Genomic DNA, 59,760 nt, shown 5'->3' on the forward strand with positions numbered 1-59,760 from the left:
GACGCGGTCATGAATAATGGATCGTGTAGATAACTGGATAACGGCAAATTTAACATTGGTTAATTGGCATATCCAGTATAAATTACCGTCGGCCTTTCACCGAAAAATTCAAGATTGCCAGGCATTCCATGAATAATTTATGTAACAATACCGTCCGTATCCATCGTGTCAAAAAGTATTCAATGTTTAAATACCAAAACAATTGCGGTCTCGTAGCTGATCGATAGCGCCCTTTTCTGGCTTATATTGAAAACGTCATATATCAATTGATTCGTATTGACCCTGAATTAATGAACCTCCTTTCATAAAATAGGCATGCATGCACTTGCACATGAACATTGAGCAGTGATAACCACTTTACACTGATTTGCGTTGACGTCGATTCTGAGGATTATTCGATGATCGAGCTTCTGTGATCGACGCGATTGAAATGCAACAACAATAATGATCTTCAAACACAGTTGATGAATGGGTATCGAGAATCGTGTTTTGTGAATTCTACCTGGACACTGGACATTGTTCGGTGTACACCACTTCGAAAACATCTTTACATAACCCTTTATGTTCGTTTGCGCAGCAGATGAATACAGGAAACATAGCCAACTTTACGAAAAGCTTCCCGTTACGGAAAGAAAGAACCGCGGGATTCTTCATCGTCTTGTGGACTCTCGTGTACGCTTAACAAAGAAACATCAATCTCGTAACATCTTTATTTTAGATCTGACAGGACACTTCACATTTCGGAGTTTTAGAATGTTGTTCAGAAACTCCTCGTTTGTTTTGCAACCGTCCACAAAGTTTCTCAACACTTGAATCATAAAGCATCGCGAGAATTTTATGACAGTTTGAAAAAGCAAACTGAACGATTGGCACACGCAATATTTGCTATACATTATGTTACGAAACAACAATACAATGGAGGCTACCGGTAAAAGCAGGTGACAGCAGGTAAAAGCAATGATATATCGTTGGTAAAAGCGATTAGATTCGATGAAAATCAGCAACTTGCGGCATCCAGTGTACGATGTTTTTCAACTCTTGCAACATATAGTGACTCAGCCATGTAATCTGACAGAGAAGCGACATAATAGGCTATATTTTTAAGTGTTTTTGGTGATAGATCATATCATAGTTTCAGTCAATCCGACGTTAATCATTGATAATGTGTTCTTAGTTCATCCATATAGTCAAATCCTAGTTATCGAATAATAAAGGATCGTGGTGTTATTCAACACTCGTGAGCAATAACCTTCATTTACAGAGGAGGGCTGGTCAATAACGAAGTACTCCTACTTCTTTCTGAGTACTAAAGTAGGTTTTGCCTACTTGAATTATATTTATTCAAGTGGTTGTGTTTTGCGACTGCTTCCACTTACTTTTGGCACCTTGGATTTTGAAAATAAGAAAGCAGTTTATGGGAAGTTTGCATCACTCTCGTGAATGAAATTGTCATAAATACCTCGCGAAATATCCCTATTCGTAGTGTCAACTTCGAAAGTAAAAAGCGACGGCTGAAGCCATGCGACCCGTCGGCCTTTTGGAAAAGTATTTTTTATTTTCAACGTGAAGAGACTCTTGGATGTACAGCACTTCAGAATAATATATTCATATTGAAATAAACCCGAACAATGTCGGCTGACACTCGCCACGGGTAATCCTCGGCAACTAGTTGAAATTTGAAAACAACATTGTATATCAACAATCGTATCACGAAATATAACATCACTGGCGTGAAAATTCGAGTATATAATCGAGTCGAAAAAGTGGTTTAAAGTACTTGTACTAGTTTTAGATTATACACGGTCTTCTTTTGTTGGCACAAACCGGATTGCCGAATTTTCATGAAGTCGACTCCAAGGTGCACAATGGAAGAATGAACGATTTCTCCCTATGACGCAAAATTGGGGGAGGTTGGGGATCAAAATCGAAACTCCGTCCTTCTAAAATGCCATTGATATTTCCCATATTTATAAGCTCATTTGTAATTAAGCAATTGGTATCGCGCTGCTGCGCTTGAACCGAACAATACGATGACACTTTCCAAGGTCAAGCCTCTCATTTCTGAACTGGTATCTGAAAGGGAACAGCAGCAGACACACTTGCAATAAATATTCATTATGTTTTCGTTTCGTGTGAAAATTATATTAGAATAGCTTTGTTCTTTTAACGCACAGCTCATTTGATTGTGCGCCAGTAATCCATGTGTAGTTATAGATGTGTAGATTTTTGTTTTTATGACTCACCGAAAATTTGGTCTTCTGCGAAGGGTGATAGATTAGCGCAGTGATCTTCAACCGGGGTTTTCGTACACCCTAGGGCACGGGTGGGCAAACTACGGCCCTCGGGCCGCATGCGGCCCGCAACACCGTTCTGTGCGGCCCGCGAGAGTCAATGGAAACTTCTTTTAAATATTGATAAAATGCGTATAAAAAATCGAATTAATGCAGGGACTTGATTAAACTTTTTCTTAGTATAATTGACCATGATAATTCTAAGACTGTGGTTCTCAAACTGGGTGGCGTGAAAGCATCTGAAAGGGGGCGCGAAGCTGAGCTAAACGAAAAAAATTTTCGCGCTCCGCGCGATTTACTTCAAATTCATAATTCTTGCTCTGTATTTAGTCTGAATTTCATGTTTCAAAATATCTCATCCGCAGTCGTAACCTTCCATGCCAGTGAACTATCCGTTAGGTCTGCTATAGCATCGTGGTTGCGTTTTGTACTGTGACGATAAGGGGGCGCGAAATCTTTCACCGTCATAAGGGGGGGGAGACGTGTGTCTTAAAAAAATGAGAACCACTGTTCTAGGGTAAATACTTCCTATATTCTTTTTTATGTTTAATTTCTGGCGCGACAGCCCGATCTCAAGACCCACGCAGTTTGAAAGGTTTCAACTGCTGAACATCACAGAAATCCTAAACGAGATTGACATAGTTCGGATCACGAGTGTGATTTCAGATTGGCCACTCCAGTTTTAATTATTTCAGTGATGTGCTTATAAAAACGATTCGCGCGTGTTTTAGGTAGATTCGTTCTCTGTATGCGTAGAATCGGGGTAATAATATATTATATCTACACATAGAAGAAGCGTGTTTGAAGCTAACATGGTTATGATGCTGTCAGCATTGTGTGTCATGGAACAGAACCAAAACTGGAATTAGTAAATCTATGAACAGATCGCTGCTCACAGATCTAAATTTCGATCCTGTTCTAAAAAGCGGGACAACCGACTTTCATCTCTATAGTTTTTACAAATTGGTTATAGAGGTCTACCAGCCTATGAAATCTCGCCACCATGTTTCTGACGCGTGTACGATATCATCAACACAATATTTGGTTTGTTTTAAATAAGCACATACATTATCTCCATGTCCTCGCTATGTAATCAAATACCAATACTGCGTTTTGGTTTATAATCCCAATTCTATATAGTGCGGCCCGCAAATGGATTCAGATGTTGAATGCGGCCCGCGAGCTCAAAAGTTTGCCCACCCCTGCCCTTGGGTGTACCAAAATTATAAAAGGATGTACCACTCACATGGGGTGAACAGGGGGGTACCAGATCCGAATTAAAATGGACCGATGACTAGCCTATATAGCTATCACAATAAGCAGGCAATTGCATGCTTCAGAACATCAATATGTTGACAGGGCGTGCATTATCGTAAAATATTTACATATCAGCTGTACGAGCTTGTAAGCTATATTCCTTTTGGTGTATCATAAGCATGTGTTTGTGCACGTCACTTAAATGTTGGTAGGACTTTTTGATTCCTTTTGGAGTAAAAAAAGGATGGAGATGACATGTGTTCCGCTTGCAATATCCGTCTATAATGATGCTTGAGGAAACCCCTGCGACGGTTCAGAAATATTGAATTTGTACTTTCTGTGAGCTCCTTATAAATAGCGCAGTGTATATCATTACAGGGGCGTAGCCAGGGTGTCTCGAGGGGATCTAGTTTGAGAACCATTGTGCTAGCTGGTGGTCCGGATCCTCGAGCCCTGATTAGTATTTAGCATTTCAAATACGTTGCAGCATTGTTCATTCTTATTTCAACAGGCCAGCACCTGCAAACATACGGTCGCATGCAGCCGTTAAACAATATTTATGCTAGGGTTACCATATTTTTGTCTCACAAATTCCGGACCCTCTTCAGCGCTGACTAGCGGATTTCAAAATGAGGTGTGAGCTCATTGTCGATCAATATGACGTCACACCAGCAATGCTTTGTCTATCGACTAGAGGTGATCGCGATCCGGTTCAGAAGTATGTGGTTGTGTATTTTGGTGGCCGGTCAATACCGAGAATGCTATTACCGAGAATGCTATTACCGAGAAGGACAATATCGACAATGGACATTACCGAGAATGGACAATACCGAGAATGGACATTACCGAGAATGCAATATATGCAATGCAGGCATGTTATGCATATGAGCAGGTCGTGTGTGTGCATCACGGCGTTGTCACATTCGGTATTGATTCTCAGGTATAAATTTCCCGACAACGTCAGTTACAGTAAGCAAGATTCTTGGCATTGGCCATTCTCGGTAATGACCATTCTCGGTAATGTCCGTTCTCGGTAATGTCCGTTCTCGGTAATGTCCATTCACGGTCAGGGCCGTAACAGCACTTCGTCAGGCCCCCCCAAAATGTTGGTCTTGGGCCCCCCATATGATGATAAACCGAACTTCTGGGGGGCTTCGCCCCCCAGACCCCCCTCTCGCTATTCGCTGTTTGCCGATACTTATCATCTACATTGGCCTCCGTTTAGAACAGTGGTTCCCAACGTGGGCGATTTGGCGGTCTAGGGGGGCGAAAATAACGAAGGGGGCGATAGGGGGCGAAAACGGACGAAGGGGGCGATAGGGGGCGAAAACAACGAAGGGGGCGATAGGGGGGGCGATGGCGCGTTAAAACGGCTATATTGGAGTCGGGACCGTAACTACCGCACCCTAAACCCCCAATTGGGGGTGGGAGGCCCGAAATCGAAAGAAGCCCAAAATTATTTCGTGAATTAACATGAATGATGGAGTCATTTTTTAGAAATTCATGCGACTTTTTCCAAAATCTAATCTTTTCATGTATCTTGTTGTTGGGGTCCCCGTCACCCAACAAAAATATGCATGATTTATGGAAATTAGAGACCTCGGCGTCGGCCATTACTGCGCCACGACGCACCAAGACATATGAAGTTATAGGCCATGTAACATGCGACTCCGAGAAGTGTGCCAGAACGATCAGCAGCGAGAAGAAATTGGCCGAAAAGAGATGCCCTTGCGCTGACCGAAAACTTCGATATATATACATATATGTTTAATTGTCCATAGGCGCCTCAATGGCTGGCGTCGAATGTTCCTGTCCTGGCGACCTTAACCCTACAGGACAAATGGCATCCCGCAAGGAAAAAAATTATTTGCCAGTAAAGAAATACCAATATGAAATCATTTGCGTCTTTTAGTTTGGTACGTTTTGACAAATTTCCATATCGTCTGACATAGCAGATATAGGAGGTCACGAAATAGCATCATGTAAAGAAGTCAATATAACAACGATTCCGCCCGAAGATGTTTAATTATTATTTAGGGGTTCTACCTTTTCCAACATACCACATCGACCATAATGACCGATTCAAACATGAATTATATAAATTTGTCGCGCTTCGCGCGTTTAGGTGGAATACGGTGACTCACCAAACAGTACAGGAAATAGGGTATAGCTGATATGTAGCGACAAAAAGCCCGCTGGCTGAGGGTGACTGGGGGTTGGTTTATCACCATATGGGGCCAAGGAACAACGTTTTCGGGGGGGGGCGTCACGAAGTGCTGTTTTTCGGTTCCCAATATTTGGGGGGCGATGATCGGTGTGGAGCTTCAAAAGGGGGCGATGAGTCGAAAAAGGTTGGGAACCACTGGTTTAGAGTGTCAGCTTTCCTCACCTAAACCGCGCGAAGCGCGAAAATTTTCTATAATTCATGATTGAGTCTGTCAATATGATCGGAAATTGCGTATATATTGCTATCAATTTTTATCCTCTCTGCTCACGTAATCAGGTTTACTGATTGAGCTGAGGGAGATGTGTTTGCAAAGGTAGGACCCCTCAATAATATTTAAATATCTTCGGGCGATACCCGTTGCCAAAACCAACTTGGGTGTTGGGCTCCCATAGGGTGATAAACCTGCCCCCTATCACCTTGTTAGCTTTTGCCATGAAGTTAGTTGTAGGCCTACTGTCTGGTGAGCCAGGGCGAAGCGCGAAAATTTTCGATAATTCATGATAAAATCGGTGAATAATATCGGGAATTGCATATATATTGTTATCAATTTCGTGTCCTCTCTGCTCACGTAATGAGATTTACAGGTAGAGCTGAGTGAGGTGTCTTGGAAACTGTAGGGCCCGTTGGTACTACTCCGTAACAAGATGTTATTTCGTGACCTCCAGTTTGAGCGTAGGCTACCAAACTAAAAGACGCACACGATTTCAAATTGGTATTTCTTCACTGGCATATAATCTTTCCTTTCGGGATGGTATTTGTCGTTCAGATTGTAAAATACACTATTTTGTATATATAACGAAGTTTTCGGTCAGCATAAGGTCAGTCCTTGTCGGCGAAGGTTTTCTCGCTGCCGATCGTTCTGGCACACTTCTTGGAGTCGCATGTTAGGTGGCCTAAAACTTTATGTGTCTTGATGATCGTGGAGCGGTAATGGCCAACGCCGATATGCCCATTTGTATAAATCTTGCGTATTTTTTCTTCGGGGAAGAGTACTCCAAAATCAAGATATTTGGTATCTTGAAATCGCGCGGAGCGCGAAAAAATTTTGAGAAAGTTGCCTAAATTTTCAAAAAAATACTCTATAATTTATGCTAATTCACTAAATAATTTTGGGCCCCCTTTGACCTCGGGCCCCCCCCCAATTGGGGGGTTTGGGGTGCGGCAGTTACGGTGCTGTTCACGGTAATAGCATTGTCGGTAATGTCCATCTCGGTAATAGCATTCTCGGTAATAATATGGAACCGTGTATTGTATGTTGTAACCTGGGCCGAACCCACATATTTTCAGCCCCGTCCCGCCCAAATAAACACTGATCTTGGGCCCATCGTAGGGTATTCGAAGCGACTTCTGGGGGTTTAATATATGCATCTGGTCGTTAAATGATTTGAATGAATTGTGTCAAAAATAGAGGTTCTTCCATATATTACTGCATAATTTTAATCCTCTCTCCGCCCACATAATCAGAGTCAGCGGTAGTATAGAGCTGGTGTAGGATGATGACTTCGAAAATGCAAGGGCCGTAATTGTACATCGTTAAGTCATGTTCATGTCGCAGTGATGAGATTATTTATCAGCCTAATGCGGTATGTACTTCACCACTGAGCTATATAAACACCGCACACCCGGTGGTTTCCGACCTTTTATGGTGGCGAATCCATTTCCAATTTGAAAATGTGCCGTGGCCCAGCTCAAAATTTGATGAGCTGATTACTAATTAAAGGTCGGCACATTTGCCCAGACTTACTCACAGCCTATTTTGGAAGCTAATTACGTTCAACATCTTCGCGAACCCCAGAATAAAGGCAAACTACCCCCAGGTTTAGAACCATCATATTTGAATAAAGCATCCAAACGACTTAAAACGACGACTTTATGAATACCGTTATCTTGTAATTGCGATTACAATTAGACTTCTTTTTGTAAATGAATGTTATTTTTTTATTTATTTTTTGATCGCAGTTTTAGCGAGGGCGGTAGTCCACATATTAAAACCAATATATATTATACTAAATCGCGCGCAGCGCGAAGAAAAAAATTTTGTAGCAAAAATCTGCCCAAAAATAGTCTTATTTAGATTGATTTACAAAAAAAATATGAGCTTAGTTCAAGCCTTCAAAATTCCGGACATTTAGGCATATTTTAGAAATATCTCCCGGACGCAGTTTTAACGGTGAAATTCCGGACATGTCCGGGAAATTCCGGACGTATGGCAGCCCTAATTTATGCAAAACATATAAATTAAATTAGAGCGTGTTTTGACGTTCGTTAATATGAAATTTGAATTAACGAATAGGTTTCAAATCTTTAAGAGATATTAAACTTGAAAATTTTATTCACGCTTGCGCGATTCAGGGGACTTTCAGGGGATTTTTCGCATTTTATAGATAGTGTAATCTGAGTCCCACCGAACAAATGCAAACCGCAAAGGAAAATGATGCACCCCATAAAGAAATACCAAGACAGATTCGTATGCGTGTATGCCTACACACCCCCTCCATCAGCTCCATCGCTTAATCATTGACGTGTGCCAAGAATGGATAAATAGTTGACAGTAATATATGAAACTATCCATATTATAGACGAAATATATTTTCCACATGTAAAAGTTTTTAGCGCCCGCGCGACTACTGTTACAATTGAAAACTTCTATACGCAAGGTATATACCTCAAGAAATCAGTGATGGCGCAGAACACCACAAGCGCTCTCCGCGGTGTGAAGTTTCCAGTAGCCACTTTTAACATGAGTATATGCAGGCCCGAAACAGCACTTCGTCAGCCCCCCTAAAAACGTTGGTCTTGGGACCCCATAGCGTCATAATCCAAACAGTAGACCCCTCATCACGGTCTATACGTTTTAACCGCTACTTAGTGGCTCACCGCCGATCCCGCTGTGCTAGCAGTGTATTGAAAAGCCCAGAAACAGAGTATAAGCCACGCTCTTGAAAAAAAAAAGTCGGCAGCCGTGACTCGAAAGACGGACGCATGCAAGAGGATATGCCTGAAGAGGGAATGAAAGAGTGATTGAAAGACGTCCCATGATCAAGCTGAAGATGAAGATGAACATTCATAACTGTACTATAAGTCAATGCATCTGAACTGTACAAGAAATCTGTGTTGTGACGCACAAGGCCTAAACGGCGATAAGCGTCACTGTAGTACCGTGTGTAATAATAATAATAATAATAACCGCTACTTTGTCAGCGAAATTTGTTATACACGTTAGTGGGCTATAGTTTGTAGCGTAAGATCGCGCGAGGCGTGAAATTTTCTATAATTCGTGATTGAATCCGTCAATAATATCAGAAATTGCATACATATTGTTATAAATTTTGTTATTCTCTCTCTCTGCCAAGGTAATTAGATTTACTTTAAGATTTACAATCAAAATGAAATGTTTTGGAAAATGTAGGGCCCGTAAATAAAAATAATTCGGGCGGGCCCCTTGGTCCCCTCGGCGTTTTCAGTCAGCACAAGGGCGGTCCTTTTTGACCAATGTTTTCTCGCTGCCGATCATTCCGGCACACTTCTAGGATTGCATTTTGTTACATGGCCTAAAACTTCATATGTCTTGGAGCGTCGTGGCGCGGTAATGGCCGACACCGAATTGCCCATTGGTATTAATTTTGCATATTTTTTGGGGGGGGTAGGCTACCCAATAATCAAGAAATTTGACATTAAATCGAGCGTAGGTCGAAAAAAAATGAATGGAGTTGAACAATTTTTTTAAAATATACTGGATAATTTATGTTTATTCAAGAAATAATTTTGGGACCCTTCGAGCTCGCCCCCCCCCCAATCGACGGGTTTGGGGTGCGGCAGTTGGGAGTCCTGATTATATGACGTCCGGATGGGCCATTACGACTCTAGGCCGGAATTCGATAGTGTGCTGTGTAAGGAATCGAAGTACGGCCGTGAATAACAAGGAGGTTGAACACCCCTGGTCTAGGCTTACTATACGGAATCAATGAGTTATCCTGTCAGGGGTGTACCAGTTTCAAGTAAACCTTAAAAGGGTGTACCACGACGAAAAAGGTTGAAGAGCACTGGATTAACGTATGTACTCCCCAGGATAGTAAAGTTTCCTCTCGACAGAGAGATCGAATTTATTCTCGTTTGCACCATCGATGTGTTTTGACGATGGAGATGCGATACAACCCTGAGGTAAGGTTATATCTTAGATTTACCATACGTCCTCTTTCAAGAGGATTTGTCCTCTTTTTTACGTGTTTAAAAGTGTCCTCGGTGGACGCCCAAATGTCCCATTATTAGAGAATTTCTCCTCTTTTTTTGAAAATTTAGATTAATAATAGGTTAAAATTCGACTGAGATATTGGAAATCAGTACTCCAGCAACGTTCCGACTGGCATTTCGGGAGTTGAGCCGGAAAGTTGACCTTTTTTAGTCAACCAGTCCAACCAAGTCTGGAAATTTTGAAAAAGTGTCCTCTTTTCAGATTTCCAAAATATGGTAACCCCAATACCCCATTATATCTAGTCTGCATCACTGTGATTTTTCTCCTCCATGCTCCTAAATGCTGAGCGGGATAGCCGCGAATACCTTAGACTTCAAGTCTTTGGTCTAAACTAGGGTTGGGACTTCGGGATCAAATTTGAAATCCCGGGATCGGGATTTTCGCTCCTCAATCCCGGGATTCCCCGGGATTAGAAAAGTAGTAAAATACACATACAAGTTACTCAAATAACATTTATTCCTTGTGATATTGAATTGACGCAAAACATAAGAGCATATCAAGAGTATCATCGTTTAGATCAGGGGACCCAAACTCCAATTTGCTCGCGGGCCAATTTCGTAGATTTTGATGACGCGGCGGGCAGCAGCATCAAATAGGGGTATAATATGTATTTCCCAGTACGCCTTTTTTGTCGGACCTTGCAGATTAGCGTTCCATACACATTGTGAAAATATAATACACTATTGTAATATTCACGGTTGTCACGAAAAAGTCATATTTTTCAACATTTTTTTAAAATATTGTTGTGCTTGGCATAATTTGGCGACATAAGGAGTTATATAGACAGTTAGAAACCATGCGAGACGTCAAATGCATCGTGTCATCGTAAAATAGGCTTACCATACGTCCTCTTTTAAGAGGATTTGTCCTCTTTTTTGACTTTTTTGAAAGTGTCCTCGGAGGACGCCCTTTTGTCCTCTTTTTTGAGATTTTGTCCTCTTTTTTGAAAATTTAGGTCAGATTTAGAGGAAATTGCGAGTGATGTGCCGCAAATTAGCGCAGAAGTGAAGCTCCGGCGGGTATTTCGGAGGGAAAAGTGGTGATTTCAGCTCTGAGCGAAAAGAAGACCCTTTTTTTTTTTTTTTTTAGTCATCCACCTAGCAATGTGGAGTGAAAAACGTGTTTTTGAGCTCTGAGCGGAAGTGATGACCTTTTTTTTTTTTTAGTCAACCGATCATGAAGCGGGTGAAAATTAACCTGTTTTTGAGAATTCTTCTCCAGTTTTGCTTGTCTGAAATTTCTGAAAAAGTGTCCTCTTTTTTCATTTCCGAAATATGGTAAGCCTATCGTAAAAGCTGTCGCTTTATAATTTAGCAGCTAGTGGGCGTTTGATGTGTGATAGCGATTCAGGTTTTTGGAGTGGTTTCAGAATGAAATTTCAAGTTCTCAAATCCGAAATCTGAAATTTTCGAGTTTAATATTGTCGAATGCTTGAAAAGTCAAAACGCCGACGTGGGCCGCAAAAACAGTTTTGGCGGGCCGCGTGTTTGAGGCCACTGTTCTAGACAATCAGCCGAGTTTGTGACACTGCTTTATTACCAAAATAAGAGATATGGCGCTACATAAGCCTTGGTAGATGCTGTTCACAAATCCCGGGATTTCATCGGGACCAATCCCGGGATCGGGATTGCTTCAAATCCCGGGATCCCAACGCTAGTCTAAACCCGCGGCGACCTATACGGATAAAGAAGCCGGGCGCATCAGTCACCATTACGCTATCTCGCTCGGCGCGGCTGATAACATGTTCAGGGTATCCGCTATCAAGTACGATTTTGCGGATTATGTAAAGCTCCAAATTCAGAACATATCATCAAATGCTCTATACACGAATTTGCCAACGAGCCGAAATCAGGTTAATTTTGCTGTCTAGGAATAAATGAATTCCAACGTAGGTTGGGTATTGGCCTGTGAATGTTGTTTTCCTGGAGATAGAAGTTTTAAATTTGTGGTATCTTGCTTTTCGGCAGAAACATCCTAAAACGACACTGAGTTATTGCGTTTTTCCCATATATCGCTTCGGTTTATTACCAATTTTCATCAGTTCAAGTTCAATACACCACAAAATTGCGATACAATGAGAAGAGAGGAAGGTGTCGAAACGACTGGGAGTAGTCTTTGTAATCAGACACCCACCTTGTAAAGAGAAGGCATGCACATTGCACATGCACACTGAATGAAAAGTAAAAGATAGTAGGCCTATAGAAAAAAGCAAGCGACAGAAAATGTGGTGGCCTGTCACGGAAGGCGAGGTCGATAGGTCACGTCGTGGTCCGGTAATCATCTAAACTAGTCAAAAGTCCTTAAAACTTGACAAAAGCTAAGGTTAGGCCTACTATCACACGCCACGACCGAGTGTAGGCCCTTTCGTTGTAAGAAAAGTCAGTTTCGCAAATAACACCAGGTGTATTGTAAACTTTTTCACAGGGATATAGTCAAGAAAACCTTTGAACTTACGCTATTTACACCCTTTTCGTTGTTGGCTAATTACCACTTGTAGAACATCTCAAAGTACCACTTCCGACCAAATTTTTTTTTACTGCAGCAAACAAGACGTCGACAGCGCTAATTAATGTCATTATACGATCATTGAATAGCACTATTTCAACACTCACCGTAGCGCTATGCATTCAAGTTCAATTTCATTAACGCACCCCGTCCACCCGTAAAACCCACGGAAATTGAGAACAGGCGGACATCTCTCTGGTACGGAGCGACAGTTGCAACCGTATCACTCAGCGCGGCAAGATCGCCATCATGCGGGTGAAAGTTAAAAGCGCGCGAATTCAACTCGAGAACCGACAGCCCGTTAAAACCTGATTTATTTCACGAATGGCTAGTAAAACCAAAGCACTAAAACATGCATCGTCAAGAATTCAAATAAATATCGTTCCACATCCGCAGAAACCAAAAGTACTCGACCGCTAATCAAAAAGCGAATTCAAAACGAACGCAGTTGTAAACAACAAAATATCCAAGATTATCGCAACGCAGCCATGCTTAACAACAGCCGACAGGTTCCCTTGAGACATTAAGAAAATGCGGTTCACATCACAATTCGCGAAATTACAGCGAATACCGTGACACCTGGATGCTTAATTGTGTGGAAAACAGATATATGGCATACTGTGATGACAGGAAGAGGGGGCGTGGTTTCATTTAGCTAAAACGCCTTCATGGATTGGACGAGAATGCGATCGGTTTTGTTACGACTAGCCACGCTAAAAGCCGACACTCCCAGCAAGGGTAACTGCGCTACATATTAAGAATGAACTTACGTCGGGTACTCCATCCACGACTACAGGAGCGCGGCGACAGTATAAGGACATGACTTGTGTGAGCGAGTTAGTGCAGACAACATATTCTGTGTATAAATGAGAATCTCGGGGCCGCTAGTCCGCACCCGGCTGGCCCTACTCTGGCGCGCTTAGCCGGCGACAATATAAAGACGCGACTATGGGACATTGATGAACTGTTCAAGGTGAACTGTCAGCTACACGGCGCTGGGCAGGAAATCGTGCCACCCTCAGAAAGCCTGGACGATTGAATCTCGAGATTGTCCCACTCCGATCCACTTGACTGAAAAGAAAGGTGTTAGAATAAGCATTTTGATAGTTCAATTAAAAGTAGAAGTAGCCATTTCCAAGACATGTCAAATTGACATGAGGTGAAGTAAAAAACAATGGCATTAAAAGTAGTTTCAAACAGTAGTCACATACGTTAGCAGTTATCGACTGCCTCTGGAACCATAGAGTGCATCTTCGTGGCTAACGTAATGTGACCAATTGTCGTAATTGACACCACAAATAGGCGCCGTTCAGACCAGTGATAAATGTGATTAATCATCGCCTACCTAAAAACTACTTCGCACTTCACACAAATCCAAATTGAAAAAAGTAAGAAGTGTCGCCTAAAATAATGTGAAGTAGAAGAGGGAGAAGCGAAATAACAAAATGGCTGAAGTAAATAGTGCCAGTAGACTAACATACTCAGTACGCCAAAAAGTAATAGTATTTCATTATTAGCTATTAGACACATCTGCATATCACAGATGATTTAAAGATAGGTGCGGTTTCAATATTAGGAATCCAAAATGCCAAGACGCAGCCAACATCGACCTTGTAATATTGATCGAATATCAAAAAACTATACTCCCAAAGACCACACGCGTCACCTATAAATCACCCACGAGTGCTGTCCCCAAGTGTTAGTACTGAGAGGCATCTTGGAATACGATCAGGATATTTGGAATTTAGTAGCAAACAATTAGCATTGCCTCACTTTTGACGCCGACAATTTCTTGGATTTTCCAGATGTAGTTCTTCGCGTTCTGCGGCATTTCTTCAAACGTTCTACAATCTACCGTGCTACACTTCCAGCCCGGCATCGTGAGATACTCAACTTCGACCTCCTTCAGAACATCGAGCGTCGCTGAAAGCATCAAAGTGTCAGCCTAAAATATTCTAGTTTATTTTAATATCAATATACTATTCAACAATATAAAACACATTTACAACTACAGCAGCGTAGGTTGCAAAGCAATGGGCGAATAAAGTCAAATACACATGCAATTCCAAGTTTAATTTACCCGGAAATGACGGCAGCTTCTCTCCTTTGTGTGTATATGAAACGCCGATTTTAATCTCATCAAAATCATCCAAAATATCTAACTTTGTAAGTGCAATACTAGGAAAAAAATGTGTGTTACTGACATATAACCGGGAACTGAAACTGAAATAACTTACCAAGACAGGCCATTGATCATGTGTGCATATTTAACCATGACAAGGTCGAGCCATCCACATCTCCTACGCCGACCAGTAGTGGTTCCAAACTCCTTTCCTTTCTCTTGGAGTTGATTACCAATGTCCTTACGGAGAAAAATATACAAATATAGTCTGGTAAAAGAAGCACTTTAGTCTTCAAGATACATAAATCATTTTAAAACCAATTGTATCAAGTGGGCACTAGTACTTGTGAGTGTCTGGCTAATTATATACCGTAATTTGCCAAATAGAAGGCTTCTCCACACTGAGTGCGAACTGCACAAGGTCGATTTTGATTGGACAAAAAAAAAACGCAGATTACAGACATGATTCAACACGGTGGTCATATGTCTGGTGCGATATATGAGAAAATCCAGTCATTCACGGGACTTACATAATGTTCAAGCTTCCGAACAATGGAATACACACACAGAATATTAATGATAATAGAAGGGACATCTATCAAAATAGATACGGCGCAGATGATACATAAGGAGATTGTATCTTGAAATCCAACAGAATGAAAGCTTCTGTGCACAGACATGGACGTACACATAGGCACAAAAATCTAGAGAATTACAGTATTCTTACCTAAATATGGGGATATAATGTCTGATTTACCTAAGATCTTCAATTAGTCCTAGATAGAGATGCAACTTTAGCAGAATATATTATTTATTTAATGAAACTCTTCACTCTTTACATAGCTTGAACTGTCATGTATTTGAAGTTCGATCTCGATTTAATTAGATTTGAATCTTACTTTGCAGTATTTATTGTATTGTTATATTTACTGTTGAGTTGACTGTTGTATCTTTAAAATACACAATATAGATATAACTACTCCTAATACCTGCAGAATTAGATAATCCCAACTAATATTCATTTTACGTGAACTCCATTATATTCAGTGTTTGAATTTTCTATGACGATGAATCTCTCTACACAATTTTCGAACGAGAAATTCACTAGCGATACAGAATTGTTTTAGTGCACATACGTTGACTTGTTCGGTTGGAAACGGTCCAGACCCGACTCTGGATGTGTACGCTTTAACAACACCAATCACATCGCCGACCGCTGACGCCGGAATACCAAGGCCGGTACAAACGCCGCCGACAGAACAATTCGAAGAAGTCACAAAGGGATAGGTACCTTAAAACAACACCACAATTAGATATCCAAGAACGGCCCCTTGAGCCCTTGTGACATTGCACCGTAACAGAAGACATACTAAGGTCATCTAAATTCTGCTAGTTAACTAAACAACGGTAACAATCCAGATAAAAGACTTTATGTGCAACGGCGAAGCTGAAAATACATATGATAGAACGGCTACGATCGTGACTAAAAGCTGACATAACAAGTAATGATCAGCTGAAAACAATTTCGGGCCGAAAGAAAAGTAAAATAAATAACTGGTACTACATAATCTCTATTATAGAGCCTTTCAATATTCCGTAAAATGTACTAAAATTTTTTTATTATTCTTCAATTTCAACACCACTATCATAAAAAAACCGTCCTACGTAAAGACGCTTGTAGTGATCACGACTGGTTCATTTGTTTCATGAATGGTTACGATACGACAATCAAAACATAATGATGTTATCATTTTATTAGCTTTTTCCAACGCCCCCTGATGGTCGAGAACTCGTATTTACTTTTATACAGCGAGTGATAAAAGCAAAATATATTCTAATCTAACAGCAACTGCTTGTCCAAGGCTTGTACTTTAATTGACGCAACGATTTAGAATGTAGTTTGCAGCATTGTGACAGGGTTCATAGTCAACTTTGGACTCATCATATGTGACAATGCCGAAAATATTGCAAGAAACTGTTAGTAGACTGATAGTAGACTACAACTCATAAGAATAAGTATATGTAAACGTTAAAAAACGTTTAAACCAAACTTGACGAAATTTGATAGCATAATTTAGCTACACGTGAGAGTATAATAATCTAGATTTTCTTAAAAAAGAACAGTAGGTAATTGTAGTTTTTCAACCAGATCTCGCCTTGCAGAAATTTCAATAAAGCCACGCATAACACGTTTGATACCAAGAAAACAGCAGCAAATTGAGAGAAGCTTTGCGTCCAAGTTGCATACTTTTGTCATAATTACAAGGGATGGGCATAATTATCTGAATGATTCGATAGTGAGACGATTTTTTCGTAATAGCGTAACATTATTATCAACGAGAATTATAGCTCCGATGCTTTTTCGCTACCGTGGTGGCCTTGAAACCCCGATTGGTCTTATCACCGTATCCAAAACAGATAGTACGACGATACACAAGTTATTGGGAATGATAGTTTTGTGAAGTCGTAATCAACCCATAGCATTGTCACAAAGTGCAATGGCATAGGATTAGTCGATAAACACCAAATTATACTGGCATCATTTTCTACTTGCCCGGATAAAAGGTAGATATTTGAACTTTCTGCATCATCCCTACTCATGCGACGTACGAGTGACACACGATTCAATAGTAATACTGGATTTGGAATAGAATCTCTCATATTGCCCATCCCTGTAATTGGCTAACATATTAGGCTGATTTTGATTTTTTGAAGGTTCACCAATTTACATAATAAAAAAGCATAGTAAAGGTCGGCAAGTAGGCCCATATGTGCAGCCTTTCAGTACTCGCATTGCCCTCCCATTTCCAGTAAACGAATATTCACGACCAAGGAATAACCCACCAAAATCAATATCAAGCATCGTAGCATTGGCTCCCTCGACCATGATAGTTTTCGGAGTCGGCGAATGAATCATCTCATGCAGAAAATACACACCGTCTTTAACCTAAACGCATCAACGTCAAAACAATTTACACCACGCCCGAGCTAAAATTAATCACCAGCGGTCGTATTTTTTCGCGAAACTCCCGGTATCTTTGCAGTTCGCTATCCACGTCGATGCTGAGGCCATTGTAGTGGGTCTGGTACATTTCCGCAAGGTGATGGAATCTGTGCGATACGCAGGCCGCAATCAACAAGAATATCAACGTAGACATACACCGTGCAGGTCTACTCAAACTCAAAATGTTATGTTTTGCTAAACCTAACAACCCTCACCTCATAGGGGACTGTGGCACAATTTCAAGGTTATATGGTACTAAGCTTATTGAAATGTTTGGCATGCAGGAAGGCATTTGACAAATGCTTGAAAAACTGCAAACTTCGTTGAATTTTTAGAAGCTACTTCAACTATTACAGCGAAATGCTACAACAATTTTTTTTCTCAAGGACAGACAGAATATAGATTATGTATTTTACAATGGCAATAGTGTGGGGGGCTCAAAAATATACCTTTGCGCTTCAAAGAGAATCAGATAGTCAAAAGCTAGAACCTTTGCACTAAAATGAATTAATGGAACACATTGTCTGTAGGGGTTTGGATTACAATCACACGAAGTTGGCCCAAATGGTCATGTAATCAGCTGAGTAGTCACCGCCATACTTGGCCTGCTAAGTATGTGATGGCTACACTCCAAAAGTACGCATAACAATGCTCGTGTAACTCTTTCAGCCAAAACCAGACATTTCAAGTGTATTAGACCGAAAGTGTGCGATTGGGAAGTGCCCACCTCAAATATCATACTGCCTAATCAATACAGTGTGTAGAGGTGAAGCGAAAATGCAAATGCTACATCAAGTACTATAACTTGAGGTAGCATTTTGGTGTAACAGCTTCTTTTCCATGAACCACATTAATAACAGACGACTCATTAATGTAAAATAGATCACAGTGAAATGGTGTATGATCAATTTAAGAAGTTAAAAGTCAGTGATATCACTCAAGGCGTCATTTCGATTCAACAGCTTCCTTTCCATGTAGGACATTAATAACAGACAGCCAATTAATTTAAACAGAACACGGTGCATCAATCAAGAATTTTGAACTTATTCATTCACCACAGTAAACGACTTCATGAAAGTTGAAATATCAAGTCCAATCGACTCTTCACGATTCACACTACATATAAAGCAGAACATTGAAATCGATACATGCCCGTGTAAAACACATACCTTTCTACAAAGTTGTCCTCATCCCCAATTAATTCGCCGACACGGATGCCTTGTCTGCCCACTTTTGTCGAATACGACGGACCAATCCCTTTTTTTGTAGTGCCAATCCTGCAAAATAGTAAATGGAATTATGTCATCGAAACAGCTATCATAGTCAGGCTGCTACTTTTTGTTCCCTTTTAAGTCTTCCTGCATGCCGTCTACATGCTGATGAAAATCAAATACCAATTGCGCTCTGTCGGAAACAATGAGGTTTTCTTTCCACCATGTCAACCCTGAAAACAAATAGTCTTATCAGTGAATATTAATTTTTTTTGATATATAAATCCCTTTCTCTCTTTCTGCATTGCTGTGCTCTGCTACATCATGACTGCATTCAAAGTGTTCATAATGCAATAAACATTCCTTCCATCCCATGGGAGCACAATCAAGCCTACAAAGTTCACCTACATAAATATTTTCATTTTGATGCTCATGTAGTATCATCCGTGAATGAAGAGGTGTTCAATTTACTAGCTTTACCACACATACAATTTCATTCAAACCAGGCATTTTAGTGACTATCTTGTAAGCATCATAATATTGGCTGCGTGATGAGTTTGTAGCTCCAGAGAAATGGACTATTGCCGAGGTTGATCAGGCAAGAATGCATAGCATCATGAAAATGTTAGGCAATTGTCTCTTCAAAAGGAGCATTAATGTGGGGTTACCATATGTCCTATTTTACGAGGATTTGTCCTCTTTTTTTCAATAAATTGAAAGTGTCCTCGGAGGACGCCTAAATGTCCTTTTTTACAAGAATTTGTCCTCTTTTTCTGCAAAAATTATTTAAAATGCCATCAAAACCTCGACCTTGAGGCAGCAGACGTCAGAGTTTCGTAAAAAATCGGCTAAAATGGAGGTCGAGTGTCAAAGTAAAAACCTTTTTTTAGACAACACAGGTACTATTGGTCAAAAACTTTGCAAATTGACTTTTCATTTTCCGCTTTGACAGCTTTCAGAGTTTTTCAAAAAAGTGTCCGATTTTTCAGATCTCAAAATATGGTAACCCTAATTTATGTTCAATTTTCAAGTCAGTCAAAAGAATGAAGATTTTGCCAGGGACCTTGGATTCAATGCAGGTCAATCCATTATAGTTTAAATCGGGTTTCTCATCAATTGACATTATAGGCTGCACAAAATAATGCATTAATGATGAAAGAGATGTGTTTACACAGCTCAGTTAACCCGGTGTTAATAGTTTACTTTAACAGTTACAAAACACCAGTAACAAGGTCAACAAATTATCACCTTTCTCTTCATTAGTCGAAATCTCTTTGAACAAGGAAGGCAAATGAATGACACATCCGTTCCCGATGAGAGCCTTGCAACTTTTACTCATCAAGCCGCTCGGAAGAAGATGGAAGTAGAACGGCTTGCCATCAACTACGATGGTGTGTCCAGCGTTGTTTCCGCCCTGTTGTTAATAACATAATTGGAATCACACAGATCAATAAGGGGGGAATTTTCGTGAGTAATGGCTATGAGGGGTGGCAGACAAAAAAGAATAAGCCAAATTCATAACGAGCGATCTCAAGGAGGGATTGTATTGTCCTGTGGCCTGATCCATAGTACATTTTTGAAAATACTGTCTATTCAGCATTGCCATCACCTCACCCAAAGGTTCTACATTTTTGTGAGATTGGGTCACCACTGGCCAAGTAATACATGACTGTACGATGGTGCATAGGTAAAGTTTGATAGCTGAGAAATTGGAAACAATACACCCTGGGGCCTAGTGTATAACTGTCCATATGCCTTATATTTGAGGCATCCAATATTGGGATACTCTGCTGAGCTATTTAAATCAAGGTGATTGCTAGAATCAGACTATGAACACAGAACAACTTACAGTACCTCAGCATGCCATTTTATATCAGATAAGGGATGTGAGGTTAGATTATTACGTTATTAAATGTTTCAAAATTCTTTAAAGCAAGAATTGGCTCCTGAACTTACAATATTGTAAAAAAGAACTCGACAACAAAACAAGAAATTGCTTTGTTTCATTCATGGTAAAGAGTACAAAAGGGCTTTTGTATTCACTACCGGGTAACTGTAACTTTATAGGACGCCTAATAGACAATCCATATAAATCGGCATCGTTCACGTTATTTCGGAGAACTATCCGATACAAAATCCAGACATAAGATTTAACAGAACCTGAGTATTCATTTACCTGGGCACGACAAACCACGTCCGCTTTCAAGGCCAAAAGGTCAATAATCTTTCCTTTCCCTTCGTCGCCCCACTGGGTTCCAAGAACCACTGTTGCCTTATTCATGTGTCTGGCGGTGTCACCTATATCCCCGTTCATTCTCACTATGCCGATGCCTTAGAAATTGACAACACTTCCAGGTTTCAGCTGCGTTTGCTTTGCTATAAACAAGTTCCCGCTCTTTCTACAGGGTTGGTTCGATTGGTTTGAAATAAGGACAGATTTGTTTGAAATGAGGAGAGTCTCATGTTTGAAATGAGGATAGTCATGTCAGAAATAAGGATAGTCATGTTTGAAATAAGGATAGTCGCTATATTCACTATAAAGTCAGTTGCAGTACCAGGCACGACTTCCCAGTGGTAACCCAGTCCGAATACATCCCAGACATGATGTCCGAACACGCCCCAGACACGATGTCCTAGCGTCAACACAGTCCTAACATACCCCAGACATGATGTCCGAACACGCCCCAGACACGATGTCCGAATAGCAGCACAGGCCGAACACACCCCAGACATGATGTTCAAACACGTGCAAGACACGATGTACGAGTGTCAATACAGGCCTAACACGCCCAAGACACCATTTCAGAATGGCAACACAGACCGAACAGGCCCCAGACACGATGTCCTAGTGTCAACTCAGATCCGAAAACAATCCAGACACCATGTTTGAATGGCCAAATATGCCCCAGACAAGATGTCCGACTGGCAGCACAGGCCGAACACACCCCAGACATGATGTCCAAACACGCCCCAGACACGATGTCCGGGTATCAACACAGGCCGAAAACGCCCAAGACACCATGTCCGAATGGCAACACAGGTCGAACATACCCCAGACATTATGTCCAAACACGCCCAAGACACCATGTCCGAATGGCAACACGGACCGAACACGCCCCAGACACGATGTCCGATTATTGGCAACACAGGCCGAACACACCCTAGACATGATGTCCAAACACGCCCAAGACACGATGACCGATTGGCAGCACAGGCCGAACACACCCCAGACATGATGTTCAAACACGCGCCAGACACGATGTACGAGTGTCATTACAGGCCTAACACGCCCAAGACACTATTCTGAATGGCAACACAGACCGAACACTCCCCAGACACGATGTCCTAGAGTCAACTCAGATCCGAAAACAACCCAGACACCATGTTTGAATGGCCGAACATGCCCCAGACACGATGTCCGATTGGCAGCACAGGCCGAACACACCCCAGACATGATGTCCAAACATGCCCCAGACACGATGTCCGAGTATCAACACAGGCCGAACACGCCCTAGACACCATGTCCGAATGACAATACAGACCGAACACGCCCCAGACACGATATCCGAGTGTCAACTCAGTCCGAACACAACCCAAACACCATGTTTGAATGGCCGAACACGCCCCAGACACGATGTCCGATTGGCAGCACAGGCCGGACACACCCCAGACATGATGTCCAAACACGCCCCCGACACGATGTCCGATTGGCAGCACAGGCCGAACACACCCCTGACATGATGTCAAAAAAACACGCGCCGGACACGATGCCCGAGTGTCAATACAGGCATAACACGCTCAAGACACCATGTGTGAATGGCAACACAGACCGGGCACGCCCCGGACACAATGTCCGAGTGTCAACTCAGACCGAACACAACCCAGATACCATGTTTGAATGGCCGAACACGGCCCAGACACGAAGTCCGATTGGCAGCACAGGCCGAACATACTCCAGACATGATGTCCAAACACGCCTCAGACACGATGTCCGAGTATCAACACAGGCCGAACACGCCCAAGACACCATGTCCGAATGGCAACACAGGCCGAACACGCCCCAGACACCATGTTTGAATGGCAATAGCACAGGCTGAACACGCCCCAGACATGATGTCCGAACTCGCCGCAGACACGATGTGCGATTGGCAACACAGTCCAAACACCCCCCCCCCCCCCAGACACGATGTTAACAAGGTTGGTCATGTTTGAAATACGGTCAGTCTCGTGTTTGAAATAAGGATATTCATGTTAGAAATGAGGATAGTCATGTTTGATATAAGGATAGTCATGTTTGAAATAAGGTTAGTCTCATGTTTGAAATGAGGATAGTCATGTTAGAAATAAGGATAGTCATGTTTGAAATAAGGATAGTCGCTATATTCACTATAAAGACAGTTGCAGTACCAGGCACGACTTCCCAGTGGTAACCAGTCCGAACACATCCCAGACATGATGTCCGAACACGCCCCAGACACGATGTCCTAGCGTCAACACAGTCCTAACATACCCCAGACATAATGTCTGAATGGCAGCACATGCCGAACACGTCCCAGACACGTTGTGCGATTGGCAACACAGTCCCCCCCCCCCAGACACGATGTTAATAAGGTTGGTCATGTTTGAAATACGGTCAGTCTCGTGTTTGAAATAAGGATAGTCATGTTAGAAATGAGGATAGTCATGTTTGATATAAGGATAGTCATGTTTGAAATAAGGTTAGTCTCATGTTTGAAATGAGGATAGTCATGTTAGAAATAAGGATAGTCATGTTTGAAATAAGGATAGTCGCTATATTCACGATAAAGTCAGTTGCAGTACCAGGCACGACTTCCCAGTGGTAACCAGTCCGAACACACCTCAAACATGATGTTCGAACACACGCCCCAGACACGATTCCCAGTGTCAACACAGGCCGAACACACCCCAGACATGATGTCCGAACACGCCTCAGACACAATGTCCGAGTGTCAACACAGGCCGAACACGCCCAAGACACCATGCTGAATGGCAACACAGACCGAACACGCCGCAGATACGGTGTCCGAGTGTCATCTCAGTCTGAACACAAACCAGACACCATCTTTGAATGGCCGAACACACCCCAGACATGATGTCCGAACACGCGCCAGACACGATGTCCGATTGGCAGCACAGGCCGAACACACCCCAGACATGATGTCCAAACACGCCCCAGACACGATGTCCGAGTATCAACACAGGCCGAAGCCGCCCTAGACACCATGTCCGAATGACAATACAGACCGAACACGCCCCAGACACGATATCCGAGTGTCAAGTCAGTCCGAACACAACCCAGTCACCATGTTTGAATGGCCGAACACGCCCCAGACACGATGTCCTATTGGCAGCACAGGCCGAACACACCCCAGACATGATGTCCAAACACGTCCCCGACACGATGTCCGATTGGCAACACAGGCTGAACACGCCCCAGACATGATGTCCGAACTCGCCGCAGACACGATGTCCGAGTGTCAACACAGGCCGACACGCCCCAGACATAATGTCTGAATGGCAGCACATGCTGAACACGTCCCAGTCACGATGTGCGATTGGCAACACCCCCCCCCAGACACGATGTTAACAAGGTTGGTCATGTTTGAAATACGGTCCTTGTCAAATGAGCCCAGCGGCAAACACAGGCGACCCGCAATAAATGCAAGGGACATTAGTATTGGCCGAACTCATACATTAACTTTGAAACCCCAATTTAACAATACCGATCTTGATCGAAAGCTATTCCGGAAATACAATTTTAAAGCTGGCAGGTCAACGGAACCACCCAGAAATATAGCCGTCCTAGTCTGAAATCTGAAAATCGGCATTGTTCCGAATGATCGCTCGATAAAATTCCCATTATCCTGGTCAATTATTCATTCGGACATGGTGTCTTGGGCGTGTTCGGCCTGTGTTGATACTCGGACATCGTGTCTGAGGCGTGTTTGGACATCATGTCTAGGGTGTGTTCGGCCTGTGCTGCCTATCGGCAATCGTGTCTGGGGCGTGTTCGGTCCGTGTTGCCATTCGGACATGGTTTCTTGGGCGTGTTCGGCCTGTGTTGATACTCGGACATCGTGTCTGGGGTGTGTTTGGACATCATATCTGGGGTGTGTTCGGCCTGTGTTGCCATTCGGACATGGTGTCTGGGGCATGTTCGGCCATTCAAGCATGGTGTCTGGGTTGTTTTCGGATCTGAGTTGACACTCGGACATGGTGTCTGGGGCTTGTTCGGTCTGTGTTGCCCTTCATACATGGTGTCTTGGGCGTATTGGGCCTGTATTGACACTGGTACATCGTGTCTGGCGCGTGTTTGAACATCATGTCTGGAGTGTGTTCGGCCTGTGCTGCCAATCGGACATCGTGTCTGGGGCGTGTTCGTACATCATGTCTGGGATGTGTTCGGACTGGGTTGCCACTGGGAAGTCGTGCCTGGTACTGTAACTGACTTTATAGTGAATATAGCGACTATCCTCATTTCAAACATGACTATCCTTATTTCTGACATGACTATCCTCATTTCAAACATGAGACTCTCCTCTTCCTCGAGGAAGGTTGGTTCGAATGGTTTGAAATAAGGACAGATTTGTTTGAAATGAGGATAAGCAATGTTGGGTCACGCTGGCTCTTCGGCGACCACTTATGACAGTAGTTTTCGACATATCAGTCACATGGTTTTCAGCGGGCTTCTGTTTTCATAGAGCTAGAGCGTGCGTAGTAACGAGGATATCAGTCATGAGTATTGGATTGCTTGGTTCCGCTCACACTGCATTGTCACCCATATCAAATATTTCATCACAGTAAATATGGCCCACCATAACTTTTGAAACTACCGTTTCGCAATCTAGCAATTACCTATGCCATGCCGTTTGCTGGCTGCTGAACGACGCTTACGCTTAATCGGTCATCTAGTGCGGCATCAAGACGATCAACCAGCCGCCGCCATCATCAACCACATTCCGACAGAGCCATGGCGCAGAGGTGGCTGGAATAGAACCACATGGCGCTCAACAATAGAGACCGAGCTAGCGCAACGCGGGCTATCGCTCGAAGACGCCCACGACCGCCCACGCTGGTGGCGCTTGATAAGGGCCCAAAACTGATATCTTGATGTTCCTTTGTTTCCTGTTTTCTTTTGCCCTTTTATTTAATTGAAAGCCGATATATATGTATAATCACCCATCATGTCGTAATCCAGCAGCCCACGACGTGTCCTGCTAATCTGGAGAATCTGGCTTTTTTAACGTTGCACCTTTTTAGAAGATCACCTTTGAATCTTTATGGACAAAAGACATGAAATATATTTTCCGCTTTTTAAAAGCGGTATTTGTATGTCACTTTCAATTCCGAGTCTCATACTTTGGGTTCTAATTACCTTCAGTTATTTTGTCTGCTAAGCGTACATGTTGAAGCATAAAAGCAAGTCTAGTAAATGCCTTTATTTTCCGAAAATAAATCTAGACTAAATATAAATTTTACGATCCACAATATTTGTTATTAACGTATAGTAATCGCGCAAAATGTTGAAACCGTATCCGATACAACTTCTCCGTAGGCATATCGCTCTTCGCCTAAACTTAGGGCCTTATGGGGTAGGGCGCCTTGTCATGATGTTCTCTAAAACGTGGTCTTCTAGCAGTGTTGGGATGACTCGAGTCATGACTTGACTCGAGTCAGACTCGAGTCAACTTTTTCGCATGACTTGACTTGACTCGAGTCACTTTGCAAAAATGACTTGACTTGACTTGACTCGGCGCTTCAGAAATGAGGATTGACTCGTGACTCGGAGCAAAATTTACGAGTCAATTTCAAGTCATCTAGTAAACGGTGTCAATTAAATCGCTGCATCTCTTTGATGTTCGAATTGTTCGCGATACGCCGGTGTGACTTGTGAGAGCAAGCAGTCATTCACAGATTGTACTTTTCACTGTTCCTCGATTGTTACATCACAAATATATTGACCGAAAACGAAATGATCACAGCTTACGTTCGTTTATGTACTAGCTGTAGAATAATCTAATAACTACCTATCTCTATTTGTTAGATGGCTCAGTGCTTACATCGCGTAGTGCCTAGCTTAGCCAACCCCCTAGTATGATTTGAATCGAACGAATATAGTTTATGCGTTTATAATCACACGGATGTGTTGATGGGTAGTGTATTGTACCATATCAATTTGTTTCAACTTCTCGGCGCTTCGTATTAGATCCTCCATTTTAGCAGCTCTTAGAGTTCGTGAGTGATACAACGCCTTTTTGCACGTATATTTAACTTGATACTCGTTATTTGATTCAAGCGATATCACCAACCAATCTGTCATTCACACAGCTAGCAAAATGTAATGACTTTGAATCATCGCTCATACTTCGAAAATTCAATTTGACTTGACTCGTGACTTGACTTGACTTGACTCGACTTGACTCGAGTCACCTCCAAAAAACGAGTGACTTGACTTGACTCGAATCACCTTCGAAAATCGATTGACTTGACTTGACTCGAGTCAAAATGTACAATGACTCGAGATGACTCGTGACTCGAAGGTAGTGACTTGATCCCAACACTGTCTTCTAGTAAACAAAGGGTTAGTATCGTATTTTCATATCAATACTACAATTTGCATCCCATGATACGAAAGATTGCTTATTCTGTCGAAAATTGATATCTCGCCCTGATGCATCGATCAATACTAATTAAGCTCTCTGCACCTTCCGCATAGCTCAATTTGCAGCTTTTGACAGTACATGCGAACGAATTAACTCTTTTCAAAACTACTTACTTACTTGAGTAGATTTAAAGTCAGTCAATTCTACTTCTACTTCAAGTAGTTTTCGGTGGCTTATGGAAGAAGTACTTCTTCTCGTACTTGAGTAGATTTTTTCGTGGCTACATCTACTTCTACTTGAGTAGGTTTCTTGACTACTTTGACCACCTCTGGTTATATATAGCCACGAGGTCAATTGAATTATCAGGAAAAAGGTACTCATATAGGCCGATGCCTTCACCCATTTTTCGTTCGAGGATGCAATCATCCGAGCAGGACCATAACTGCCGCACGAAGGGGGTCCAAAATTATTTCGTAAATTAGCATAAGTTATATAGTTTTTTGAAAATTTATGCAACTTCAAAAAAATCTTCGCGCTACTACGCGCGATTTAATGTTACCAGATATCTGAATTATTGGGTACTCCCCCACCCAAAAAAAATAGAAAAATACGCTTGATTTATGCAAATGGTCATTTCGGCGTCGATCATGACCGCGCCACGACGCACCAAGACGTATACAGTTTTAGGCCAAGTAGCCTACCATGCGACTCCAAGAAGTGCGCCAGAACGATCGGCGGCAGGAAAAGGATTGCCCGTATGCTGACCGAAAATTTCGATTATATATAGGCCTGTTCCGACGCGGCACTGAAATCAATGAGTGGCGCTTTATCAGGTGTCGGGATCCTGTCTGCTGCACACTAAATCTGGCAATCTGGGTACTAAGCAAGCGTTGCGTATCAACTATCTTCTTTTGTCAAATACAAGCAGTCCAAATGAATATACGGAACAGCTTATTCAGAAGATACGTTAAATGGCGAGATTCGCAAGATTGCTTGCTCGTCCGATAACAGTTGAAAAAGAGAATGAAACAACAGCAACAGCGAAATATAAAGGTTAACGAGAACGGACGGCGCAATAATTAACCAATCATCAACCAAACAGAACAATTAAGAGGTGTCGAGGAAAATAACGGAACGCAAATAAAGGACAGTTGAATTAAACTGATTCACTAAAACATCCAAACTGATTAACTAAAAACATGACTCGTCAAACCAAGGCCTATATGTTTAATTGTCCATAGGCGTCTGAATGGCTGACGCCGAATGTTCCTGTCCTGGCAATCTGAACCCCACAAGACAAATGCCTACCCGCAAGGAAAATTTACTTCTCAGTGAAGAAATACACCAATTTGAAATCGTGTGTGTCTTTTAGCTCAGTACGTTTGGGCGGTTTCAATATCTTTTGACATAGCAGACAGGTGGTCACGAAGAAATATATGTAATAAAGTTATCATACCGCCCGAATATGTTTATGATTATTATTTACGGGCCCCACAGTTTCCAAGATACCTTATTCTGCTCTACCGGTAAATCTGATTACATGAGCGAGGAGGATAAAAAATTTATAGTAACATATAAGCAATTCCCGATCATATTGACCGATTCAATCATGAATTGTTGAAAATTTCCCCGCGATCCGGCATGTAGGCCAAGTAACGCGCCTTACTAAATAGTACAATAAATGTCGGTGATAAGTCACGGAAAACACTATAATATATTAACCTGTGGAGGGGGGTCTGGGGGCCTCGCCCCAAGAAGTTGGGCTTATCACCCTATGGTGGGCCCAAGACCAACGTGTTTTTTTTTTGGGAGGGGGAGGGACTGACGAAGTGCTGTTACGGTCCTGCATCCCAGGAGATTTCAGACACATATTTCATGCAAACTGCTGGATATGGCAAATCAAACAAACATGACATTTACCATCAACTATAGGTCCAATGCCCCATTCAGCTTATCCAGTGCACCTTGACACTCCTGTACGCTCGATACTTTGTAGCAAGACGAGGATCTTAGGGATAGCAGGCCTAATGATGAAGATTTTGAAATCGAAGATGATTCAGACCGTAGAGTAATCCATTGACACAAGTTAAATAATTTGACATAGGCTTTGGGACTTTAGAAGAGAAATATTCGGAAATTTTATCATCCTTGCGAATTGAGAAAAGATTGCTTGGAAAGAGAGAGAAGACATCTTCCTTTCGATCATGAGAAACGGCTTTTCATCGTAGGGACACTTTCGGTAGCCATTGCCGTTATACTGGCATTGGCATGATACTGTTACCATGGGTTGCTGTCGCTGGAGTAGTAAGGAATCCCGATTTACAACTCAACTGAATGGAAAATGTCTATTGTAAGCTGAAAAAGGATCCTTAAGTGTGGCATTCTCCAAGATGGCAACGTCTTAGGTGCAGTAACAATTGCACAATGCACATGCACACTCTGTTAGTCTTCGTTGATATTACAGAAACATTGAATTGTTGCAATTAGGGTTGCATTTAAAACAAAAATTAATTAAAAACAAACATGTGTAAAACAAGGCCCTAATTTAATACATGTTTTTATTGTAGGTTAGAATCTATAGATTCATTGCGCTGTGTTGAGTGTGTTCACGTGTTTTCTCTGGTTAGCTGCGGATTGGGGGAAAACCCTATATCGGAACAATTTTCATTTGTTTGCTGTTTGCTCACGGTGTGGTGGTGTTGGCAACGTCTTACGTTTCAATAAAAATCCATAATCGTCAGATTATATTTTCATCATCATTTCGGTTAATTTTATCGATAATTACGATTTCTAATATGATTCTATCTAAACTTGAAACGGTAAGAATGAGAAGGTCTATATTTTTATCTGTACCGTTGATTCCGTTGAAGTGTATGAAGAAGAGAGACGCGAAGGAAGCGAAGGAAGGTTATCGAGTCAGCATCACTATTTCGCTATCTACATAATTCCGTATTGCCACGCCACAATGTTAGTGGTGAAGCTGAGGCTGTGGTACTATAGTTTTACTGTATTTCAAGCATATTTGGTCTATGAAACACTGCTTATTTATGCATTACAATGTATTCTTGAAAATATTTGCCTTGACTTATTGTGTTTAATACTACACTACAAAAAAAAATTAGACAAATTTGGTCTCAAATTTAAGAAATGAGGATGATTTGGTCTCATTTTCAACAATTTCAGTCTCACTGATGGTCTCATTTTACCCACTCACCATAAATGCTATTTTCGACTCAGACAACCATATATATATTGATCTGAATATTATATGTGAGTAGTAAGTGGCATGTACCTTGATAACTATATCTAGTGAATACCTTGTAAACTTAGTACAGGATCATCTCAACACTGCAATTTCTGGTCTCTCTCATCCTTCCCCTCCTCCGCTCAGACCCCTAACACTGAAAAGGATGCCCTCAAGGCACTGCTACTATTTTCGATCAATTTCTGGCTTACTTTTGAGACATAAAGTTCTTGGTAAGACTAATTGGTCTTTAAGACTAATTGGTCTTCAAGACTTTTTTTTTGTAAAAAATCGATTTGAGACATTGAGACCAAATTTGTCTGATTTTTTTTTGTAGTGTAGATTATGTTATACAAATACAGTATACTGTACACACGCGGGCAACGGTGCAGCAGTTGACTCAATTATTTTGTATCGCTGCAGTGCTATTGTTTTTCATATCTTTTCATCATTTCTAGTGTTCATGTTCATGTTCATTAAACTATATGATAACAAAGCAAATTTCATTGAATAATTGCTTGATCTGGTCGAGGTCTACCGATTGAGAAGCCGTATTTTCATACCACTACGCTATCTTAACGGCAGTGTGGGGCCGTGTAGTGATTATATTATAATATAATATCCTGTATATGCCCGCTCATGCTTAGAGAGTTGCAGGCATATTGTACCAGTTTGCGAATTCCCTAATTCTCTCAAATTTCTAAGGGCTGTACACACACACAGTTTGTAAGTCACATGCTAATTTTAGTTCCATAATGACCGTAATATATAGATCAATGGTTATTGGAACATTTTATAGCCGTGGGCCACTTCACACAGTTACTTATAGGGTTCTGCTCGTAACATAGAAGAATATGTATCAGTATGTGTGGTGGCACGGGTGGGATATTGAAAATTAGACGACATGTTTGACATTATGAGTTAACAGTATGCCTTTCATGAGCTGGTCTACGTGTTATCACTACTTCGCTCCTTTTTTAGTAATTTAAAACCAGTTCACTGTATTACTGGTATACCTTGGCTTGTACCTTGTTATCAACTTATCATAACTACTATCCTTTTAGTGTTTTGCAATCTAGCTCGCCTGATATAACTTAACCGAAAACCTCGGTAAAAATACGTTCGTCAAAATAGATATGTATGCTGGAACATTCAGAAGGACTACAGTAAACTTTACATCAACTTCATGACTTTTTTCAAAATCGCTCTGTGGCGCGACTCAAAATGCTCACATGACCCACCAGTTACAAGTCACTACTCCAGTTAACATGTTGTGCACAATTCAATCTATAAGAAAAGTAGGCTACTTAGTTCGTTTTAGTTATATCATGGTCTTCTGTATTGTTAAATTTATTATAATATCTATGATATCTTGAAAGACCTTGCTGATTGTGCCTGGCTGATGCTAGTTTCTTCAACATCATGCTGTTTCTACAGTGTCCCGATTTAACGACCATCTTTCATTTAGAAGGTTACTGTCTACTTCTCTGTAGTTCTGTATAATTCTGTAATATGTTTGAAGTCCTGCTTATCAGTGAATCGAAAGGTCAACATTGCAATATCGCTGTCCATAATGCAACGAACGGCCAGAACCTTTCAACATTCAAAGGAGGTACCTCTCAAGCTGGAACATTATGCGCTCAGAGTGACCAGCATATCTTATCATCTGTGCCAAACAAACCAATCATTCAAGCGTATGATCTGAGTAGAAAGTCTCAAGTTGCCACTAAAATTCCAGTGCCTGGAGCCGTGTCCAGTCTAACGGTCAGCCACGATGGAGCTTTGCTTGCGGCCGGAATAAAAAATGACATATTAGTATGGGAGCTATTGAGTGGGGATCTTCTGGGTGTGCTATCAATGCATTATCAAAAAATTACCACACTGGATTTCTCGCATGACGATTCATACCTTGCTGCTGGAGGAGAGGACGGCATTGTATCTGTTTGGGATATGGCTGATGTGTGGGATGATGCACAGGATCAAGTCAAACCTTATCACTCTTGGACTTGCCACATAACCGCTGTCACAAAAGTCAAGTTTGGATTGAGATATCGATTATATTCCTCATCATCAGACCGGTCTATACAGTGTCATGACATACCTAGCGGCTGTCATAGTATCAAGACCATTGTTTTTGAAAATGATGTGGTATCGTTTTGTCTGAATCAAACCGAGACATTTATATACGCTGGTTGTTCAAATGGTGCGCTAGTTCGGTACGATCTACTTCAATACAGCAATGAATCTCAGCCAGTTCATGCAGGCAATGATAGCCCGTATAGATTATCTGTAAAACATGCACATTCGAAAAAAATAACATGTATCGTATGCAGCATGGATGGAAGCTGCATTATTACAGGATCTGAAGATCAAGAAGTGAAATTTTGGGATTCCCTAAGCCTTCAATACATGAAAGTTATTGAAGTGAATGGGCCTTTGACAAACTTGTTATTGCTTCCTGCGTACAATGGTTTTACAGACGCGGCACAAGCGACAATCATGCCGCTGCCGAAATTGAATCGACAATTGAAGAGAGTTGAGGACGGTGACAACGGTTTGAAATTCTTTCACACTCTCCCTATTGGACAGTGAGCACTTCCGAATTTGGCTCCGATTCCAGTGCATGGTCTGTTGGCATATTGGTTCATTCAGGGCTGGGTGGGATTTCACTCTGAGATGCAGCAGCAATTGTGTTGATGTTTTGGATGTTGGCTTGTTTGTTACCTACAAGTTTTAGAAGTGGTACTACTATTTGGAATAGAATTTGGGTTTTTTGATATCGTGAGATTAACTTTTTATTCTGCTGATTGGCCTACTGAACCACCAAGTGCCAGATTTAAAAAACTTTTCCATTCTAGTTGGTGTAATGAGACTTGACCTAATCTCTGCAATACAATCATTCTGCATTTCTCTTTGCTCCGATCCATTTTGTGCTAAACCCTGCCACTCTGAAACCTTGTTTTAGGTGCAGATTATTTAGCTCTAGCTAGGCGCGATCAGTTTGTATTTTGAAAATGGACTTTGGATCAAGCCATGTGTACTCTGGGGATCCATACTATTCGCCGTGAGTATGATGGTCAACCTAGGCCTAATAGTTTTAAATAGTCAACTTGCAGTTGTTCATATAAAATGTTAGTGCCGTGTCTATCTCTTTGTATCAGTACTAGGTGTAATTATTTCATCTGTCCAAAAGAGTTGAGTTGAAGCATTCATTGATACATTGTTTCTTTGGATTAGTATTTTGAGTACTAAAAGATGTGTCAATCAGAAATTCTTCTTTTATATGCATAGATTTTCATCACAGTTTAAATTTAGCTGGCAGCACCTTCCTAATTTGAACGAGTAGCTACCATGTCTTAGTTCTGTGAAATCTTGTAACCTTGAACTTATTCAGCGCTCAACGCTGCATCAAACTGCAGATTGTATATATTCCTCACTTTCCCACAGTTGACTCTGATGATTTATCTTCACTCATCACATTCACATTTTTTTTTTCTGTTTTCAGTGACTTTTTATGAGAGGACAAAAACATTGTTAAATTGTTGACTGATTGATTGATCATTAATTAGGTTTAATTAATTAGGATTCATCCCGAAGGTTGTGTTTTACAATGTTAGAATCTAACACATCTAATAATGATAAGATCTCAGACATTCATCCTGGATATTTTTTTAAGATATGACCTTTTCATTTTCAGCGTACCGGTAGAAAAGACAGCTCCTCCTCCTGTATCTGACACAATTTATGAAGCTGTGGAGCAAACATCAGTCCAGAATGATGTGAGTAAACGTCTCTTTTCTAATTAGCATTTTAGACTTTCTATTCATGCTCTTGCATTGTGGCAACGATATATTTGATTTCGGGCCTATCTTGACTGCTTTTGGGATCTTGAGTTCCAGGATACAGTGAGTTGAATTTCTAGATAGATGGATCTATTATTTTGAGGAAGCAGGTGCAAATTGTCCGAAGTCGGTTACCACTTCACTGCTAATTTCATTTATAAGCTATAGAGGCAAAAATAAAAAAGAATTGTATTACCAATATCAAACTAATCGAGACAGGCGTAAATGCATGAAATGAAGACCGTACCACATACAGTTACCGTAAAGCGGGGTTACTTTGGACTGTGGGGGTAACTTAGGACACTAAGCAGCAAAACATTTAAATGGTTATTGATGGAAAACTGTATCACAAGTAGTCTCCATAAAAGGTGGATTCATTTCTCTATCAGATAAACTGGATCCGTCATTGATAAATTAATAACGGGGGAAATTTCATCGAAATTGATTGGTAATAAACTTCTTGCTACCAAGCATTGATAGAGTGTGAATGTGTGGGTTGAAATATTCGCGGCAGAGACCTCTAAGCAGTCTTAATCCATTGCAGGCTCCCACTCAGATCAATATGAACAAACGTCATGTCCGAATACCCCCTCATATTTTATCAGAATTGGGTAAATTTGGACAGCGGAAAATGCCATTTTTACAGGTCTGAAAATTTGCTGATTGCTCTGTCAAAGTGTATCATCAACTATATTTGTTATGAGTTGCCTGGCTGCTGTTTAAGATAGAATGAAAAGGTTATTGAATTGAGAATTCGCCAAACTATAAAAAATGGGTAAGGAATAAGCCAAGAGATTGTACGCGAGTGGATGCTTCTATAAAACTTATCACTTACTGTCAGAGATGCCCCTGATAAATATGGCATAATTCACGACAAAATATATCCGTATGAGGACATAGGAAAGAGAAAGCGCATATTCTAAAGAACAGTAAAATATTTGAAATCTGCAATAAATCATGGTAACAAGCCTAATGCTTGCTGACGGGTAACCTTAACACCATATGTTATTTAAAGTCTCAATTGGAGAGAAGATATGAGCGGAAATTGTGATAAGGGATGAATCCAGCTGGGTGTTAGCCTACATACACAACCTATTTTTTTTTTTTGGGGGGGGGTAGTTGAAAATAGTGCAATAGACCACACCTACTAGGCCTATTTTGTTTCATTTGTAGCCTCTGCTCTCATCAACTCCGACCATATAAACCCCATTTTAGTGGTTTTATAGATAAGAGTGAGACACAGACACAGTTAGTTATATAAAATATGGTACCGGTACTTATTTATGACAATGAACATTTTGGATTAGTTAATTCTAATCTTTGCTACATTAACTCAGAAAAACAAAACTTACTTCCCCTGCAAAACTTGTAAAACATTGCTTAAAGTAATACCGCTCTACAGTAGGCAAGTTACTTTATTGGAGCGCTAAAATTGCAATGAAAAATAATGAATGATGCATTTCAAACTAATTGAGAATTGTATTCAAACTGAAACGTGAATTAAGTCAGGTCAATGGTCTCAGTATTTATGATGAAAAGACATTTTCTGTAATCACAGACATGGCAGATACAGATATATTATCACTAACTATTAGATGTGTTCAATGACACAGTTCGCGAAAAAAATTCTCGATGCGATGGTGCATGATATCAGCAGACCTGGCTAATTCATGGGTAGCCTGCCCCATGGTTTTAAATTTGCAGTGTTTCAAGTCTTCTGCAAGCAACGGACCAGGCTGTCTATCAGCCCTATTTCCCAGTATAAGAATCCTTTTCAAGTAGAAGCAGGGTAGATGAGTGAAACCCCAAGTGCACGTTTGGTATTTAGCAGGAATTTGAGTCAGTGTGGATTACGGAGTTCTGTAATTATATGATTGAATGAGTTCGCCAAAAGCTCAAAATTAGGAATTTGTGCATTAGCATCGGTCTCTATTGCCTGTTGTACTTTTTCAAACACCCCGTATCATTTGATGCTCCGATGAGCAAGAATTTTACGCCTTTCTCTGCTATCTTCACAGGACGAAGGAAACACATATGATCCGGTTGCGCCTGACATCAATATAGAAAGGTATTTCACAATTATTTCATACAGATGTTACCTCTGGCAAACTAAGAACTTTTTTGTGAAGGTGTTTTAAATACAGGCAAATCATGCCCTGTCTTAAATCTATGAAAATGAGCAATGAGCATACAATCCATGCTGATTTAATATGTTTTAACTAATCAATCTCATTCTAGGCTTCCTAAACTGTAATTATATTGTTTTGCCAGTGACAATATAGTTGTGTTTGTTTAAATAATTATCACTTGTGTTTCTGTTGTAGATGTTGTTGTTGTGAATATGTGAATGATTTGTACCATGGCAGGGCAGATGTCAGTTTGTGCATAAATCATATCTTCAATACATGCTTGACGTCAGAATTATCTAAATGTGAAATTAATTTTATGCACACTTTACCTAGACTTAGTCTGTATCACTAAATGTGTTGAAGCCAACCGTGTGACTGGGAATTATTTGACCGATGGTTGCCGATGATTCAAATTTCGCAAACCGGTTGAACCTTACATATAATATATAGGAGTGTGGGATAGGCAATGGGTTGATTATTGAAAATACAATGGGGTATTTTCAGAATTCAGCCTTACCCAGAATATTATTTCAAGCATGGCTTAAGTCATTCGTGTTTTACGATTGCTATGAATTGCGGTTTCCAAGGTAGAAATACCGGAACATTGATATGAATTGTGGTTTCCACGGTAGAAATATTACCTCTAGCAACTAATTAACGATATATACATCCAACTGTTTGTCGAGGCTTCCATCAAAGCAATTATCAGATATGCCTGCCTAATATCTTATTGATACCCACTAAAGTTGTGTAAACTGCAATTTAAAACGATTAATTGATTCCACAGGAGGGAGTACGATCTAGTGCCGTATGAGCCAAACCTTGATGAAACTAATAACGTGGAAACGAACTCCAAGCCCGTTGAACCGAAGAAAAGCACTTCATCGTCAATGTTCCATGTATATATTTGTCTATTTCTGGATGTTTTGAAAAAATATTGACCTCGGTTTTCGTGTATCTTTTGTGTATCTGCAGAAAGCGTTTAAAGCCGCCAAAATTAAGAACAGGAAGAAGAAACTTTCCAAATCCACAGGCTCTGTGTCTGAACTCGACTTGTCTGTCCCGCCGCCATTACCGCCGCCAAGGCCTGTTCTGTCTAAACCACTTCCACCCATACCGGGGCAAAGCGATAGTGCCTCGGGTCCTCCGTTGCCTCCAAAACCTAGATCGTTGCACGCGCAATATTCATGTCCCGAAACTCCGAATGAATACAATATGGTGCCCGAGATGAGTGGAGTTAGTATATCCGGAAGCAAACACAAAAAGAAGTCTATCCTGGAATTGGCAGGCTTCGACAAACCGTTATACCCGGCGCTTCCAAATGTCTACTCGGATTCCTCCTTCGGCGAACAATCTCATCTGACACCGACGGCTCCACAGCCGACTAACGAAATGGTAATAAATCCTGACGATGGTAGCTTCGAATTGATTGATTTTGATACCGATGCCGTTCCGTCGACTGTCTCATCAGCTTGTAGCAAGAGTAGTGAAAAAACGGGTGAAAGTGGTTGCGATGATTCTTCATCAGTTATGGTATGCTTTTGTGAAAAAGGTTTGCAGCATGGTTTGCGTCACAAATTTGTTTTCTACCAAGGTCCTCCCTCTGCTTTGATTGGGCTTATTTTTGATTTCTATTAACGCACACTGCATCATGATTTCATTTTTCTATTTTCTAACAAACATCATTGCTGCTTCTGCATTACTGATTGCAACAACTAAACCATTCCCAAGGTTTGGATGCACAGCACACCCACAGGAGTGTCAGTTTTGCTATCGTACTGATTAGGCTGTAATCCAAATATGCACTATTTGGAAAATATGCGGTGACTATTATGATACCTACGGTCTCATAGTTCGAATGAAAGAAACAATTCTAAATTCATAGATTGCAACTATTTCGGTGTGTGTTAGACTACCTCAGTTGACTATCGCACGTATTAATTAATATTCTTGAATGTATGAACAGAATTTGTGTTGTTACTTGAAGGAGCACTGCGCTCAAAAAATGATGCGGTCTCAAATTGAAGGGCAAAATGAAAAATTTTTTTTTAGCCGCAGCCATTTTCTTCAGAACGCCACCGTAATGGAGCTGCTATTTATTGAAATTTCCACAGGACCTTCACGCTCCAGCTGCCGCGGCTGCTTAACCTGTTACATGGCGCGATGTCTTCACTGTCGCACTTGCGAACTTTAGATAGTTGTCAGTCGATGTTATGAAGGAAATATGTCTATGGTTCGTTCTCTGCGTGACTGCCTTATCGCGTCGAGCATGTGCGACGATGAAGACATCGTGTCATCGCGCCAGTTGGAGCGTGAAGGTCCTGTGGAAATTTCAATAAATTGCAGCTCCATTATGGTGGCGTTCTAAAGAAAATGGCTGTGGCCAAAATTTTTTTTTGTTTTACCCTTCAATTTGAGGCCACATCATTTTTTGAGCGCAGTGCCCCTTTAATTCCCAGTCACTTCGAGACCCAGGAAGACGCATGAATTGCCATCATGTGCTTTCTATCATCCTTTGAGCAGCGTTCGGCTTTTCTACAATACTGTTGGTGCCTTGGGTGTTCGATGCTCAATTATGTTGGTTTGCATGTTCATTGTTTTCCGTCAAAATCAAGTATGTTTTGACTTGGAGCGCATCAAAAGTCTGAGTGCAATATGCTTTGAAATAATTTGTTGTTATTTTAGACTCCGCCTGTGCCTTCTGCTCCACCACTGTCTGCAAGCTTGGTCAGAGCAAAATCAGTTGTCAGGTACGTAACGGGTCTGACGTGAATTTGTATTGAAATAATGCTGAGTAATGTCGGTCGTATGATGAGGAATCATAGCTCAATTGATTCTCACAGCTATAAAATTATAGATTTTGCTACCTTGTACATTATCGCCTTTCGATAACGCAAACACAGTTATTTATTGGCCAATATCTGTTTGTTGACTCTAGGCGGTCGTTTTCAGTATCACTGTTTGCCAAAATATCTCAAGTATATCAACATTACAATTTACTGGTCTACGTTTGTCAACGTCACGTCTATTCACAGTTTATACCAAGACTTGATTGAGCATGAACCTATATGCTACGTCGAGCGTACACAATTGATCGAATGTCTCTTGAATAGAAGTAATAGCAATCTGGGCACAAGTTAAAATAGTGCCTTCTGAAAGACGCTAAAACTTTACATACATCAAAATATGGGTAATAAATATGATCAGGTGTATAGGTAGTTTCGTCCTATATACACTGGCTAGCTATTCGATATCTCAGGATGCTGCTCGTGTGTATTGCAGCCTATGCAAATATATGATTTTGAAACAGTTCTCTCATGTGAATATGGTCTCGCGGTTATGGTGACTTCCCCTGTAAAAATGATGGAACCATAGCAGTATAGCACTGATGGCGATAGTTACTTGGTTAAACAAGATAAAGTATTAGGTTGATTGGGAATATTCTGCAAACAAATCCTCCAAGGTCGTTGAAATCAAGGCAATATACTTTGAATGTTCGTGAAAAGTATAAGTACTTCATTGCAAATGTGACGGTGCCTCGTCATAACACACATGGATATGAGCACAAGCAGTGAGCAAGCAGAGCAAAGGTCCCTTGTCTCCTCATAATTGCATGATGGATATTGCTTGTGGAGCATTCTCATTTATTTCTACAATGTGACATGTAAATTGAAATTCAAGTTTGGGTTTTATTCTTGGAAATTTCATCTTGGATCACCCCGCATATGTCTCTATTGTCAATGTGAACTGCTAATCATTCTGTATCCAATTTTAGTGAAAAACCGAAGAATATTTACGGTTCTGCCGACACAAATGTAGTATCAGTGAAGATGTCAATATTGGAAAAAATGGAGAATTCCATGATATGGGCAATGCCTCCGCAGAAGTGTTCGCACTGTGAAGCTGTCTTATTTCATCGTGCATTTCAAGATGATGACGAGGTATGTGTTCTGGCTAGTCGATGGTATGTTGCAGGGGTGGAGTGGAGATATTTTGTCACTTTTATTAAAGACAGAGATTTCAATCGAATGAAAATCACCGCTTCATAGACTAGACTGGATATCGAATACCACCATACCAATTGTCAGTTCAAGCATCTTATGATCTTACTAATCCGAGTATCTCATGGACATAAAATGATAAACAACGTCTGCACAAAACTGGGACATATCTGCAAAAATACACCCTTTGACTGGTTTCGATCGATTGTTGTTTTACTGCATAGTCAGTTGAATTCGTATAGTGTCGATGATATATTGGACCTTGCACCATCTGGAGAGTTGTTCAAAATGCAGAATTTGACATGATACCCATGAATATGTGGCATTAAACCAAGAACCTGATATCGCAGGAAATAGTAACTGGGCCAAACTTGGTTATAAGATTATGTAAATTAGAATATATAGGCTAACTGCAGAAATCATTTCATAGTTCATGTGATTGCCGTAGGCTCCAAAATTTTCTAATGATTGCATTGCATTACTAAGCTCACCACATTACAGCCTGAAGTGCTATATCAAAAGAGAGATAGGGCTAAGCATTCATGACCGGAAACCAGTGTATGACCTAATTTTGTCGTTCTCTGGAGTTTTTGGTTATGTATATATTATAGCCTACCATCAAAGCGCATCCCTCCTGGTGTGCTCGGCTATCAAAAACCTTCAATGCTAAACGTTGTGTGTCATGTTTGGAACTGTTGATATTGGGTGAGATGTAATCTGCCAAATATACGCTGCATGCTGAATATGGTGCGCCAGGCATCATTCGTGCTATAATGTTATGTGCAAAAGAATGTTTTTTCTTTCAACCCGTATTACTACTCCAAGCAAGTGTTCCAAGTGTCGAACTATTGTTGCAGCACATATCGAATAATCGAACGTTGTTGTAACTCTAGTGTTGAAAATTTCTGCCTACAACGATTTTACGTTTTAGGAAAAGACTTGTCGGTTTTGTAACGCAGTCGTGGATGTACAGCAAGAAACATTGCCGCTTGTCGGTAATGAAAGCGACGTCACGTATATTCTGAATCAGCCTACAGGCGCGCCGAACGATGATCCCATCATCGTGTTCTGTATTGATACATCAGGAAGCATGTGCGTCACGTCGGAGGTAGTCTGATGAAGTCGTAATTTGTGTATGAAGCGCGAGACCGTCTGCAATGTAGACATCAACTAGTAACCTTGTAAATTGTAATTACTGATTGCCTGTGCATGTTGATTGTCGTTAGTTTTACCTACAGAAAAATATGAAAATCCAAATGAATGGGACCTACGCTTATTCTGTTCGCACCCTATGAATCATGTAAGCGACCTCAAAATTGTTGCATACGATTTAGCGTTACGATTTTCTGGGGTCCATAGCAATGGCAACTTATCAAGGATCTTTGTGAACCGACAAGATAGCGTAATGGTTAAGCGTCCGGCTTCTTGATCGGTAGGTCGTGGGTTCGATCCCCGGCCGGATGAGACCAAATACCTAGTACCACTGGTATCCATGACTTCCCTGCTTGGCGCTCATGCATTACTGGGATAGCATGGAGGGGTGGTACAAGACTTAGAAAGCCATACAAGGCTATATCTGCACCTTCCTTGTCCAGCGGCATATGTACATCATGCACTCATGATATTCATATGCACATGTCGTGTGTGAGTGTATCATGAGTCGGTGTACATGCCGCAAAAACATCAAGGACAAAAATAAACTACGTCCTTTCCTTTCCTTTCCTTTGTATCCATTTGTATGAACTAGGAAGGATGTTTAAATGTTTATGTCTGTCACATTGTATCAAGGTTTACCATGGCCAAGATATGACCAAAAGAAATTGAAAACTTTACACAAAGTTTTCTCAAAATATGTAAATGAACATAAACTACTTTGATTCCACCAGTCCCAATTTGAGCTTGGCTTGCCCATCAGTCGATACCCCTGAGTAAATGGTATCAAGCCTAAGTACCCATAACCAACCTGGGTTCTTGAGAGAATTCATTTGTTACCATAGCCATTGAGCACTTTACTCAGTCTTCAAGCTTGCGAATTCCAGTTTGTTTGATGTCTCTTCTGATTTGTCAAGGACAAGAATTCATAGCCTACATTCGGTCAATGCCATCGGCCAGTCCTCTGAGTTGTGAATTTCTGGTCTGACTGGTGTGTTTTACTGTTTTTATGGCTAGATTTTTGGTTATTGTTGCAACTAGTGAATAAATATATACATGACGTCCATTGTAACTAGTTTTCACCAGATGTTGACTGTGGTTAATAATTCCTTAGCTGTCTTAGCGGTATTGAATAGCTGTGTCTATTTGATTTCGAATTTTACGCTATTTGACAAATTTGCGTAGGATATTATGATGCGATCTTTTATTTTTGTCAGATACAAGCTGAGAACACTCACTTCATGTCAAGACTTCAGGTGTGAATCTTTCTCGAAGATTGTATTTTGGGGATTCAAGGAATAGTTTCATCATCGTATTTCCTTTTAGGCCGTTAAAGACGGAATTCAAAGCCAGCTTCAGCAGTTGCATTTCTCGTATCCAAAGTGCCGAGTGGCTATCGTGGCTTTCAGCGATACGGTACAGTTTTTATTCTTTTAGATTGGTTTCGTACCACTCACTTTTGTCAAGTCGTGTGATTACGAAAATTTCCTGGAATTCATTATCATGCTGCTTTTCTTCGTAGTAGCTGATGGCTACAATGGCTGTGCTTGGTCTGAACAATTTCCGGTATTTTGAGTAACATTATACTCCATTGAAATCGCACTTTACTGCATATGGTGAAGGTTATGCTTTCTTGAAATTGCATTCTGCTGCATATTGTGGAATTTATGCTTTATGGAAATCGTGTTCTACTGCATCCGGCAAAAGCGTTTCAAGCAGTCTGTTATTCCTGTGATTTGCAAGCTTAGCGCTTCGTAAAATGTCCTTATACAACAGTTGTGGGTTTACGGAGCCATGGCAAATTCCTCTACAGCGGAGCCGGGTAACTTCTCCAGTCGGCGGGACAGATATGAGAAAATGAAGTATTGGGCAGGCCGCAACCCTGAATCGATACATTGTTCACTTATTCATCAACATATACAAGGAATAAATTGTATTTAACATAAACTTCAAAACCAAAAACAGTATCTATCTAAGTTATTAATGTAATGTAATGTACTTCAAATAGCTGTTGAAGTCAATGAAACATCTATGGTCGATAAAAGTTATCAACAAGTGTTTTGAACTCTGGCTGCATGTCGGACGTAGAAGCCCTTAGTAACGACGGCACGGAATCATCACTTAGATTAGAACGCTGCTTTGAATGGTAAATGTTCATGTTCTAAAATGTTCGCAAAAGTATGTAGACCCAACAGTCACTATAAATTGACGTAGTAACCAAGCAGTGGAGAATTGCGGCAGACTGTGGCTGCAGGCCATGTTATTTTTGAGACCGGAAACTGTCTGCGGGTCGCTCAAAATCCCGTCGCTGGCCACATGTCGCCCGTCCCTGCTCTGCAGCCACATCTTTCATCGAGATTGAATTCCCTTTGTGCGGCTATATTACGTGGCGTTGTCGAATTATGGCCGTCAATTTTGATGCCATTCCTGAATTTCCTTGTTATGCATTCACCTTTGGAAATTAGTTGGTTTTTGCGACACTAGAACTGATAATTATTGGTAAATACTCTTGTTTGCTCAGGTTGTGTCGCTGGGAGACGGTTCGCCGGCACAGCGACTGTATCTTAACGACGCCCAGCTGTACGACACAGACTACATACTGAAGGCGGCATCGGATTCGCCAATACCGGGTTACTTGGGACATACCCACGCGCAGCTGCTTCAAAATTTACACCTGTGAGCGAATTTGTGTTTACGAAAACCAGGCTCGTTTGACAGCGTATTGCACTGTCGGTTTCGGTTATCTCTTTATATTTTTGCTTACACATACACATACGTAGGATAGGAAAAACTAGGACCTTGCGAGAAAGGAAGTTGGAACATCAACTGGAGAGCATAACAGTAATAAACAAAATAACAAACGAATTGAATACAAACAAGATTACAAAAGAGATCAATAGAAGATATTTAAAAATTATGAGTTGTCAATTTACAACAACAAAATTTTGCAATGAACTGATCGTGGCTAGGGATGGGTGATACGAATCGCTGATTTTGGATACCGTATGATTCGAACATTTCGATGCTAATTGACATGTCTAATTGTCTAATCAATGACAGATTACAATGTTAACTTATGTGGTCAAGGTCAGGTATCCCGGTGGGATACTTGAAGCGTGCATGCAAACATATACAATGCAATTAGGGTTGGATTATCCGGATAACGGTTAACCGCAGGTATTTTCACTATCCGATATCCGGATATTTTTCTGCCGGTTAACCGGATAAAAAAGAATCGTTGCTAATGCATTTTACACGTTTTAGTAAGCTTCAATAAGTCGTATTCAGTGTTGGCGCGGCCGATTAACGAGAAGCGTGTTGCCAATTAGCGAGATGCGTCTGTACACATTGCACAATGTGATGTGACGCGATCTCCTGCTGAGAAAATCGTTAAATTAGGTCATTGATTGCCGCGCGCTCGGCTATCGTCTCTGGCCTGATTTATCGCGTCTTCAACAAGCCGATAGTTCCACTGGATTGAAGAATCGCATCTGCAATAGGCCATGTGCATTGTTCACACAATTCCATCACTGGCCTGCACAATCGCATCTTCATTGGCTTGGTGCTCACGATATTATCGTTGACCTACACAATCGCATCTGCAATAGGCCTACGAACGATATAATCGCTGGCCTAACCATCTCGGACCCAGCATGCATTGGCTCCTATCTCTCGATGGCTTGTTGACGATATGCCGTTAAGTGTATTCTAATTAGTGATACTGAGAGTGACACCGCGAAACTGAATGACATCGAATGTTCGCAAAAATGTGCGTGCGTGCAAGCGTAATTGATTTCCGGTGATGATTAATTCGAAAAAAAAAATCGAAACCCCCTGATTTTATTTCAATCCCCCTACATTTTCGGCTGGCTGCGTGCCTGATCACGTGAATTAGAGCGAGGTATCATGTCGGCATCAATTCCAGTATCAGCTAGTCGTCCTTCTAGTACCCCAAACCTAAACATAAGGATGGTCAAAAGGATTTAAAGCCGTTGAAGTTTCCGGCGTACGACCTGCCAACCTTTTGACTCTCCACGAAGCGCTGCTTTCTATTCAGCCCACTTCTGTGGAAGCTGATAAAGCATTCAATGAACGTGGACTCTTTGCTACAAAATTCCGGTCCCGGCTACAGGATCCCACAATCGATGCATCTGTGCTTTATAAAGAGGGCATTGCAGAAGCAGTGAACATTAAATTTGCGTGGTTTTTCTCGTATTCCCTCATACTGCGCGCGTAGGTAGGTACTCTACAATAACACTAAGCCCATTTACATGGTCAAGTCGTCTTGAAGCCAAGTCGTCTTGGAGTGACGTCATGAGACGGCTTGCCAAAGTGATCGAGTTTACATGGTCATGTTTATCGCAGCTCGAGTGATATACAGCACTTTGGGATTCAGCTCGGGAATATGCTACGGCAGTTGAGATGTCCAGAAATACTTCAACACAATTCTAGAATGACCAAATACACCGTGTATATATTCTTTCTGATAGTGAGTTGGGCAAGTTATGTTGTTGGCTGTACTCGCTTCATAAGTTGTGTTGCTGAACAAATAAGACCAGTGTATATTATAAAAGCAGTATCATGTACTGATAGAGCTTTCATATTCACCCAGTTGAAATGCGTGCCGGTTTCGTGAAATAGGAACATGAAATGTTGGTATGTTGCTGCAGTCTGGATTCGTTTTCAAGTGCCGGTAATGTTCAAGTCGTCTCCAAGCGACTCTGCGGAACGGATTGAGCTCAAGACGGATTGAAGCCGTCTGCCTTTTTCTCTTTTTCAAAAACGAGAGAGTCGGATTGACGAGTCAGCTTCGAAGCTGACCCAAACGGCCATGTAAATGGGCTTATTGTGTAATGATTTTGCGATCCGTTTTACATGCAGACCTAATGAAATCGATTGTCTCACTTAGCAGTTATTATCCGGTTAACCGGTTAGATAAATTCCAAAATATCCGGATATATCCGTTATCCGGATAGCGAAAATTATTGATATCCGAACTAACCCTAAATGCAATCATGTGCACTATACGGCTGTTAATTCACAACACGAATACGATATTATTTTCAATTAGAAAAAATATTGAGAAATAGGAATTCGATTGCATTGGGAATGTATTCCGATTCGAAGTGACCATAATTCATTTTAGCGATCCATACGCAGTGCACAGTACATGGGCTACTGGCCGAGTTTCAGGGCCCTAAAATTATAAATCCCAAACCTTGCTTTCACCACAAACCCACTATAATAATCCTCACCTCATGTCAAGTCCTCTGTAGCGTATTTAATATATCCCTGTATTTTAACTACAGTTTGAAAGAACATGGAGGAACGGCTTTGGGCCCAGCGTTGTTTTTATCTGTGGCAATAGCGTCGAAAAGACCGGGATCTCGTGTAGGTTGCCTGCTGCTTGGTCTTTTGTGAGAAGCTGTAACTACGATGATGTCCCGTGTTCAGGTCATCTTATGCACAGACGGACGGGCGAACGTTGGTATCGGCAGTTTGGAATCCGAATCGGACTATAAGATGTGCCACAACTTCTACAAGGAAACAGGAGATTTGGGAATCAAACACGGGTAACCGTCGGTTAAATATTGCAATGTTGTGTTCCTATGCTTTAACGAGTAAGGTTATATACTTTTCCATGTAGACAGAATCATCTGCAGAAAAATCAATCTGCGGTGCAGTAACGTTCACATAAGTTGTCAAAAATATTCTCTTCTGAACGCTGATAGAGCTGTAAACTATGCCTATACCCATTTAAGCAATATCTCAAGAATATTTTGGCTGACTGCATATGTAACGCAAAAAGTATATACGGGTATCCATTTTGTTCCAGAACAATGGTGTCGATCGTCAGCATAGAAGGCACTGACTGTCGCTTAGTGGAACTGGGCAAGGTCGCTGATCTCACAGCCGGACAAGTGAGTCGGTGTTCTTCTTAAAATCTGCTCTCGCCGTAACTATCTAGTTGAATAACAGGTCAGAATCGGAAGCGTAGGTACGATCGGCGACGAATTCCGTGATATTTTGACAAACTCGCTGATGGCCACGCAAACGGAAGTGAAAATATCGACGCAAAATCAGCTGTAAGTATACGTTTCTTCATCGTTCTCGCATATTGTCCATGCCGGTGTTACCGTGGCAGCTCGGATATAATATCCTATTAATATTTGTAAATGCTCGCATCGGATTTATTCAACTGCGATACGCCATCATGGTTGATATTGATCGTAAAAGTACAGTCTCGATGTCACAATAATGCTCGTTACAATTCCGATACCATGCATTTTGTGATAATTCCGTGTTCATCCAAGTTACCAAGGACCCCGGTGTTGCGTATTTGCTATAGCCGAGGAGCCTTGAGGCAGTGTTGGGATTCCTCAAATATGGTTATTTGAATGACCTGTCTTGACTCCGAGTCACTGTCCTAAAATCATTTGACTCGAACTCGACGTATGAGAAATGTGGGATGACTCGTGAACCAGAGACAAATTTTCAAGTTTGGTGGTACAAGTTTGGCGGGGTCTAGCCAGCATGCGTGTGTATATATGCGTCCAAACATTAAAGCAAATGTTTCAAACTGAAATATTTGGTGACTTTAAATGGGCTCTGAGCTCGTAACATTTGACTAAAGCCGCTTTGAAAATTTGACTGACCTTTCTTGAAGAATTTTTAAATAGCTTGAGTTGACTCTAATTATTAAGGCAATATTTTTTGACCTAAAAAACGGAAGATTTTGACCTAAAAAATCTAAATTTTGACCTTTTTTGACCTAAAAAAACTGAAATTTTACCAAATTTTGACCTCACGTATGCAAATTAGGTGTTTTCACATATAATGTTAAAATTGTACTACTTATCTTCATTTCTGGTTGGAACTGCCTGTCCTTACAAAGTAGATTGGCCTGAAAAAATGTTTTTGGCTCCAAAACTGACAGATTTTCACATGAAAAACTAGTATTTTAACGAAATCTGGCTCTATGAAGAAGTCCAGTTGTTACATTACGTATTCTGGTGGAAATAATTAAAATTTGTTGTAGTACAACGAAAGATCTTTTCCTACATTTTCGGGTAGAAAGTGTCTGTCTTTACTACGTAGCTTGCCAAGAACGGAGAAAGAACGTTTAACAGCAGCATTTGTTGGCTGACAACACTCAAGTTGTGTGCACACTGCTGGTGACAAACCGTGTTGCTTCATTCTGACAATGTTGTCTATATCACAATATTTCAGCTTGCGCTTCTTGATATAAGAACCATGCAATGTCCAAGCAGTCTTGCTTCAGCTAGGATATTGCGGTACGTTAACCATAAAACCATGTCACAATTTGTTTCATTTGACCATTTATGATTCACAATGAGCAGACGATGGTCCGTTTACAACGGTAGGTCTATAAAGTAGGCTACAAGCTGTAAAATATCAAATGATAAGTTCACCGACAGCGCAAAATCTACGATACAAACGAAATGCAGAGGTCAAAAAATGTTTGACTTTGTAAACAATTTTGACAAATTTTGACCTAACGCTACAATTTTGACCTAATTTTGACTTTTTTTGACATGTCCAAAAAAATTGCCCTACTAATTATTTTGGAAATTTGCAAGACCTGACTTGAAAAAATTTAAAATGGCTCGGCTTGACTAAACTCGAGTCATTTCGAAATTTTACGTGACTCGACTTGAAAAAATTTGAAAGGACTCGAATTCACCCGAGTCAAAATTTGCGTCGGCTCAAAATGACTTGTGAACCGAAGGCGGTCACTTGATCTCAACACTGCCTTGAGGGGTTCAGGAGTATTTGCTGTCAATGTCCTCCCTTTTTACGCCATGCAAATAAAGTGCTCGCGTTTCAGTTACTTCAACGACGGCGCTAGCGATTGCCCAAGCCTGGTTTCAAAATTCGTGGGCAATATCACTCGGGAAAGCGAGGTCGCCTTCAAATACGGCGTGAAGGAAGAACGTACGTGTCTTTCGGTGTTTTCGCCTAGTTGAGCGGCAGTCGCGAATCTGCGCGTGCATTTCAGATCAAAATTCGCCGCCCGAAAGCGCGCTCTTTCAGCTCCAAATGAAATTCCGCGTACGCAACGGATGCACTTGCTTGCGTGTCATCACACAGGAAAGGCCTGTGACTGAGAATCGCGTCTTAGCCGAGCAGGGATTGAATCCGGCGGTTGTTGGTATGTTTTTACCTTGCAGTAAATGGTTATGGACGGGAGTAATTAGATTCCGGATGAAGTATCAAGCTTCAAGTTGAGTGTTCCAGTATGACTTATTGTGACGTCGTGCGAACGGTGTGGAAAGTACCAATATGTGCCTTTAATACAATTACAAACAAAAAATGATTGTTCTACATTACATCAGGAAAATTTGACGTTTTTTCGACCAAGCTTGTTTCGTTGCGCTTCGTGGCAATGCAATGGATTGATCACATCTTTGAGGAAATGTCATTTCCACTAACGTGTATAGTAGGGTGGTTCAAAAATAACCTTTTTTCCTGAATCTTGCTGGTTACTTGATTAAATCGTTAGGTTGCCTTAAAAAACGACGCACACCAAATTTGAATTCATTCCAACCAATATTCGCGGATTTCGTAGAGTTTGAAAATTTTGAATTTGCCTGAAAATGCAAAAAAAAAAATTTTTCCAATTTTTCTGCCAACCCCATGAGATTGTTGCGCTGTCTTCAAAAACGATGCAAAACAAATTTGACTCAATTCCAAGCTGCAGAAGTGGAGTTATTCAAGTTTTTTGGTGATAATTCTGGGATAATCCACCAATCAAGGATAATCCCAGAATTATCAAAGAAAAACTGAAATAACTCCACTTCTACAGCTTGGAATTGAGTCAAATTTGTTTTGCATCGTTTTTGAAGACAGCGCAACAATCTCATGGGGTTGGCAGAAAAATTGGAAAAATTTTTATTTTTGCATTTTCAGGCAAATTCAAAATTTTCAAACTCTACGAAATCCGCGAATATTGGTTGGAATGAATTCAAATTTGGTGTGCGTCGTTTTTTAAGGCAACCTAACGATTTAATCAAGTAACCAGCAAGATTCAGGAAAAAAGGTTATTTTTGAACCACCCTAGTGTATAGCTCTGTATTACATGTTGGGCTGTGATACAACCTATCAAGACTTCATTTATCGAAACTATAATTGGATAATTTTAGTAGTCAAGATAGCGTAATGGTGAAGCGTCCAGCTTCTTGATCGGTAGGTCGTGGGTTCGATCCCCGGCCGGGTCAGACCAAAGACCTGATTAGTAACACTGGTATCCATGACTTCCCTGCCTGGCGCTCATGCATTACTGTGATAGCGTGGAGGGGTGGTGCATGAGTTAGAAAGCCGTAAAGGCTATATCTGCACTACATCAAGGACAAAAATAAACTACGTCCTTTCCTTTCCATCAAAATTACTCACTGCTTCACTAGTTTTTAACTTGAGATTTACTGGGTTCAAGTGGATCAAGCCTTGAAACAAACAACAGTTTACAGTACTTGAGTACTATGAAAGTGAAGTTATCTCAGCAATCTACCCTTGATTTTGTGGCAGTGATATATTCATTACGCGACTACACATTTTATTATTGACGGCGAGGTCCGTTCTGTCGGGTAATCAACACTTTTCTTTACTCTTCATTCAGGGACTTACGCCTCGCAACTGGCTTCCAAGCTTGTGCTAGACGGCGATTTACGCGACGCCAAATTGATAACGGACGCTCACAAGAATTTGATCAACCGTGCGATGTGAGAATTTCGGCGCTATGTTTCACTGCGTGTCGTTCTATCGGTGAACTGTTTCAGGTCGATACGTTCCACCATGACGGACAGATCGGCGGAGGGCGACGACGAGAAAATCTACGGCAGCGTGTGCGCTAATATGGACGAAATTAATCAGGAAATCAAAAAAGTTGTGCAATCCATCGACACGGATGTAACGGTGGGTGGATTTCGATCTCTATCCTCTGCTATTGATATTATTACAAAAGATTACAAACAAGATTACAAAACATCAAACGATAAAAAGAACACAATAATGACGATGTTTTTAGATTCGAAACTATTCGGAATAATCTTTTGATCAAAACCCACCCACCTTGGCTGACAGATGTGAATGAAAGAACGTGTCAATAAGAGCCCACTGAATGAAATTTGAATATGTTATTCAAGTGTCAGCCGAAAATATTCGGGTTTATTTCAATATGAATAAAGTATTCAATTGTATACTGAAGCAGTGTTGGGATCAAGTCACTACCTTCGAGTCACAAGTCAACCCGAGTCATTGCTCATTTTGACTCGAGTCAAGTCAAGTCACTCGATTTTTGGAGATGACTCGAGTCAAGTTGACTCAAGTCAAGTCACGAGTCAAGCCACAATGCAAGTCCAGTCGTCACTCGAGTCATCCCAACACTGTGCTGAAGTCCTGTGTCTTCAAATATAGAATGAAAATAGTAGATAATGTAATAAGGGCAAGCAATGAAACTAACGCGGCTTGTGTCGGTATGTGAAATCGATATTGAATCGAAAACGACAGTTGAGTATGCAACGCTTCATGCGATGCCATGACGTCAAAACTGACCCTATCCCAAAAATTAAACATTACCTGAAACCTGCATGATGGAGTGTCATGCGCACAAGTGATGCATGCTCATTGCTCAACCTAGAATGCATTCAGTTGAATCTGTCGGTATTTTGTGCACTGTTCAGTGTTCAATGATAAATGTGTTTGAAATCAATGCCCAGGCTCGCAGCTAGCAATTTATAGGTGTAATGTACAATACGCACCACCCAGCGTGTGTACCTGGCCTTTTTGCTAGCAAATTCCGTGGATGTCAGTCGATATTTACGTGTGTGTCATTGCGTCCCAATTTTGTACTTCACAGTACTCGCGGGACCCCAATTCTCCTCCTCCACTGCCCCCAAGACCATGCGACACTCCCAGCACAATGAGCCGCTCCTCTTCAATGTCATCTATTGCATTTCCTGATGTTCCGAATAACCCGTTGGCTACCAAAGAAAAGCTTGTTGACGTAAGTGTTAATATATGCCGAATTGTTTCCGGTTATCCGGTCGCGGAGATGGTCAGCAGTGACCTGATGAAGTACTTCTACTTTTTCGGAACTCTCACTTAGGCTTTGCCTACTTTCACTGTTTGCTCTAATGGTTATAATTTCAAACTACTTTCACTTCTGCCTAACAGATTGTCAACGCAAAACTACTTACATTTTACGCTTTGGATTTTCTCGAGTAGAAAGTACTTTTGGAATGGGTTCAATCGCTTTTGAAATTTATATTGTCATAGTAACAGGGAGAGATAAGCCCGTGTGTCGCAGTGTCATGATATGTTTCCGAAAAATTGCTTCATTCGTGGAGTCATCGGTCATATTGCATTGTCGCGAAGATGCATCTTGCGATTTTGAGAGTTTACTATTTTGTCAGAAGCTCACTTCCGATATACTATTTAAGTACGCAACACATCGACCATATGTACTTTTCAAAATTTCTCGATTACCTTTCAGTTATTTCATTTTCTATTTCTACTAAATCACTACTAAAATTCTGGATTCCTATGTCAATTTCAAACCAGAAGTCATGCTCGTCTCCTCTGAGAGTAGATTTTATTCCTTTTTCGATTTAGTTCTGGAATCATGCGTCACTGTAGTGCGAAAGGTGCGAATGCCCCCCCACATTTTTGAAATGTTATTATGACATCAGTTGTTTTCATGACGTCACAACGAATATACGTAAAGTCAGGGCATAATTTGAAGTTTTGATTGCAATTCTAATGTTCGGCTGTAGCATTTTTGCGTCACGTGTCGTCAATCCAAAAAAATAGATGCTAAAAGAAAATTGCACCCCTCATTTTAATCCATCCCCCCCTACCCACATACGAATGGCTGCATCAGAGTGCCTTGCGCAAGGTACTTCCTATCATGATGAATATAGAGAATTAGGTAACATTACAATGGTACATATGATCTATTGTGATGTAGACGTTATTCGCTTCTCCGCAGGCCGTGGAACATTGCCCGGACGAAGTAGCGACAAAACTCTTCAAGCATCGCAACGCGTGTCAAGGGATGTTCGCGGGCTGAGCAACAAACGTTCACTGTGTGTTTATTAACATTATCATTGTTACTGCTGTTACAGAACTTGTAGCGTGCCTGACTTAATCCAGTACTATTTTCGATTTCTTTCACTGCAGTATACTCTCGAATGCACAGGTTGCGATATGGTAATTTCAAAATGACGGAAAACCGATCCTTGACGTTCTAATCATGCTGCGTATGACTATAATCGTGACGAGATCTTATCGGGGTGCTTTATTTTCAACTATATTTTTGATTGGTTTAGCTGCGTGAGTGGATACCCCGCATTGTACATGTACAATGTACATGTCCACCGTGCTCCTTGGACATATGAGCATGTGACATAATAACATCCGACACTTGGAGCATACGGGTTAAATTTGTGGTTAGGGTTCGATTTTAAGGGGTTGGTTGGGGTTGGGGTTCGGATATATGTAAGAATTAATTTTGCGGTTTGGGTTTGTTTTAGGGTTATAAAGTCACTTTCACATGCTTAAGTGTCGTTTTTCATTATGTCGCATGCTCAAATGTCGGGCAACCGTCCACCGTTAATGATGATGTAAATGTTTTTCTCTCCCGAAAATATTATTATTAACACTTCGAGCCGTTCTTATCATGACGTTCGACTGGAATGTATGTCATGAAGACCACAGCACTAGCCTCGACCCTTCAATGCAACTTTTTATTTTCCTAAGTTCATTTTCAGTTGGAATAATAATATTCCGGGAAGCATCTGCGCGGGAGCGCTCGTATAATCACTTGAAGCGTCCTTAGTTGTTCAACAACGCCGGAGATTTGATCCGTCATTTTTCTACAATGTAATTTTATACCATCCGATCCTAATAAGTTCCCACTGTTGTAGTTGTGGCGTGAGGCATTTCTTGAAGGCCAAGTTCCATTTTCCTGACTTGTTCCCCTCATTTCCTTTGTAGTCACGCAGTGACTCATGTGTTTTATGTGTCTGATTTGATCACAGTGGAATGTAGCCGACGCTTTCACAAAGTTACTGTAAACATGTTACTGATGTAGGATGTATTGACATTGTCGGATAGAGTCTGTAGTCGGCAATCATCAAATATTACAACTTGATCACGTAGCGATTGTGCATTAAAAATGGGATAAAGAGTAGTGACAGATTTAGGCTGTTTGTATCGGTGAATTGTTTTCGTGATTTACGCAAAACGGGTGAATTCCCATCGGGGTATTAAATAATTCTGCACATAAGTTTCGACGTGGCGACCTTGCTCAATGCTCAGTCATGGCTTACGTAACTCAGTTTAGTAGGCCATGGTTGAGTCAGTGTAGTCTTACAATGGGCAAGTCTATTCAATCGTAATTTGTAATTGGGTGTGTACGCATGTCGATCTCCCTGACTTTATCTGTGTCAACACAAATATATGAGACATTTGCACGTGTTCAATTTGAAGTCGTTTTAGTGATACGGAGATTACTGACTTGGTTCGTTGTTGGTTAAGCAGGTGGGGCCCACAATTATATGCGAGCGGTGTTATTTTCGGAAGGATATAGGCTTGGGCTGGACCAGTGGTTCTCAAACTAGGGTCCGCGAGTTAATTTTCTAGGACCGTGAAGAACCTTCCAAATAATGAAAACGAGCTGGAAGACCAGTGTCTTAAGGAGCATCAAAAGTTTCAATTGAATAGTGAGCCCGAATAGTTTCGGCTGTCACTCGTCAGGGGTAATCGCCAGCAACTAGCAGAGAATTGGAATTGAGTATCAACAATCGTATCGCCAAATTATACAAATTTGTTTACAATTCTCCACTGGTTGCTGACTATTATCACCGACGAGTGTTGGCCGAGAACATCCGGGTTCATTTCGACACGAATGTACTATCAATTGTCTATTGAAGTTCTGTACCTCCAAGAAGCTCTTCAAAAATTTCCTGGCAGCAAATGGTTTTCCAAATCTTGAAGCTGGAAGGAGCCCAAAACTTATCTCGTAAATCAACATAAAGTGGAGTATATCGGGTCAGATGTTTATGACTTGAAATTTTTGTTCACTAGATTTTTTGATATTATTTTGGGTACCCGAAAAACAATACGCATTTTATCGCGAATACAATCCAAAACTCATCAGCGTTCGTCCATCGGTTCAAGTAGCTATGCAGCAGTCAAATCCAACTCATATCCACCTACCGGTGCAGCCCAGAAATCTTCCGAGTTGCTGTCAGATTAGCGTGGAAGGTTAAGTAACGTTTTTAACGTCCTCGCCATGGTAAAAGCTGACCTTACGTAGTGGATGACTCAGATGCAAAACTGCTGCAGAGACATAATTACCGCATACCTGCGACTGACCAGAAGACATTCCGCTCGACGAGGCGGCAAGACAAAAAAGAGGGAAATGAGATACTTGAGTTGTTACGGAAGGATGCGTCTATTCGTCTATCTGATGAAATTACCCACGCCTAGTATAGTTAGTTCAGCCGCCTTATTAGACACCCAAGACCAGCGTTTCCAGGGGTTGTGAGTTTGAACCGGTTGAATGTGATATATTAGGCATCTTGCGTTATCCAACGCGGAACCAAACATAGCCGAGTTGGTGGCAAAGACGCAGGTACAGTGTACAGTAGGGCTGTTCAAAAATAACTTTTTTTCCTGAATCTTGCTGGTTACTTGTGTAACCGCTCGGATCCGGAGGCTGGGTGATCTCCGGTTAGGAGAGCACGCCGGCGGGAAAATGAGGAACTAGTATTATTCGTATTCTGCTGCGCTGGCATTTTGGTACTTGACTGCTGCTTTTGTGAAATACATACTGTGAGTTCGCATTCGGTGGAACCTCTCATTTCAGTCTCGAACCTGAAAGACAGTGGCATCATCTTCTGTGAGGTATATAGATTATAATAGGAACAAAGACAGAACGGCCACAATGGCGAGCACGCCAGGACTTGACTCTGAATATGAGAGAGATGAGCCGTTTGCAGTAGGCGGCGAGAACGAAGAAATTGATACTGGTACATTGTTATTGAGAACTTTTGCAAAAGTCCAAAATGATGCAGAGAGTTCAAGAATCGTAGCAGTTGAATCGGGGAAAGAGGTGAAGATTCTGCGCCAGGAAATGAACACTTTGCTTGAAAATCAGAATCAGATGTGCAGTCAAAACCAGCGCATGAGCCATGAATTGCATGTTCTGCGTGAGGAGAACAATGAACTGCGCCAGGAATTGCGTATTATGCGTGGAAATCAAGAGGAATTCCGTGATGAAATGAACGCTCTGCATGGACAAAGCCAGCAAATTTTGGACTTGTTGAATGCTCATATTGTCATTGCAAAGAAGGAAATGATAAATACTGAACATGAGTCGGTCGATTCATCTTCCTTGTGTGCTCCGAGACCAGAGAATGATGTGAGAGTGGAACAGAAGAGATCTTCAAAACAGCAAGTATATTCAGCATCTGGTATGGTACCGGTACCCGAGTTTAGCAATTTTGGGAAGTCTGCTTGGGCAAGCACACCTCGTCAGTGTAATGGTTTGGCTGTCCACTCGATCGGTGTGACCTCACCGAGACACTTCAGTGGTGATGGTAAAGAACCTTTTGAAGATTACTTGCAACATTTCAAGGCCATGGTATTACTACATGATTGGGATAGAGGCATCGCTGCATTGCAATTAGAGGTATGCCTCGAAGGCCATGCTCAGAAATTGGCTTTAGAACTACAAGAAGAAGATCGTCGCGATTATGACAAGTTGGTGTCGCATCTGAAGAAACGATTGGGTAAATCAACCCATGAGAAGGACTATGTTCGTGAGTTTTATGCTCGTGAGAAAAACCTTCAGGAGTCTCCTGCTGATTTCGCTATCGCACTACAGAAGTTGGCGAGGAAGGCGTTTCCTGGGCGTGACCAAATGGAAGTCGAGAGTTTGACTAAAAGACAATTTGCTACGGGGTATGGAGATGCAAGCGTTGCCTTGGCCTTGTCGATTGAAAACAAAGAAGCATCGCTATGGGACCTGGTCGACCGAGCAACAGATGTATTGGATGTTCTTAAAACTTCAAAGTCCTCAGTACTACGTAAACCCATGATTGCCCCGATTGCGACAGGCAAGACATGCAGTGACGGTTGTACTTCTGGTGGAAAACCTGAGTTTACAAAGATGGTAGCCGACTTGGAAAATGAAATGAGGCAACTGAAGAATATGTTTTCAAAGGAGATGGAGGAATTGAAATTTTCTACAGCGCGTAGGCAAGACAGCTACGGTCACAGAAGACGGTTTCAAGGGAATTGTAACCATTGTGGAATGTATGGTCACTCCGCAAAGTTCTGCCGTGTGCCTGTATGTGCTCGATGTAGGAAAAATGGACACTGGGAGGATGAATGCAGGGAACTACTTCCAAACGATAATATGAATGACGGGATTGGTCAAAGGAACACCTCTACCGAACAGCCTACTGCTCCGAAGGATTTTTTAGAGAGACGATAGGTGACCAACAATTGGCACCTGACTGGTATGCCCCTGACTTGGAGAAGTTGATTTGTGCGCTTGATTTAAAGGTAAACTGGTATGCGAGTATCGGTGTTGATGGTTATTTTTTCCAGTTTTTGATTGATAGTGGTAGTCCCGAAACGTTTATTAGCGTCGAACTTTTTGATATTTTGGGTTATTCTTGGAATATGTTGGAGCCCATTACGAGGGACTTTACTGTGGCAAATGGCTACAAGCTAGACGTTGTTGGTAGATTGTGCTTGAAGCTTTGTATTAATGATGTGTGTAAAGAAATGGCTGTTAACGTTGCTAAACTCGGCACTCCTGTTGGTATTTTGGGCCTTGATGCTCTTCGTGATTTTGATGTAGTATTGTACGCGAGAGACGAGTGTATAAGTGTTGCTGGCAAAATGGTGCCCATTGTTAAGCCCAATCGAAAGATTGTATGTTGTCGTATTAGTACCCAACAATCATACGTGATACCGAAAAGGAGTGAGAAATTGATTTGGGGCAGTATTTCTTGTCCTTGGACTGAAAATGACTGTAATGTGACAGCTGTGGTTGATCCAGTTGGCTCTTTTGTTTCTGAATTTGGTGCTCGAGGTGTGTTTCTTTCTTCCGGTATTGTGAACCCAGATTGCGCAAAAGTGCCATTGTTATTGGCGAATTTATCGGAAGAGGATGTTGTTATTCCTGACTCCTGCTTGATTGCCTTGATGCGTCCAGATGATAGTGGTTCCGTGCAAATGGTCTCTTCAATTACTGGCGATGAGAAAATGATGAAAAACGTGAATGAAGAATCCATACCTACAGAGGTTTTCGAGGAGAGTTCTGGTGGAGTACTTACACCGTTACCTGGGTCATTGCAGGCCATGCTTGATGATATTGAGGATATAACTGTCGATCAGAGGGTAAAAGTTGAAGAACTGTTACGTGAGTTTCAAGATGTATTTACGGTACCAGGTGGAAAGCTTGGTCGAACTGATGCCATTAAGCACCGCATCCAGACTACTAAATTGGAACCTGTGAAAATACCTCCTCGTAGGCTTGGCTGGGCGAAGTGGGACGCTGCAAACAAAGAAATTGACAAATTGCTTGAGCAAGATGTGATTGAAGAATCGAATTCTCCTTATAATGCCCCATTGATTTTGATACCCAAGAAGGATGGTGTTTCACATCGCCTTGTTTTGGACTATCGCCAACTGAACTCTGTTACTGTGAAGGATGCGTACAGCCTTCCCAGGATTGACGATATACTGGATTCATTGGGTGGAGCATCTTGGTTCAGTTGTTTAGACTTGGATAGTGGATTTTTTCAAGTGGAAATAGAGGAAGCAGATCGCTATAAAACCGCGTTTTCCTTGCCTGGTCGAA

At 41.3% G+C, this 59,760-nt stretch overlaps 3 protein-coding genes across 4 annotated transcripts; 2 read left to right on the plus strand and 1 right to left on the minus strand.

The window, feature by feature from the left end:
* Nucleotides 1–12,828: 12,828 nt before the first annotated feature.
* On the minus strand, nt 12,829–21,560 carry LOC145441797 (adenylosuccinate synthetase isozyme 1 B-like). Its single transcript, XM_080319736.1, has 11 exons — nt 21,046–21,560; nt 20,118–20,283; nt 18,994–19,102; nt 18,828–18,935; nt 17,657–17,765; nt 17,499–17,601; nt 15,791–15,945; nt 14,770–14,894; nt 14,613–14,710; nt 14,306–14,455; nt 12,829–13,603 (listed from the first exon to the last, which is right to left on the minus strand). The coding sequence occupies exons 1-11, from the start codon at nt 21,181–21,183 to the stop codon at nt 13,551–13,553; spliced, it is 1,314 nt and encodes a 437-aa protein (XP_080175862.1). The 5' UTR covers nt 21,184–21,560; the 3' UTR covers nt 12,829–13,550.
* An 8,610-nt stretch (nt 21,561–30,170) lies between these two features.
* On the plus strand, nt 30,171–33,709 carry LOC145441803 (WD repeat-containing protein 18-like). Its single transcript, XM_080319744.1, has one exon. The coding sequence runs from the start codon at nt 32,250–32,252 to the stop codon at nt 33,327–33,329; it is 1,080 nt and encodes a 359-aa protein (XP_080175870.1). The 5' UTR covers nt 30,171–32,249; the 3' UTR covers nt 33,330–33,709.
* LOC145441800 (circularly permutated Ras protein 1-like) lies at nt 33,659–55,363 on the plus strand. Of its 2 annotated transcripts, none has more exons than XM_080319738.1 (21): nt 33,659–33,801; nt 34,435–34,516; nt 36,598–36,647; nt 37,496–37,607; nt 37,684–38,241; nt 39,394–39,458; nt 40,484–40,649; nt 41,641–41,817; nt 43,079–43,117; nt 43,188–43,277; nt 44,383–44,537; nt 47,171–47,252; nt 47,316–47,434; nt 47,698–47,782; nt 47,841–47,947; nt 49,711–49,817; nt 49,882–50,034; nt 51,499–51,601; nt 51,659–51,794; nt 52,738–52,884; nt 53,869–55,363. In XM_080319738.1, exons 1-21 carry the CDS (start codon nt 33,752–33,754, stop codon nt 53,947–53,949), a joined length of 2,664 nt encoding a protein of 887 aa, XP_080175864.1. In that variant the 5' UTR covers nt 33,659–33,751; the 3' UTR covers nt 53,950–55,363. The 2 variants fall into 2 exon arrangements, with proteins under 2 accessions (XP_080175864.1, XP_080175865.1); XM_080319739.1 differs by having other exon boundaries at nt 37,684–38,103.
* Nucleotides 55,364–59,760: the final 4,397 nt, after the last annotated feature.

The sequence above is a fragment of the Botryllus schlosseri genome, chromosome 6 (assembly GCF_051294905.1).
Source record: "Botryllus schlosseri isolate E-star chromosome 6, Bs_hap1, whole genome shotgun sequence".
NCBI classification, from domain to species: domain Eukaryota; kingdom Metazoa; phylum Chordata; class Ascidiacea; order Stolidobranchia; family Styelidae; genus Botryllus; species Botryllus schlosseri.

Coding starts and splice junctions, on each gene's coding strand:
- LOC145441800 (XM_080319738.1), top strand. CDS start 33,752: ATGGACTTTGGATCAAGCCATGTGTACTCTGGGGATCCATACTATTCG. Junction 37,608..37,683: donor CTTCATCGTCAATGTTCCAT/GTATATATTTGT, acceptor GTGTATCTGCAG/AAAGCGTTTAAAGCCGCCAA. Junction 43,118..43,187: donor ACTTCATGTCAAGACTTCAG/GTGTGAATCTTT, acceptor ATTTCCTTTTAG/GCCGTTAAAGACGGAATTCA.
- LOC145441797 (XM_080319736.1), bottom strand. CDS start 21,183: ATGAACGGGGATATAGGTGACACCGCCAGACACATGAATAAGGCAACA. Junction 20,284..21,045: donor ACGTGGTTTGTCGTGCCCAG/GTAAATGAATAC, acceptor TATTAACAACAG/GGCGGAAACAACGCTGGACA. Junction 13,604..14,305: donor AGAAATTGTCGGCGTCAAAA/GTGAGGCAATGC, acceptor CTTTCTTTTCAG/TCAAGTGGATCGGAGTGGGA.
- LOC145441803 (XM_080319744.1), top strand. CDS start 32,250: ATGTTTGAAGTCCTGCTTATCAGTGAATCGAAAGGTCAACATTGCAAT.